Source organism: Gymnoscopelus braueri, assembly GCF_963280865.1.
Source record: "Gymnoscopelus braueri genome assembly, chromosome: 1".
Lineage (NCBI taxonomy): Eukaryota > Metazoa > Chordata > Actinopteri > Myctophiformes > Myctophidae > Gymnoscopelus > Gymnoscopelus braueri.
In genome coordinates, this window is record NC_137603.1 from 59792260 (window position 1) to 59855716 (window position 63457).

The 63457-nt window shown below is 40.8% G+C and overlaps 1 protein-coding gene across 4 annotated transcripts; it reads right to left on the minus strand.

The window, feature by feature from the left end:
* Positions 1-21333: 21333 nt before the first annotated feature.
* Positions 21334-54692, minus strand: shcbp1 (SHC SH2-domain binding protein 1). Of its 4 annotated transcripts, none has more exons than XM_080436694.1 (14): positions 54470-54692; positions 52224-52442; positions 51331-51446; positions 50027-50235; positions 45929-46024; positions 42981-43211; positions 39606-39783; positions 36549-36669; positions 33886-34017; positions 31874-31992; positions 27318-27404; positions 26314-26467; positions 22742-22766; positions 21334-22696 (listed from the first exon to the last, which is right to left on the minus strand). In XM_080436694.1, the coding sequence occupies exons 1-14, from the start codon at positions 54603-54605 to the stop codon at positions 22321-22323; spliced, it is 2199 nt and encodes a 732-aa protein (XP_080292820.1). In that variant the 5' UTR covers positions 54606-54692; the 3' UTR covers positions 21334-22320. The 4 variants fall into 4 exon arrangements, with proteins under 4 accessions (XP_080292820.1, XP_080292819.1, XP_080292818.1 ...); XM_080436693.1 differs by having other exon boundaries at positions 22742-22769; XM_080436692.1 differs by having other exon boundaries at positions 21334-22766.
* Positions 54693-63457: the final 8765 nt, after the last annotated feature.

Consider the following 63457-nt stretch of genomic DNA (forward strand, 5'->3'; position numbering starts at 1 on the left):
TATGTTTTACTGTTATCCACAGCTATAGCTGGGATATTTTCAACATTTAGGGTCATTATAATCGGGATATGATCTGTGGTGGCCAGATCATAGCAGATAGTTATTTTATCAACAGAAGCATGTGCATCAGCTGTGCATATACAATGGTCGAGCCATGACACTGTATGCCATGCTTCACTAATATATGTATAGCTTTTCTCAGGTAATAGTGATTTACTTGTCAATATGAGATTATTATCATTACAATATTGCAGTAAACATTTTCCAAACAGAGATTTGTCATCCGATATATCAGCATTCATGTCACCAATGATATAGACACTGGTTGTGGCATTGTCCTTGATGAATGCATTAATAAATGCCAATCTATTGCGATATTCGTCTTCATTTTGATATGATTCATAAGGTGTGTATATATTTACAATAATAAATGACCTATTTTCATACTTGATCTCTATACCAATGGCCCAGTTTACCTCTAGTCTAATCACTGTAACCAGAGGATCATATTTACTGTTCCAGAGAATCGCCACACCACCTGGTATTCTACCATGAGCTATTCTATCACAGAGGTCAGTAGTAGACTCTCCAACTCCATGAAAGTTAGCATGCAGTGAATTCAGCTTTTCTAGGTCTTGTTTAGGTAGCCATGTCTCTTGTAAGCACAGAATGTCACATTCCTCCAATAGTTTGTCCACAACCAGCCGCCTCGCTTTGTCACCAGCACTGTGCCCCACACGTAGGCCCCGTGTGTTATAAGACACCACCCGCATCATACTGTTTATGTGCTACGGGCATTTTCATCCGTAGATGACTGATCCCCGTGTTGTACAGGAGCGATATTCGTTGTAGTGTTTACACCTATAAGCGACCCACTGGTAGCTGGCCGTCTTGGCTCAAAATATCGTCTCACATAGATGCCTGCTGGCCACAGTTCTGGGTCGTACATTTCAGCCACTTCATTACATTCAGCAGTGATGTGAAATGAGCTGAATCTACTCTGATACTGCGACTCAATCTTCCGACAAGTAACTGTTCGGTTAAGTTTCTCTTTCAGATACACAGCTAGCATGTTAGCTTCCAATTGTGGGGCGAACTTAGTGGCAAACACACTCACCATCTTCGTGTTTATGACATGTATGTCAGAACTCACAGGGCCGGTTCCAACAATACCTGGCGTCTTCTTCCTCTCCCGTTTCTGTGGTGCTTGAATTCCACGTTGACGTGCAGCTGGTATTTGCTCTGGTGTCGCCTTGTTGCGTCGGTGTCCTGCCTTCACGACCCGGGACCATAGGGGAGACTTAGGTGCCTGTGGTGTAGACACAACTCCCTCTACGCTGCTGGAGCCTCCTCCAGCCACTGCTACCTCCTGGTAGTTCTCAGCTGCTGGCCTCCGTCTCTTGCATGGCCTCACGTACCCAGCCCCTGGGTCCACGCTGGTCTGTCCACGGGGCCTCTCGATTGCCGACACTCTGTCGTCGATGGCCATGGTTGTCGCCCGTAGCCCCTCACAGGCATCTGTTTGAGCTTCGAGCGTTTTTTTCACACAGCACATATCTTTATTCAGCTGTTCCATCCGCCCCAGCAATGCCGAAACATCAATGTGGTCATATGATACTGGTGGGAGTTCATCCAGGTAGTGGGATACGAATCTTGGTATATTCTCCCCACATTCATTTAGCACCTTCAAGCATGTTTTTATGTTGTTTGCATCCTTCTGCACTCCTTTATGAGCAACACAGCGCTGCACCGTTTGAGGACACATCTCAAACAGTAGTTTCTTCGAGGCTTCGATCCACTCCGAGTTGAAGTTATTTGAGGCCAGCAAGACAATGTCATCATGATTCAAAGTTTTCATTTTGATGACAAGGAAGTTCAATAGTTCATCTTCCACAATCACCTTATTATCTGTCGTGCGGTACACTTCAGGCTTAGTACGGCCGGAGAAGCTAGCAGCCCCACGGCCGGCTGCTGCCGCCATCATGCAGAATACAGGTCCCGTAGAGAGTTCAGGGCTCTTGTATGGAGTGTTCCCTGCTCTTGCGGTAGTATCCCCGTCTAATCCAACCCGGATCCTGGCTGAAAACGAGCCACACCGAGCTAGACTTTACTACTCTCTAATTGTTTGTTATTATTCCATGCGGTTAGCTTTAGCACAGCTAGCACTCCCAAGGGAGCTACTGCTGCTCTCTCACGCTACTGCTGCTCGCTGAATCTTTACACCATGGGCACTCCCAATCAAATTCATGGAAAGCTATTGGAAAGTGTCTTCCATAGATGCTGCAGAGTTGGCAGCAGTCGATGGTGTTGTCGGTCAAATGCACAACAAACGACGAGAATGTGTTCAATTCCTGGCACTCCCAAGGGAGCTCCACGCTACTGCTGCTCACTCCTGCTCACCGTCATGCGTGATACAGTATTGATATTTTAATCAATAAATCATGACGTTGTCTGAAAGCGTCAAAGTCACTGGTAGAGGAGCTGCTTATAACATAGCTATACCTCCCACATGTAACATAATTGGTTAGTGCAGTAATAACATGGTGTGCGTGCGTGCGGAAGGGGCAATGCACATTAATTAGCATTCATTACATGAACGTGAAATTAATCATCTGAACATGATTTTAATCAATGATGTCTCAGCACAAGCATGTTAGCCTGCACTTGCTATAAAAACAGCTCATCTGGGCGCAAGGAAGAGAACCAAGTGATCTGTCCCCAGCAAAACCAGTAGTACTAAAATGTTTTACTTAAGTTAAAGTACCAATACTGCAATGTGAAATACAATGTGAAGTCTGGAATTCCAAATGTACCACTCTGACGGCAGTTATGAGGACTGGGGCTGCGATGAGCTTAAAATTATTACAGAGTAATAAGTACATACATGAGTATACATGAGTATACTCATGTATACTCATATATATATGAGTATATGTATATATGAGTACATGAGTAATACATGAGTATTGGTATCAAAATGTACTTAAAGTACCAAAAGTAAAAGTGCTCGTTATGCAGAAGGTCCCATTTCACAAGTTTTCAAATGTATAAAATGTATGAAAATCCTTTGAAGATAGCAGATCGGCTATTTTCAAATTGCCAAGGTTTAAATAGGGCTGAAGTGGTATTGTAATAATCAAACTCTACAAAGTAAGTAGTAACTAAAGTTCTCAAATAATTGTAGTGAAGTAAAAGTACAATATTTGCCTCTGAGATGTAGTGGAGTAGAAGTAAAAGTATTGCAAATTTGAAATACTCCAGTAAAGTAAAAGTACCGAAAATGTTACTTAAGTAGTACATGTACATAAGTTACTTTCCACCACTAAAAAGCTGATGTTTAGACAAAGGGAAAGATAGACAAGACACATTTTCTAATATATTTCGGGCCAATTGGGAAATAATCATGAATTACATTTATTAAATAAACCCTCTGGAAAGAAATGACACATTTACTTTTCCCAGACCTATAATTTATCTATTTCAATTTCACATATATATATATTATGTATTTTTCCAAATGGAAGGTGAGTCATGACTGACGACTCTGCCCTAGGCCTGGTCCTCATGATGCTGTGGCTCACAGCTAGAAGGTCCTGGGTTCGATACCCGCCGGGGACGCTGTGGGCGCTGTGGGCGTGTTCTCTCCTCCGCATCATCAGCGCCCATACCCTAGGTGGGGTTGGCGAAAGGGCCTTTCTGTGTGGAGTTTGCATGTTCTCCCCGTGTCCCCTAGGGTAGGTACCCTCACAAAAACATGCAGTAATCCCGGTCTCTATACTGCCGCCCCCTGGTCAGCCAGGGCGCCTGATGGAGGGGAAAGGAACTGGTTGGATTAACGCGCTACGTCCAACCGGGGAAACTCCCCCCTGTCAGGTGATAAGAAGGCTAGTTGGCGCTCATGCATTTAAGGAAGCATGAGCTGGGCTCTGGGCTCTCCCTAGGCTGGCAGAGGGAGTGTAGCGCCCAGGATTACTTAGACAATTGGCACTGGGTGAAAAAACTGGGGTTGCAAAATCGTGGGATTAAAAAAATAAAGGAGCATGAAATATTGGAACGAGGAAAAACTTCTTTACATTGTTCCTGCATCATTTCCACATGTTGGGAGCTGGAGGTGGTTGGTGGGTTGTTCCAGTGGCCGGTCAATCCCTGGATTATGTAAAAGTAAGCTGATTAACCCGTCCAATAGAACAATCCCTAGAGGTCAGATCCCATCCACCGCAGAGCTGTCCAGTCTAATGATGTGGCCAGCTAACATGGACGCTATGAATCCCATGCTGTTGGTCCTTAATGGAGTCTTCAGACCCCCTGGTGAGCCGTCCAGAGCGCTCTGAGGTCTTTGTTAACATGTCAGTCCTTCAGATGGGCTCTTTCAGCTCTGAAGGGACTCCTGGGTAGCAGCTTCATACATGTTTGAATGCAGCTTGAGGGTCTTCATGATAACATGCACTCCACAACACTTTACAAGTTTATTTTAGTTATGTTTTTAGTTATTTTAGTCCAAATCAAACAAACAACCGTGGTGGAAGAAGTACTGAAACGCTATTTTCAAATGGCCGAAATGTATATAGGGCTATATAAGTGGTTATTGTATGTTTTGTAAAAATAATCAAAATCTACAAAGTAACTAAAGTTTTCAAATAATTGTTGTGGAGTAAAACGTACAATATTTGCCTCTGAGATGTAGTGGAGTAGAAGTAAAAGTACTGAAAATTGAAAACACTCCAGTAAAGTAAAAAAAAATACCTCAAATTGTACTTAACACTAAGTACAGTACTTGAGTAAATGTACTTAAGTTACTTTACACCACCGATCGTCTCACACCCCTGAGACCTCATAAGGACACATATTCCTGTGACCTCTGCCAGTAAGAGACGCTGGACATTCATAAGACCTCATAAGGACACATATTCCTGTCACCTCTGTCAGTAAGAGACGCTGGACATTCGTCCTTCCCATGTGGGGACGACGAGGTGGAGCCCTGCCTCGTCCAATCAGAGCACAAGGCAGAATGCTGTTGTGACATCAGGAGGTCACAGCAATTACTCTGCCTGCGCTCTGCGGAGAGAGAGCAGCCCTCCTTTGTTCATCCATAATTCATCACCAGGCTTTCAAATTAAACATGACCACTATAGCGAGCAGTCGCCATTAACCAGAGAACCAAGAGAAAAGGAACTGGACGTGGATTCAACAGTGTGTATTAAGTATGAAGAGCAAGTGGGTGGGAAAGGGTACTCTAATGTGTTACTTGAGTAAAAGTATCAATACTGCAATGTGGAAATACTCTGTTACAAGTAAAAGACAGAAATTCATAATTTACTAAAGTATTGGTATCGTATCAAAGTAGAAAGTACTCATTATGCATAATGTCCCATTTCACAAGTTTTCAAATGTATAAAATGTGTAGAAATCCTTTGAAAATAGCAGATCTACAAGCTCACAATGAGTCGCATCACGGATTCGCGGCGCATTGTGAGCTTGTAGATCTGCTATTTTCAAATGGCCGAAATGTATATAGGGCCGAAGTGGTTAATGTATGTTTTGTAATAATAATCAAAATCAACAAAGTGACCAGTAACTAAAGTTTTTAAATAATTGTAGTGGAGTAAAAGTACAATATTTTCCTCTGAGATGTAGCGGAGTAGAAGTAAAAGCACTGAAAATTGGAAATACTCCAGTAAAGTAAAAATACCTCAAAATTGTACTTGAGTACAGTATCGGAGTAAATGTACTTAGTTACTTTACACCACTGATGAAGAGACATTTGTATCCTCCACACACATGATGGGCACTCTTCAGCTGTCCTCTTATACATGAACACACTCACATGCATGCATGCATGCATGCGCACACACACACACACACACACACACACACACACAGTTCTGAAGACATGTAAATACAACCTATCCCTCAGTGAGAAGATGGAACTCTCTGAAGGTTATTTCACGGTCAAACACATTAGGGCCCACAGTACATTTCAGGGGCCATTATAAGGCTCTTATTGCCTCCTAGAGCCCATTCCACCGGCTCCAGCATGGATGGTCCTGTCCCCATAATGACGTCTATGATGATCTGGAATGCTTCTAGGATGGAGAGGAGAGAAATAGATTGATTGCTTAAACCATTAAGACCGGGAACGCATCTGTGTCATTTTAGATTTGAACGATTATTTTATTAAGTTATTATTATTAAAAATTATATTATAATATTTTATTATTTTAGATTTTAACCATTATTTTATAATTTGGCTGTTCAAAAATAGCAGATCTACAAGCTCATGAGCTTGTAGATCTGCTATTTTTGAAAAATCTTGAACATTAAATGTTCAAGATTTGCCAAAAAATGTTCCAAATCTTTGAATATATATATTCTTAAATCGAACATTTGTAACTCAAATCTTTGCTTCTGGGAGGTCCCTGGAACAAAATATTTTACAAATGTTCGCTTTAAAAAATATATAATATTCGAAGATTTGCACAAATATTCATGATATCTCAAAAAATAGCAGATCTACAAGCTCATAGTGCGGCACTCGGTGCCGTGCTGTGAGCTTGTATATCTGCTATTTTTGAATAGCCAAAGAAATCTTTAAAAAAATTACACCGATGCGTTCCCGGTCTTAATGGATTAATGTGAACTGATGCGCTCTTTTCTCATGCTACGGACCCTCTCATCCATCAGGCCCCTCATTGCTCCCACCACGCAGTGCATAAAAGCAGCGTCTATGATCTTTTAACCACTTAAAACCCTGTGTACTTACTACTCCCCCCCCAGGCCAGGGGTCTATACTTGGTCCCCTCCTTTTTTTCCCCCTCCTTTATAATAACCAGCTCACAACGCATGGCGTAGCCATGTTTCTGTCTTTGTTGATGCTGCGATTTGTTTTATGTGGATGCACTGAACAAAATTGTATTCTATGTTCCATACAGTCAGTGGTGTAAAGTCACATTACATTCACTCAAGTACTGTACGTAAGTAAAAAAAATGTGGTACTTTTACTTCTACTCCACTACATCTCAGAGGCAGATATTGTACTTTTACTCCACTACAATTATTTGAACACTTTAGTTACTAGTTACTTTGCAGATATAAATTATCACATTATAAAACATTAACCACTTCAGCCCTATTTTATACCAGGGCTATTTGAAAATAGCCGATCTACAAGCTCATAACACAAACCAGACCTTTCTCCTTCATTAGATGTTATCATCACAGGCAAGAACTTGTACTTGTTTTTGCTTTACAAAACGGCCCTTTTTTTCATGATAATCAATCAGTACTAAATGTTATTATTTTAACAACCAACACATATTTGAGTATCATCAGGTGATTATGGAGATTGAACTTGCATCATTTAGTGTGACTGATTGAAAGCCAAATGTTTACAGGTTCAACCTGACAACATACTGTAGCATGGCCCTTCAATTTGTTTTAAATTGTATAATAGTTTTTTTTTATAAATATTTAACATAGTATAACTTTTTTCAATTAGTATTACTTTATTTCATTATTTGACAAATAGCATGACTATTTTATTTGTATTTTTACAGATGCTTCTGTGGTGCAGTGCAGGAGATATGTCAGTGCATTGTAAATAGAAGGTTCTTGGTTCAAAACCAAGGATTTTCGAAGTGTGTACATGGCTCTAATCTGTCACTTAAGAGCATGCAAGACAATGGAAAAAATAATGTGGTGCAGAGGCTGGGTCTATCTTTCCTCATACTGTGGCTAAATGAAAGGTAGCGTTCAGCCGTGGAGAGGTAGGTCAGGTGTAGTGGGGGTGAGAGGTAGGTCAGGTGTAGTGGGGTGAGAGGTGGGTCTCAGCTGTGCTTCCCTGATGTGAACGTGACATGGAAGGAACTGTCTAGTCCTTGTGGTCTGACCTGTGACCTCCGTGACCTCTCCACCATGCCAGGTCTCATACTGTAAGCTGTCCGTTCTGGTGTCATACTGTGCTGTCTGATGGCAGGGTCACAGACCTTTGGTAAAGCTGTCTTGGGTTCATCTGCTGCCTCAGCTGTGGCTGCCACGATTTCTGTCATGTCTTTTTTTACCAGGTGCCGGGTCTATGAGGAGACTAACCTACTAGTCATCCTCGACAGATTCGCAACATGCTCTGCTGCGACTGACGACTGTGTATTACCGGCCGGCCGTCACTCACACACACACACACACGCACTGTGGAATAATCTATGATTATGATGAAGGTGGAGTGTTATTGACATGTACCTACTTATGTGGCCTTCTAGCGCCATCCAGTGGTGGGTGAATGACCGTTTGTTCAGCTAATTGTAGGAGAAGTGACGCACTTCCGGTTTAGCGTGATTAATAATATACTTTCATTAGATTTAGGTAGATTAGTGGCTTAATCCGCGCGTAGAAAGTATTGTCCTAACTAGTGGGGTAATTTATGTATTTACTATCTACTTTTCTGTGGGGTATTTAGCTATTTGTTATGCCTGCCAACGTGACCAAGTGTACTGCGTATGCGTCAGCTTCTATAGCACCGGGGTTTTCAGAATAGACCCTCAGTAACGAAGTAGAGCCGCGGTGGACAGATGGTTTATAACCTACCGTTGTAACAACCAGTATAGTGTTTAGATAAGGGTGTGAGAGTTTGTGTGTGAATGAAACAGAAATAAAACGCCATAAAAGACACTTGTTTGAGTTGTATCCACTGACCACGGCGCTACCTGCCTTTCCAAAGGGAAATCTACGATTATACAAGGTGTGATTGATTAGATATTTGGACACGCACAACAAGTTAGACACGACACTACAATGAAAACAGAGCCACCAAAAAGACTCGAGTCCCGCCACCCTTACGACAAGGCGTGGCACAAGAGATGCTCCGTCCCATCCCGGAGGACAATCGCATCATGGCTGCTGGCGGCATCCTGGAAGCAGAGAGTGGGAGCCTGCAGTGGGGCCTGGCGGAGTCAGTGCAATATGCGAGTGCGGGGAGCTTGAGCAGACTACCAGCAACATAATGACCACATGTCTGTCCCCTGTACACACACACACACACACACACACACACACACACACACACACACACACACACACACACACACACACACACACACACACACACACACACACACACACACACACACACACACACACACACACACACACACACACACACACACACACACACACAGAGTATAATATGTCATATTTCTCTTGTTGTTTTTTATTGGAACAGGTTCATGTTTGCAGGAAGGAAGGAAGGATGACTCTTGAGACCTTTCCTGAAGGAAGCCATAAAAAAAGTTATAAAATGGCTTCACATGCAGGAAATTTTGCTCGGAATCAGTTGCATCCAGTGGTGAAAAAAGTACTCCAGTTTTGCACTTAAGTAAAAGTATCAACACTGCAATGTATAAATACTCTGTTACAAGTAAAAGTACGGGAATTCAAAATGCACTTGAGTAAAAGTACGAAAGTATTGGTATCGAAAAGTAGAAAGTAGTCATTATGCAGAATGTCCCATTTCACAGCTTTTCAAATTTATGTTATGAATCTTTTGAAAATAGCAGACCTACAAGCTCACAATGCGTCACATCGCGACGCATTGTGAGCTTGTAGATCTGCTATTTTCAAATGGACAAAATGTATATAGGGCTGAAGTGGTTAATGTCCTTAGTTACTTTACGCTACTCGTTGCGTCCGTCTATTTGCCGGATGCAGTCTTTCTGCTATATCGTGGTCTCACCTGATTATCTGCCTTTTAAAGTCTGACAGAATCAGCATGATTGATGACAGGTGTTTATTTATTTATTTTTGTATTTAAAAGTCATTTCGCAACCACAGCTAAGACCGGGTCCGGCAACCGTCTGATTCCAGACAGCCTCTCTACCAACCACCCTGCTTGTACAGACTGAAAAAGGCCACTTCTACCAGAGACTATTAACCTGGCTATTTTCAGTTTCACAACAAAGAAACAAAAAAAACAGAAGACAACACAAATTCTCTTATGCCTGGGTTGGCAATATCAGGCCTGAAACTTTGTTATTGCAATATCGCCCACAACACAACCATTCTGGTTGTTGCACTCTACTTGATACGCACGCGCGCACACACACACACACACACACACACACACACACACACACACACACACACACACACACACACACACACACACACACACACACACACACACACACACACACACACACACACACACACACACACACACACACACACACACACACACACACACACACACACACCACCCCCGTAAGGCTATTTCTTTATTTATTTTTTCATCTCCACCCAACAACCCCATAAGCTATTCTAGAGACCTCCACAAATTGAAATTACAACTCAAAACCTGCCTTTGGTTATTTTAAGCGCCAGATACATTTTTGATATTCGTTTTATATTTATTTTGCAATAAACAAAATAGGTATTTATTTATTTTCTTCTGGCATCTTGTTACAACTGTAAATATGTGTGTTTTCTGGGGGGGGAAAAGGTTCAATGAATGAATGACAAAATAAACAACTCATAGGCACCAAACAAAAATCTAAAATGCCTATAATGTCATTAGGCAAAACAAATCCCCAAAATGGTCCAAAATCTTAACAAAAAACAAACAAACAAAAAAAAACATTTTAAAATCCAATATTAAAATTGGCTTAAGGGAGGAACGGCAGCTTAACGTTGTCACGTTCATGTCACCATGACTCAGCCATAACCATATAAGGAGTAACAGCTACGTCCAAATATGGAGTGTGTTGTCTAACCTCAATGTGTCGTCATGGTATCAGGCACAAACAAACCAGTCAGCTCCATATATGGCCACAAAAGGAGGCATGCCCATACAGTATATGTACTGATGACATCAGGGATCTCCATATATGGGCATATCGGTCGGTTGGCGGTGGTGTGAGGCTGAACTCTAGTGCAGAACACCATTTACGATGGGGCTTAAATGAAACTGAGCTAGAACAATGCATGCTTGCTGCAGTACCGGACGGACCCCTATCTGAAAAGGTTTTGTGCCAGAGACCCCCAGAAGAGAAGATTTATGTTTTGTTTTTTTAAGATATTTGATTCAAAAGTTTCCAAAACAATGTACAAGCTCACAGCGCGGGCCAGCGATGTGGCCCACTGTGAGCTTGTAGATCTGTTATTTTGAATAGCCAACGTATAAATGGATAAAGTGGTTAAAATGATTTTGATGCCCCCCCGACACACACACAGTATATAAAAAATCACACCCTGTGTGAAGTGGGCGGTGTCTTGCTAGCTAATCACAATACTGAATGGAGTCGATCAATCATGTACAAAGGATAAATACATTTATTGAAACACTCTTTATGATGGACAAAACCATAACTTGAAAAAAAACAAATTTTGGTTTTTTTCAAGTTATGGTTGCTTATATAGATGGGTTTCCCGTTGGTAAACATGAGAGGATGATGCGCGCGCAGTGGAGGGAAGAGCCTGTAGAGGGCGCTATTACCCGCAGCAGCTCTGGCCATTGCACATTGATAAAATAAATGGTCTTCACCGGGTTTAATGAAAGTAGATTAAATGATGCAGTTTGTAATATCTTCTTTACTCAATAAAAATGATTTGTCGGAAGTTGGATCTGTCTGTATATAATAGCAGCATTATGCCTATTATGCCTATAATAGCAGCATTATGCCTATCTAAATCCCGAAAATAACAATAGAGTGAATGGCACTTCCGGGTCGTTCTACCTCCCGCATGCGCAGATCGCACACTCTGCTCTGTGATGACGTCGCGCGGAAACCCATCTATAGGGCTATGCACATGTGTCATGTGACACTGGCCAATCACAGTCCTGAATAGGCTGTGATTGGCCAATCACAGCGCAGGATAATTCTACTAATTTCCTGGGCCCAGATCACAGCGCAGGAAAATGTACATTTTTCCAAATCTCACTTATAGGGGCGGTTTCACCGCCCAAAAAAACCTAGATGAAATATAATTTTATCATAGGTGTTGGTTTTAATTTCAATGATTGATAGATAGATAGATGCCTGCTTGCCTGCCAACTCTGGTTAGAAATCCCATCTGTATATCTGCAATACTCACATCATTTCATAGTTGTCTCCTGTGCTAATAGAGCATTAGCATGTAAATGTGCAAGACACAACCTAACTGCTCCTGTCATGCTTCATGATCACAAACATGGCAGTTCCTCGCGTTTATAATGTCAAGGTTAACTTGAGAACATTACGAGGCAGCGGGGGTGATTCTTAAGGTAAAGATCTGATTAATCAAATCATTTGACGTCCCCGTAGGAGGCATCTACGCACCATATGGTGGTGGTATCTGGATCCTCCATCTTAACTCCTATCCTCATGACTAATGCATTCTCTTTCTTTAAGCCATTAAGCTTGCCTTCACTTCTCAGCCCTCCACAACACTTTTATGCAGTGTTTCAGTCAAAGACTTTTCCCCATCGAGGACCTGGAGAAGGTCCTTGACCGAACTTTAAAAGAAAAAAAAAATTAGCAATTGAAAAGAGTGTGCGGGTGTTTTTAATTTGTATTCTTTAATCTGTGTAGGTATATACTGCACCAACAATGCCACAATGATTTTAATCAAGTGTTCAAGAGACTTTTAGATTTTTGGTTTTACTTTAGAAATCATATATTGGTGTACATATATGTATATGAGGTGAAAGGGCTACAGATGTCTCCAGACCAAATGCATCAGATTCAGAATTTTTCCCCCCTCAGTTATTATTCTGTTGAACTCTAAATCAAAGTGAAAGTTACTTTTCTCCCACAGCAGGTGTTAAAAAGTGAGGATAATCTTATAATCAGGGTCATCTTATATTATATTGTATTATATCATATTACCGTTGCTGTTGTGCAGAAACCTCTTATCTCTGTATTTTAACTTTTAGTTTTTTCGTAAATTAACGCCCTATACTTCATCATACTACAGCGCCACACAAAAATATCAAAAATAGCAGTTGATCTGCTATTTTTGCCATTTTTACATTTGAATCCTGAAAAGTAACGGTTTTGGACATAATGAGGTTTCCACGCGACAGAGACGTTATATGATATTAGATTACCGATATGGTAAATTTACAATCTGGCCAAAGTAGATTTAGGCTTCACACCCTAATGTTACTATACTGAAACCCTTCCAAAAGTGGGAGCTGTGATGCTTTTTTTCGGGAGAACAAAGTGGGCAAAGTAACCCTATTAGATATCTAGGCTATTGATTGGCAGGTGTCAGCATCCCTGAGCTCTTTAACTCTCATCAGTAGATCGTGGCCCAGATTGCATCTAAACTACATCTGATCAAGATGTTATTTTCTGGCTGGCAGAGCAAACGGCTACAGTGACGCCTCGCTGTCTTCTCCACAGTTAAAGGGAGGATGGTTGTGTACCCACAGGCTGTCAGGAACAGCAGAGGCACTTTTGCAAATAGATTGCTATTGATCCGTTTTCCTCCGAAACAACATTACGGTGCAGATGTGCGATGATCTGCCAGAAATGCACCGTGAAAATAGCCACACACACAGAGAGAGAGAGAGACGATATAGCATCCAATCTCTGTCATCTCCAGTCGAAGATATAGCCATCGACCACGAGGCGTTTGATTCTCGCTGTGTGAGAAGATGCTCCCGCTGTATCATATCGTCTCTGTCGGGTGGAAACCTCCATATGTCCAAAACTGTAACTTTTCAGGATTCGAATTGAAAAGCATCAAAAGCAGCAGATCCACAAGCTCGAAACGCGACGCTCCGTGCCACGTTTCGAGCTTGTGGATCTGCTGCTTTTGATGCTATTGTAGCATGATCAAGTAGGGCCTTAATATTACGAAAAAACACAAAAAGTTAAAATATATAGATAAGAGGTTTCTGCCCCAACAGCAACGATATGACATCTCTGTACATTGTGTCTGTACTGTCTCAATGCCTATTAGCATCCTAGAAGAGGTATCAGCATCTATATTTTCCTATTATGTTACTTTTTTTTTTCATCTTATTTTAGTTTTTCTTTTATTGTCTCCGCCAGGCCGAAAGGCATGGCGAGAATATGTTTTGCACCCTGTCCGTCCGTCCGTGTGTCCGTCCGTCCGTATGTCATTCTGTCTGTCTGTGTACAGCTAATCTCCGGCACTGTTGGCTTGATCGCAGCGAAACTGTCCACACTCCCTGGATGCCAATTCAGAACCTCTGCCCCACATTTTTCACATGGGCCTGTTATAGCGCCACCAGGAGGCCGCTTTTTGCAAAACAAATATTTGACAGTACTCCTACAGATTTCGTCCAAACATCATGCAAATCGCTACACAGTATCTCTATAGTCATTAAACGAAATGGGGTCTTTCAGATTTTTCATATTCCATCCTGATTGGCTAAAAATGGCTTCCACAGTTTGCAGGAGTGCTCTGTTGTACCTACCAAAAAGTGACCTTTTCAAATGGCCCGGATTTACAGAGGACTATGTCTTAAAAAAAATTATGCAAATTCTCTCACACACACACACACACACACACACACACACACACACACACACACACACACACACACACGAACAGCATAAACAACAAAAACATCATACAACACAAACTGCAGCAGCAGCAGCATCCAGCAAAGGAAAAGGAAAATTTATGTCACAATTATTACATAATAATTACCTGATCGCAAGTATTTGAGATAATCGCAAGACTTTTTCGGATAATCAACATAATCATTTTCATGTTGAAAAATGCTCATATGTTTTCAAACATAGTGGAAATAGTAGACTGCTATTTCTACTATTAATGTTATTTTTTTGTTATTGAATTATGCAAGTTATTTGTCATATCTGACCCGTGCACCTTGTTTACGAAGACCCGACAATTTTTTATTAATAATGTTACAATGTTCAGTGTACGACGTAATAATTCATTAATCCGGCCTAATTAATCACAATTATTTGAGCGACAATTAATCATCAAGTAAAATGTCATAATCGTGACAGCCCTAAAGAGGTTCCTACTTTGAGTCGTCTTCATCAGCCGTCTTCAGGGGAAACCCCCGAGAAGGACAAGGTCTTCGGCCGTTCGACCGTGCGGACCAAGTCTTCGGAGGAATCCCCCACGCAGACAAACCCATGGATAGAGAGAGATCTCCAGATCTCCATCTCTAAGGCAGGGCATCCTCGGATGAGCCTTCCAGCGGGCGTCTCCCATCATCTCCATCCTCCATACATCTGGTTAGCTTCACCAGTACTTTACATCTTCATCCTCCGTACATCTGGTTGGCTTCACCAGTACTTTACATCTCTCTGGTTAGCTTCACCAGTACTTTATTAGAGGTGGATGGTTTGGGAGGGTGTAGGTGAGAACCTCAGTCTTCTGGGCATTTACGTGTGTGGGGGTGTATGGGTGGGTGGGTGTGTGTGGGGGGTGTGTTTGTGTGTGTGTTTATAAAATAAAAAAAAGACTACATTAGGGAGTCATCTAGACCTCCTAGTTGTAGTAGTGAAGCAGAGTTCCTGCTCCCCTCCTCCACTGATGGCCTGTCTTCATAGTCCACGCTTATAATGAAGAGGAGGGGGAGGGGGGTGTGTCCCCTGCAACACCTCTGCCAGCCTTGAGTGAAAGAAAGAAAGAAAGAAAGAAAAGAAAGAAAGAAAGAAAAGAAAGAAAAGAAAGAAAGATTAATTCAAGTAATCGAGAGCCACATATACATGTACTGTATCCTGTCACAACATACACAGCCTAGTATACGTAGAGCGGCTATTTTCACAATGTTTGCCTCTTTCTTACGTAATATTTGACCATTTGGCCAATTTAGTATTAAAAGTCATTACATTGTAAACTTTATAAATGTGCAAATACCCTGTACACTTACTGTATAGGGCATAGCAGTGGCGGCTATTTTGTGGTGTCACAGATAGAAAACCCATTAATTTTTCCCATGGAGATTTAAGAAAATATTTTTTATAAATTATAAAGTAAAAGTACCAATACAGCAATTTTGAAATACTCTATTACAAGTACAAGTCTGGTATTCAAACTTTACTTCTGTAAAAGTACAAAAGTATTGGCATCAAAATATACTTAAAGTACCAAAAGTAAAAGTACTCAATATGCACAAAGCGTTACGATGTGACGCGTTGTGAGTTTGTAGATCGGCTATTTTCAAATAGCCTAACTATATAGGCTATAGGGCGTAAGTGGTATGTTTTGTAATAATAATCCAAATCTACAAAGTAACTAGTAACCAAAGTTCTCAAATAATTGTAGTGGAGTAAAATATTTGTCTCTGGGATGTAGTGGAGTAGAAGTAAAAGTATTGAAAATTTAAAATACTCCAGTAAAGTAAAAGCTCCTCAAAATTGTACGGTAGCCTACTTGAGTACATGTACTTAGTTACTTTACACCACTGACTAGCTAGGCCTGCATAGCCTGTCTTAGCATCACAATCAAACACAGCTCAACAATACAACATATTCACTTCACATCACACAACAACACAATATGCTTCATCCTGACTAGTTGTTGCTTTACCAAGTAAAATAAAAATGAAATTAAACTCACAAATTCCATCAATTCCTTTAATGCTAAGCCGCTAATTAGCTAAGCTAAGTCACCTGCAGAAACTCACCTCAGTTTGGTCAGATGGAGAAAATGCACTTCTATTTCCACAGTCTTACACGTGTGTTTTAGCAGCTTTCACCACTCTAGAAAACACTGACAACTCTACACAACGTTCATGTGGAGTAACGTTGCATTATGAGTTGTTTATTTTGCTCTTTTACTTCCAAAACATTGCAGAGCTTGTAACAAACTGTGTGTGTGTGTGTGGTTGGGGGGGGGGCAAGGTTGACAATTGGAGGACTTATAAAGCCCGGCCCTCCCTCCCTGCTTCCTAGGGAGTGTGGAGCAATAACTAACTACCTCCCAGGGCAGGGTTTCTCAAAGTCGGTGCCCCGTGGCCAGTGGTGTTAAGTAACTAAGTACATTTACTCAAGTACTGTACTTAAGTACATTTGTGAGGTATTTTCACTTTACTGGAGTATTTACAAATTTCAATACTTTTACTTCTACTCCACTACATCTCAGAGGAAAATATTGTACTTTTACTACACTACAATTATTTGAAAACTTTAGCTGCTAGTTACTTTGCACTTTTGCAGAATTAAATTATTACATTAGAAAACATACATTAACCACTTTAGCCCTATTTGATACATAGGCTATTTGAAAATAGCCGATCTACAAGCTCACAACGTGTCACATCGCGACGCGTTGTGAGCTTGTAGATCGGCTATTTTCAAACATTTTAGTACTTTTACTTTTGGTACTTTAAGTACCTTTTGATACCAATACTTTTGTACTTTTACTCAAGTACTCAGACCTGCCAGCACTATCCCCTCAGTGCAGGGACCTGTGCTCTGAGGACCACACTTTTCTAGTTATTACTGTGTCATTGTATGTAGCAAAGTACTTTGAGGACCTCACATAATTGCATTTCGCTTCTTGTAGCCTACCTGTATGAGTGGTGACAAATATACCTTGAGCCTTATATACTTCATCAAATGACAATAGCAAAAATAGCAGATGTACAAATCCATAACGTGGCGCTTCACGACGTGTTGTGAGGTTTAGATTTGCCATTTCCTTTTTTTTTTTAATACAATCAGTAACAAGATATTAGAGTAACATATTTAGTCCGGAAAGAGGCAGAGAGCAAAGAGGTAATTTAAATGTATTCATACATTATGTGGTATTAACCTGGCTGTTTACAGTAATATGGGACAAGATGAACAATGGTTGGCACAGACGCAATGTCACAAGGGCATAGACGGCCAAAACCAAGGCGCTGCACGCATGCACGCACGCACGCACACGCACGCACACACACACACACACGCGCACGCACACGCACACACACAGGCAGGCAATTGTCCCTTGTTGCCGGTGGCCATTGCTGTCCTCTGACACACTTATTGAAGAAAAGAGTAATCGTCCTGATACACGCCTTTCACTTCTCTTTCCCCTCAAGAAAACCCCCAGAAACGACATGCTCTGTGACTTGAAACCCTCCATTTGTTTCTAAACGGTGACTCATTGAGGGTCTTTGTCACAGATATAATGGCCAGCTATAAAGCAGTGGTGGAAGAAGTACTCACACTATTTATTTACTTAAGTAAAAGTATCAATACCACTATGTAGAAATACTTTGTTACAAGTTAAAGTACGGTATTCCAATTTTACTTGAGTAAAAGTACAAAATCATTGGCATCTACGTACTTAAAGTACCAAAAGTAAAAGTAGTCTACTCATTACACGGAATGTCCCATTTCACAAGTTTTCATTAATGTACACAAATCCTTTGAAACAGCAGATCTACAAGCTTGTGAGCTTGTAGATCTGCTATTTTCTTAACTATTAGCAACAACAGGAAACTATTGAACAGTGCCTGGAGAGCAGTTAGGGGTATAGGGTCTTGCTCAAGGACGTTTCAACATGATGCTAGTAGGAGCTAGGATCAAACCGAGAACCTTCTGGTTTTCAGGCCTGGTTCTATCTACTAAACACAGCCCCTGCTGCCCTATAAATGATGTCTTAATCACTTAAAGCCCATATACTTAGTTTACTGGGGTCCTCCAGGGGTTTATACTTGGTCCCCTCCTTTTTCTCCCTCTAAATCTAATCTCTTAGCCAGAAAAATAGGCAATCCACAAGCTCACAATGCGTCCCTCAGGCTAGGAATTATTGCTTTATAAGGTTGTGTGGTTTGGCCTTGGTATTTGACTCTGAATGCAGGAATATTGTTATTAAAAAATAAATAATAAATCAAAATGAATAATACAACCTCCAATATCAAGTAGACCAGTATTCAGGTCGTGCTCCGCTGGACAGATTATATTATGCTCTGCTCATCTTTCGCTCTCTCTCTCTCTGCCTCACATACGCACAATTAATATTTGCAACTATATTTAATTCACTTTTTGCGTTTGTGGAGAGAACATTGGTCTCGTCAGTAAACGGAAGCTCACAGGGTGAAGCTGCACAGCCGAGCAAACACTGACTCACACCTGAAAACAATGATGTCATTAATCACACCGCTCAGTGGAACAGATGCTTCTTAATGCAGAAGAAATTAATCATGTGAAGTTAACCACTTTAAAGACCTATTTTATACGCTTGTCGTACGCCAATGTCGTGCGGAAACGTGCCGATGTGCAAGCTCACAACGCATCCTATCCCATCGCATTCTAGTGTATGTGTAAGTGTGCATTTAAAGCTGCACTATTTCATGTCAGTCTACCCTATGTGGATTATGCAGTCCACATGCGCTGACATAGGTACTATTTGTAAATATGTAGATAATTTGTTTGTTTTTCTTTGATTGATCTCTTCTTCTTCCCTTTCTTTTTTTCGATGGAAATAACGAAAACGAACTTCACCCACTTTTTTTTTAACTTCAAACGTAAACCTGTGATGTGACCATAAAGCTGATTCTGATTCTTCCCTGGATTGGAACCTCCCTCTCCTCTACAAGTGCTGATTTAGTTTTTTGCCACAATAGTTTGATTTACAAGTTTATGTGACTGCACAGACAAAACGGAAGTGTGTGGGGGTGGACACACACACACACACACCATCTGCTGCAGTTTCTTCACATTTTCAGAGCTTCCATTGTACGACGGAAGCTTTTGAAAATTTGCTTGAGTCAACGGTCTGTCGAGAGACTATCGATCATTCAGTGTTTGTGAGACAAGTGGTTCTCAAAGGGGTCCTTGAGAGGATTCCAGGGGGTCCCCAGTGAAATGAACAGTTTAACCACGTAAGCCCCATTTCAAAAACAGCTTTTTTGCACATTCACCTATGCAAAAAATATGGACGCCTGGTAGAAATGTGGTTAATATCACTATATTTTCACCAGCTAGATAGAAGGTAGAGAGAATGGAATGTATAAGAATGACTTTTCAGGTCATCTGTTCCTTTCTCACCACCTACATTGAAAATGAAAACTACAATTATTGAAAGAAAATAACATTTTTGAATAGGGCTTAAATGGTTAACACCTCGTTTACTACACAAGGTGTTAACATTTAAGCCCATACAAGAGACAACAATATCTGATGAAGAAATGACCCATAGGCAATGTAAAGGAATGCTGGCACAAATTAGGTCCAAGTTCACACATGGTTATATGTAATCTTATTAACTGACTTGCCCACTAGTGGAATTTGGACAGTGTAACTAAGTACATTTACTCAAGTACTGTACTTAAGAACAATGTTGAGGTACTTACCGGAGTATTTCCAATTGTCTATACTTTTACTCCACTACATCTCAGAGGCAAATATTGTACCTTTACTCCACTACAATTATTTGAAAACTTTAGTTACTAGTTACTTTGCAGATATAAATATTACATTACAAAACATACATTAACCACCTTAGCCCCATTTTATACCTAGGCTATATATATTTTTTTTGTTTTTACTTTTGGTACTTTAAGTACATTTTGATACCAATACTTTTGTACTTTCACTCAAGTCATTTTTTAATTCCGGACTTTTACTTGTAACTACTACTTCTACATTGCAGTATTGATACTTTTACTTAAGTAAAACATTTGAGTACTTTTTCCACCACTTGCAAGTGACCATCAAAAGGCGGTCAAAAATAGCAAGATCTGTTATTTGTGGTGCACGTCATCCAGGGGCAAACCAAGTAGAAATCAGTATAAATTATATTCATAATGGTCTATTGAATGTACTTTATCAACTCACCACCAATCTCAAATCACCCCTCACACATGCATTGCCAGCACATTGAGAACATTTTCAATTAGTTTTTACATTTTATTCATAGCTGGCCAGTAACGTTCACGGAAAAGCCCATAAGAGTGAGAGAACAAAACCATTGTGGAAAGAGAACATAGGAAAACAGAAGTAAATGTGCAATTCATAACAATCATAAATCTCCATCATGCAAAACAAACACATAGCCACACAACGTGGATAAACATCACTCAGAACAGTGGAAACAATATTTTTTTGTGTGAATATACTGACAGAACAATGGAAACAATATTTTTTTGTGTGAATATACTGACAAAACTCAAGTGCACTTGTGAAAACAGCCAGCCATCTTAAGTGTAATTTAGTTTATTATACCCAAATCAAACTACATTAAAAACTACACTCATTGAAGCAAGTCGTGTTAAAAAAGCACTTTTAAAAAATTGGGTCGTCCCGAAACAGACATCAGACCTGATCAAGGTGCATTTTGATGAATCTGTATTAGCTATGTGTTGTCCTGTCAATCCATTCGTGTATTGAAATCCCCTCCCTTCCCCTCCCCTCCCCGTACACAAACAGTCAAAATATCAGATCGGAACAACATATCGGACGGCAAATAATATAAAATAACCCGGAACCGAAACTAAGACATAACATTGGGACATCCCAAATTAAAAATATACAGTTACATACAGTATACCCACTAGCCAGTGCAGCCAACATTTTTAGTTGAGAGCCTAGAGAAATAAATAAAAGTGTGTTTGTGCATGTAAGACAGGGAATCCATTCACAGCATGTGAATCCACTGACAGACATCAAAGCCTGAGTTATACCGCTCCGCACAGAAAATAGCAGATCATTAAGCTCGCAACATGTCGATGCGATGCGTTGTGAGATTGCGGATCGGCTATTTTCAGCGCGCAACGCCGGCGCACAACCAAGTAAAAATCAGGCATACAGGTCCTTACACACAGGGAGTGGGACGAATAAGTTATCCCAAAATGTCGGCGAATATTACACATCAAACTATTCATTTAGTGAAGCACAGAGTGCCGCGCTATGAGCTTATAGATCTGCTATTTTTGAAAAATCATGAAAATGTGTGGAAATCTTTGAATATATATATTTTTAAAGCGAATATTTTTAACTCTGTTACAACTTCTGGGGGGTCCCTGGAACAAAATATTTTGAGATGGGGGTGCCAAATACATGGATGGCCAAATACATATAATTTTTAAGAACCACTGATATTATAGCATTTTTTCAAAAAACTGTTCGGATTTAGGAGACATTTGTAGAATCCCCAGAAGCAATAAGATTTGAGTCACAAATGTCCACTTTAAAAAAATACATATATTCAAAGATTTGCACGAATTTTCAAGAATAGCAGATATACAAGCTCATAGCGCGGCACTCAGTGCCTCACTATGAGCTTATACATCTGCTATTTTTGAAAATGACACACAGATGCGTTCCCGGTCTTAATGGATTAATGCAAAATAATCAAACTAACTGCTCCCAGGTGTGTAAGGAACCTCAACAGTCCCGTTTCATCCAATCAATAGAGGAATGTTCCAAAGTTGGCCAAGCCGTTCCGCTTGAACTCGTTGCCCTTGATGGAGACGAACATCTCCTGCTGCTCCATCAGGCCGTCGTCGGCCTGCGTGGAAACGGGCTCTTTGTTGCGGCTCAGCTGTCGGACCAGTTGTAGTTTCCTGGTGGACGTGGCGACCAGTTCGCGCCTGATGGCGCTGTTGTTTCCTTCTGTGGTGGTGGACCCGGACGGAACTTCAGGTGTGCTGCAACCGGCTGAGGTAGAGAAGGAGGTGGAGGAGGTGGTGGTGGTGGGGTCTGACGTCAGAGTCGAAGACGTCTTGGAGGAGGGACAGTCTTCAGGGGCTGCTCTGAAGTCTCCTGGTCTGAAGTCTCCTGCTCTGAAGTCTCCTGCTCTGAAGTCTCCTGGTCTGAAGTCTCCGGACACGTCTTTGGTTGCCGTTTCAGCTTCTACTTTTGCAGAGTCGGAGAAGAGGTGGGAAAAGTACAAATCATTTGTATTTGAATCAATGTTCAGAAGGTTCAAACTGTAAGCACACTGATGAATCTACTCTACTCATGTCAGCTAGATCGGTAGTTCTAAAACGTTTTCGTGCCAAATTGAGAGAGATAGATACAGTATACTGTATAGGCGCGGACCCCCATCTGAAAATATGTTGTGCCAGAGACCTCCAGAAGAGAAGATTAATGTTCAAAAAATTCGAAATAATTGCATTTTCCCAAACATTTTCAATGTTTTTCCAACACACGGCGTGAAGTGACACTCTGTGAGATTGTAGATATGCTATTTTTTGGAATACCCGACATATAAATGGATAAAGTGGTTAAAATGATTGTGATGCTCTATTAACACATTTTACTGGGGACCCCCTGGAACCTCCCCAAGGATCCCTGGGGGTCCCCGGACCCCACTTTGAGAACCACTGAGTTAGATCTTGATGGACTCGTTAGTAGAGAACTAATTAGTAAAACTTCGATTTTTAGGATTCTGTTTAGTTGCAATGAAGCAAAACTAAATCTGATTGAGGGCTCTCGTGGGCCTCATTCACTAATGGTGCGTATGCAAATACCTGTGCTTAAACACGGCGTATGAGTTTTATGGAAAATTGGGGGATTCATGTTTTTACTTGAATTTGTTCCAACTCTACCAACGAATGTGGAACTACCTTAGACCACATGTGGCTACGTAAAAATCATAAAGACCCAGAGTCTTTGAATCTTAATGGAAATGTGTGAATTATTCTTAGAATATTAATAGAAATGGGTAAAATATCTCTACTGTCGAGCAGAAACCAGCTAACTCCAAAATGTTCATTTTTCAGGGAATGAAAAAACGAAACAAAAAGTGGAGTTAGGAGGTTTTGTTCATCATTGATAAGAACAGCTGAATGGACCTCCAAGCTCACGATGAAGTTGGAGGTCAAAAGGGGGTGGAGCCTGGAGTCAGCTAAACCAGCTAACTCCACCCCCCTTTGGTGGACTTGGCTGGTTTAGCAGAAAGTTTGAGGATCCAATAGATACACACGGAGATAGACGGGAACGCCCAGGAACGCCCTTTCAATTTTGTCTCGGGGGAAAACAGAACGATCTGCCTCATAGTTACATCATACACGATCGTTTGGATCACTTTCAGAGCTATTTTATGGACGATAGAAACATTGTCAGCTAAGAAAAATCCATCAGAAGGACAGCTGGAACACAATCGTCCACTCGCCCTCTGAAAAGTTGACTTATTGTTAAGATATGTGACTAAAAAGACCAAACATTGCCAATCTATGAGCTCACAGCGCGTCGGAACGCGACGCGTTCTAACTGAGCTAGATTGGCAATGTTTGGAAATGTTCCCCCCAGAATACGTAAGCTGGGGTTCATGTGGTTTATCAGATTATCTTTATATCTTATTGCATGAGTCAAGTTTCAGCACAAGCACCACTGAGATCGGAGATCTGTTTCCCTCTTTCCATCTCCGTCTGAATACCAAAACACTCGCCCCAAAACACAGTCGCCCCGGGGCAAACCCGCCGGGATTCACCTGGTATTCCTAAACGTAACCTCAGTAAAACTATGCCTAAACATAACCTTATTCCTAAACGTAACCTCAGTAAAACGGTGCCAAAACATAGCCTTATTACTAAACTGAACCTCAGTAAAACTATGCCTAACCCTGAACTTATTTCAAACCTTATCCTTTGTAAAACAAATACAAGAATACAAGAACCGCTGGTCGGTGAAAAAAAATGGGGGCGAGCGTGTTTTACATTATGCACCGTGTTTAATCGCCTGGTAGAGACACTATTACAAGATATGATCAATTAAACTTACCATAATATCAAAACCCAACAGCCATTAAGTCATCAATAATGTTTATAGTGAATTTGAAGTACAGTTTAGAGACTGTTTTGTGAACGGCACGTATCGACGCCATTACCATTTGGCGAAGTGCGTCATTTAATATCATGCAGGATTTACACACTGCTTTAGCTCCGTGTTCATTGCCAGATTAACAATTGTGTTTTCTGTAGGTTTTTAAACAAGGATAGTCTAGGGTTTGGCTTGTTTTGTGTGTAAATCGCTGCATGTTGACTGCGTTTCCAAACTGTAATGGCGTCGATGTCTCCTGTACTTGGAATTCACTAAAACATGTTCTATAAACATCATTGATGAATGAATGGCTTTTGCTTTTTGATATTATGATAAGTTGAATTGATCATATCTATAGAAAATGTAATAGTGTCTCTTACCAGGCGATTAAATCCGATAACCTGGGGCCATTGTGTTGTGTTGGATCCTCTGTCCAGTCAGGACAACATTCCAATCGGACTCTTGTTTAATTTGCTAATGTAGCATTCCTTGTCGAGTGGCAACAAGGTTCTGTGCCTGTGATCTGGCAAGCCATGACGCCTGCTTTTAAATTGGTATACTTTTACAGCATATGAGTTTGAAAACCCCACATACCAGCTGGGGGAAATCTGTGTTTTCCCCTGAGCGACTCACTGATGACACTACGCCGTGTGGATGTATGGAGTTAACTGGTTTTGTCAGAAGCACTTTTTAATACTTTTCATTGGTTTTTTTCAAACCAACACACAGACGTAAAGGGTGTTTAATAGCACTGATTTATGAAAAAATGTAGTTAGCTGGTTTCTGCCCGACAGCAACGATATGCAAGATTTATTCAAGTAAAAATAATACTTCTAAATAATAGTGTAGTTAACTCTTTGACTGCCAGAGTATTTTCATAAAGTACTCCCCCAGTGCCAGCAATTTTCGTGTTTTTTTATTTTTATATTTTGAATTTTTCTCATGAAAATAATTTAAGGACACATAATTTAAAGACCCAGCACAAATCCGCCACTAGAGAGCAGCACATGACAGCTTGATCATGTCGTTGGGTCTCTCTCACCCTTCTTGATAGATTAGACAAGGAAAAACATGAAAACGGATGTGACGTCGTCCCAGATTGTTTTGATCGGCGAAAATTACGATGTGATACACGACGGCGATGACTGATCGTCACCCAGACCATAGATTATAGAAGAGAACCTGTCCGTTTGTCCGTTATACCGTGTGAAAACATGTTTATTTACCTATTTTGGACGAAAATGACTGGGGAAAAAAATCAAAAACCGGAAACGGAATCCAGGCCATGAAACCGGATGCAGATGTCTGTGAAGTAAGTGGAACTCGAGAATAACATTGAATATTAAGCAGCATAGCGCAATCAGAGATTAAACAATGAACGCGCGTCAAGCGCGTCGACGGCCAACTGGACAAAGTAGCACTTGACGCGTTATCGCGTCGTCCGCAGTCAAAGAGTTAATAATTATACTTTTAAGTAATAATATCATTAGTATGTATGTATTTAATTTTCTAATTTGATTATCACTTTATTGTTAAATCAATCACAGATGAATTCAAAAATAAAACAGATGGGTTAATGGATTAATGGTTAGAGGTACAGAATCAGAGCTTGGGTGATGTGTTGTGAGGTTCTCACCTCCAGTCTTGTCCTGAGGCGTGTGGCTCTGACTCTTCTTGTCCTCCGTAGCGTTGTTGGGTTTGACCAGGATCACGCCGTAGCCCTCGTTGTTGTGGATGACGTTGTTCTCCATGGTGATGCGAGGCATCACGTCCAGCACGTCAGCAAAGTCCTGAAGAGAGCGGCACGGCGAAACGGACACGAGTTAGATCTGATTAGAGATGGCCAACAAAGCTATTCATCGACGATCAATGATCTTAACCCATTCAATCAGGGGACGCATTTTTTGATTTCTTTGGCTATTAAGAAATAGCAGATCTACAAGCTCATGGCGTGGCACTGAGTGCCGCGCTATGGGGTTGTAGATCTGCTATTTTTGAAAAATCGTGAAAATGTGCAAATCTTTGAATATATATATATTTTTAAAGTGAACATTTTTAACTAAAATCTTATGATCGTATGATGAGTTTGTAGATTGGCTATTTTCTGCGAAGAGATTTGGTGTAGAGGGGGGAAAAAAAAAGAAGAGGACCAAGTGCAGACCCCTAGTGGACCCCAGTCAACATGGCTCCTTGCCTTTGGGAACCAACGCGGTTTCCAAGGCTACTCCTTTTTTCGCTCTACACACCAAATCTCACCAAAAACAGCCGATCTACACATCGCGTTGTGAGCTTGTAGATCTGGTATTTTCATAGATATATTCGCCTATTCTGACTAGAATGCCTAGAATAGGGCAGCTTGGGTTCATGTGGTTCATATCATAATATTGCAGTAATATTGCAATACACATACAGTATTATTGCTCCGTCTCAGAGAGAGAGAGATCCAGGCTCTGTGTGTGTGTGTGTGTGTGAGTGTATGAGTGTGAGTGTGAGTGTGAGTGTGAGTGTGAGTGTGAGTGTGAGGGGGTGTGTGTGTGTGTGTGTGTGTGTGTGTGTGTGTGTGTGTGTGTGTGTGTGTGTGTGTGTGTGTGTGTGTGTGTGTGTGTGTGTGTGTGTGTGTGTGTGTGTGTGTGTGTTCACCTTGATGAGTATTCCTTCCTTACAGTGGTGGATGCCGTTCCCCACTAGACTGCAAACACTTCCAGGATACACCTCCACACCCGCACCCTGCACCAACACAGTATGCACTACCATTACAACACCACACACACTGTATGTACACCCTGCACCAACACAGTATGCACTACCATTACAACACCACACACACTGTATGTACACCCTGCACCAACACAGTATGCACTACCATTACAACACCACACACACACACTGTATGTACACCCTGCACCAACACAGTATGCACTACCATTACAACACCACACACACTGTATGTACACGGTTCACTAGGGGCGGAAATTAGTAGGTACCTGACGATTCAATTCGATTCCGAGGGCTACGATTCAATTAAACTTGCGATTAATTTACTTCCCTTATCTTTTATTGATAATAAAAACCAATGGAAGATATGTGTCACTGTCAGCTGGAAGGTCATATTTGCCAATATCAACAATTGCAGAAAACCAACAGGAAAATAAAGTCCTTTTTTGTAAAATAATACTGACTTCTAACAAAGGCTTCTCAATATTCTGATAACCAACCAAAATATAGCTGCTGCTCTGTGAAATTAGCGATATGATGGGGAAAAAAATTATAATAATAATTTTAAAATGTTATTTTTTTATAATCGATTCATAATTGTCCATATCCGAATTGCGATTAATTGCTGAATCGATTATATTTTCCACCCCTACAGTTCGCACACGCACACACACACACACACACACACACACACACACACTGAACACCTTACTTACACTGTGCACACACACACACATTTTCAACTTCCTTTATGAAGTTAGCGTCTTAAATACATATTTTATGCAGTCTCCCCATTAAATCCCCGTCAGTTCTGTCGGTCTGTTTCAGTCTTTTATCATTACACATTTTCTGATCTGTGCACTTTCAGTTCATGTGAAGTGCACTGCACTGAATTTTAATGCACATAATGTTCTATGTACGTTTGATTGACGGTTGACAAGCACCCAGTGGGGCGTGATAATCTGGCCGTTTGGCTGACCAAGCTGCTCCACGGGAGGCATGTTTCCTACCCAAGTAGCCGATCTACAAGCTCGGAATGCGCCGAGTTGCAACGCGTTGTGAGCTTGTAGATCGGCAATTTTTCTAAAACGGACCAAAAAAAAAATAGTCACCATAGCGATATTGGGGTATTTAACACATTGATTGCCAAGGTTGCAATATTGCGTCATTTCAAATCCAACACTTCACTACCAAAGACACAATATTGTGTTATTAGTGATTAAGCTAGAGGGCGCTCTTTGCCAACCTATGAATGATGCCTTGAGTGCCAGAGAAGGATAGAACCGGAAATGACGTCATCCAAAAAATAATCACCCCGTTCACTGCAATGTTATGAGATTTAGAAAAACACATCTGGCTCAGATTTATTTACCCAGACTGCGTTTTTTGGTGAAAACGAGCCATATTCAACTGCCGATAACAACAGAACGGACGACCACGGTTACAATGTTTTTGTTCTGGTGGAAAGAAGACTCGTCTCTCCACATAGACATCCTTTGTTTACATCCGGGTTGAAAAAAAAAAACGTCAAAAAGACTCAAAATAACGGTAAAACCGCTGGCCGTGGCGGTTTTACCGTGAATTAATTAATTAACACCTGGCAATGAATGTGTTAATAAATTTTTTAAAAATATATTTTATTTTGTCCATATTGCCAAGCCCTACTGGATGGCTATATCGGTCAGCTAAAGGCCTGCAGTGTACAGGAGCCCTCGTACACTAAAACTTTATTTTCTTGACGTAAAGTAATATCAATTCATAATTTAGCCCCCTTTAAGGCCGATACATACTACAATACTTGGGGGAGAAATGGAAAGAGAAACGCTTTGCTGACTGTGTCGCAGCTTGTTTCTAAATTCATTTCTCCCTACGGGAACAGGACACCCTTGGGAGACAGAGAGCGCAAAAATACAAAAGCGATTTTTATCATTTCAATAAATAAGCATAAATAAACTGCTTCACTTGAACAATGTTCCATAGGGTTGCCTATATACGTTTTATATACACAGATTCTGCGGTGGTCGGCTCTCCACTCTCCTCTGTCCTGTGTGTGGGGGTGTGTGTGTGTGTGTGTGTGTGTGTGTGTGTGCTAGCGCAGGGGTTGGGGCCGTAGAAATAGAGGCGGCTCGTTCAGGTCATTTGGCAGCTTATTTATAAACTTTGGTCCAAGCAGTGTGTAGGCAACACTACAGCCAGCAGCACTGCTGGAAGTGGAACAGATTGTTAAATGAATACCTGGATATTGCGACCGCAACGCGCTGTGGGGAATTTGTGACGGAGGTATATGGAGGTTTTCCCTTTCTAGCCATAGGCTGTGCTTATGAATGGTGACACTAGAGAATTCAGAGGCGTTTGTCCCTACTGGAAGTTGGCTTGTTTCTCTTCCAAACTACTGCAGTTTTGCCAGGCTTCAGTGCCAACAGAATGAACTCGAAGCTGGGCACAACGCGGAACATCTCGGCAGGCACTGTACAGTCGAATTTAGGACGGGTACAGTCGAACCTCTGAATGCCGTCATACTGTAGTCTGGACCGAGCAGACACTTTTAATGCCGAGTTGGCCTTAAAAGTGTAGTATGCATCAGCCTTTAGTTATTTGGCACTGTACATTCGCACAGAGATGAGATGAAAAAACAGAACAAACTATGCATTCAGCTACAACCAGACCACCCGTTTTATATCCCACCCATCTGACCACTTAACCAGGCAGCCTTTCGGCTGCCGTGTTAAGTGGTCAAGTGGGTGGGCTGCGTGCATTTTCAGAGCATGTTTATTTTAATGATCAATCAATCGATCGTATTCTGGCTCGGATCAATGGACCTAACACAGTATTCTTTTTAAATATGTTAATCTTCTATTACCACTCAAATCTTAGCGTTTTGCCAATTATTTGAGGGCCCACTCACAATAAATACCCTTTGTTTGAATCTCTGTACTAAACCAGTAACCCCTCAAGACAGATTAACAGCAGAATCTGTCAGCACTTTACTGCCCTAAACATGCAGTGTTGTTGTTAGTAGGAATAAACACAGAAGCACCTGGGAGGAAGTAGACTCAGAAAGAGGAGCCAGAGGCAAAAACAGATGAAAAAAAAAAAGGTTTTCACCGAATGGGTTCCCAGATTACTAAACCAGTGGTTCTCAAACTTTTTGTGAGCCCCCAAAATAATCATATTTGAACTGGGGACCCCCCCAGCCTGACAAGCACTTGGAATTGTAGGAGTTGAGGAATTAAATTGAGTTTTGACTCGGTTCCACAGATAAATATTGTGAAAATAGGCAATCTACATGTTCATGACACCTTGAGAAAACAATGTGGGGGGGGGGGGGGGGATTTCCAGTTTTCAGTACTTTTACTTCTACTCCATTACATCTCAGAGGCAAATATAGTGCTTTTACTCCACTACAATTATTTGACAACTTTAGTTCTAGTTAATTTAGACATAAATTATGAAACATACATTAAAAGGTAGGGTAAGTGATATTTTTTGGTTAAAACAAAAAGTATTTTGTTAAAAGGTTAAAATACTATATTCTGATAGTAATCATTGCTATAGTGTGTTTGTTCAGTAACAGGAGTCTCCCCGTCTCTCCAGCTCTTTAATAAACAGAAAATACATTTTCCGGTAGGTGTCAAAATCTCAGCCAATCAGGAGAAAGTACCCATTTTTAAGCTTCATTTTTATAGTGTTCCAGTTCCAATTTTGCCTGCTAATTTCTTAGTGTCATCACTTCCAATTTCACTTGTTTAATCTATATCCTGATTGAGTTCTCTATCCTGATTGGATAAAATTGGAAATGAAACTGAAACGAAAATGCATTTTCTGTTTTATAAAGAGCTAGAGAGACAAGGAGACTTCTTTTACTGAACAAACACTCTATAGCAATGAGTACTATCAGAATATAGAGCTATTTAACACTTATTTTAACCAAAGAAAATCACTTACCGTACCTTTAACACTTTACCTGCCAAACACGAGTATAACCGTTGATGAAAAATACACCCGTTTACTGCCATCAACGAGTACAACCGTTTTTTTTTTTTTTTCTTTTTTTTTTCAATTTATCCACACACTACCAGAGATATCACGATCCAAAGATTTCTAGCTCCATTCACTCCTTGGTTAACTTATTACTTTAAAATCCTGTATCTCGGCTCCTGTGTAATTTTTTTTTAACCATGGCAGTGGGGGAAGTAAAAAAAAAAAAAACCCTCTGGCAGGGAATGTGTTAACCACTTCAGCCCTATTTTATACATAGTCTATTTGAAAATAGACAATCTACAAGCTTGCGAAGCGTTGTGAGCCTGTAGATCTGCTATTTTCAAACATGTTAGTACTTTTACTTTTGGTACTTATAGTATATTTTGATGCCAATACTTTTGTACGAAACATTTTGAACACAGGCCTTTTACTTGTAGCAGAGTATTGATACTTTTACTTAAGTAAAACATACGAGTACTTCTTCCACCACTGACAGTCACCTTGGAGCCGTAGATATCACACATGTTCATGGTGAGTTGTGCCGAGCTGCGGACGATCACACCCGTGGTGTCACACTGCAGCACACAGTTCTCCATCTCCAGTCTGCCCTGACGCACACCTGGAGAGGAGAGGAGACACGGGTCTGACTCAACGTCTGAACATTCACATTCATTAGAGCAGAGCAGGGGTCTTCAACGTCTTTCCAGGCCTTTTTTTCTCTCGGCTAAGGGGTCCTTACCCCTTAACCTTCAATGACTATCTTCAGTGATGTGTACATTTTTCATTTTTGGTTTATTACAGACATTTAACTCATTGAGTTTGCTGATTACTTTTGATGCAATAATGGTGTTTTTTTCCAGGTTGAGAACCCCTGAAGTAGGGCAATATTTTACGAAAAGTAAGTTAGACTCCACTTATCCATACTCTAGCTGTTAGAGTATGGAGATAAGAGGTTTCTGCCAGACAGCAAAACGATATATTGCAATAATGTGCGGTTGTCACAAAATCCCAAGTCACACCTAGACGTGTCTCAAGGCACACCGGTGAGCTGAGACACACTGTTTGGACAAGCACAGGAAAGAGACTTTCCTGTGCTGAATATTGTTATTCAGCACAGGTCAAGAGCTCCATTCAAAACCATGACATCCCTGCTACATGGCACATGTTCTAAATATTTCATCTAGAATCGGTTTGGTCTTTGGGTTTGAAATAAACATGACCCTTATCGATTGGCTGTACCCATAGTCATAATATCTTGTCTTTTAAAAGTCCTAAAATCGCTTCCTCAGAGCGAAGCGGAATGTGAATTCAGAAAGGTAACTAGAGGCTCAGGGTGCAGCAGGTCGGGTTGAGCTGAAACCCCAGCAGGATGCTCGGTTTGTTTTTAGTTATTTAATAAATATAACTTTTTGCTCAGGCCAGGGTCGTAACGACACCCACAGCAGCAAAGACCTTCAGACTGGATCCAGTTGATCCCATTCCACCATCTCTACCCACTGAGGGTATATGACTGCTGCTTCCTTTCAGCCGGAACCTGCAGTTGATGCTGAATTGCTGATGATGTCCACTGAACAGACAGCAGGGATGGCAGAGGAGGCTCTACTATGGATCAACTTTACTATCGATCAAGACTGAAGCTGCAAAGATGTTTGAAATTAATCTGACTCTAAACACTAAGTCATTCATGATGGCCTTTCTGTTCCTTTCCCGTGTTTGGTATATTATGCCATTCAATCCGGGAACGCATACCGTGTCATTTTAGATTTTAGCTATAACCATTATTTTATACTTTTGGCTATTCGACAATAGCAAGCTCGTATCGCGGCACAGTGTCGCGCTACGAGCTTGTAGATCTGCTATATTTGAAAAATCGTGAAAATTTGTGCACATATTTGTAACTCCTACATTTGTAACTCAAATCTGTGCTTCTGTGGGGTCCCTGGAACAACATATTTTGAGATGGGGGTCCGCGGCCAAATACACCTCATTTTGGGTGGTCCTTGACATGAAAAAGTTTGAGAACCACTGATTATAGCAACATTAACAAAAAATGTAAAAAAGATTTAGAGGACATTTTGTAGAATCCCCAGAAGCAAAGATTTGAGTTACAAATGTTTGCTTAAAAATAAAAAATCACATATACACAAGATTTGCACAAATTTTCACGGTAAAAAAAAACCCCAGCAGATCTACAAGATCATAGCGCAGCACTCTGTGCCACTCTATGAGATTGTAGATCTGCTATTTTTAAATAGCCTAAGAAATCAAAAAATTATTCCCGGTCTTAATGGGTTATATGAAAACATGATGTCTATGATTCACAGTCATAACCATTCAGCACCACTCTCTCTCTTATTGTACCAGTTTTCCTTGCTTGTCAGGATTGTCAAGATTTTTCATAAAATGTCTAAAATAGCGAAAAATGTACAAGATCACAACGCTGTGAAATGTTTGTCCTTGGCTGTGAATTCAAGGGCCTGTTGTACTTGTAATAAGTGTCTGGCAGACTCACACAGAATGCCTTCGATGGCGTCGTGCTCGATGAACTTGATGTTGGAGATCTTGACGTCGGCGCCCATGGACTCCACGAATGAATCTCCTTTGTTTTTCTTCTCGATCACCACTTCGTCAGTCAGCCCGAACCCTTGACCAGACAGAATGAAAACATTAGAAATCCAACTGATACGAGTAATATGCAGTGTACCAGGCTGGTTTGAATTAAGACACGAGGCCGAGCCTACCAACAACACTTTCAAGATTTTTCAATAATGTTCAAGAATAGCAGATGTACAAGCTCGCAGTGCAGCACAAAGTGACGCGCTGTGAGCTTGCAGATCTGCTATAGAGCACCAAAGTCTGACGTAAATTACACATCCTAGGTTTGTCTACCTGGTTCGCGATTTTCCACCCCCGTTCTGAATCCCATAGACGTCTTTAATATTGCGTCAAATAAGAACTGTGTTCCAAAAAGAAACAAATGACCCCGGCGGTTTGACTCTTACGGATATGAAGCATCAACTGACGGTGAGAAAACGATAATTTTACTTCCACCGAATTAGTTAAATTTTCGCCAGAAACAGAATGTATGAAATATAAGTGACTGACTATCATAAACGATACAGAACCTCCTCCCTGACAATATCACAGAGACAGTTTGTTTATTTTTGGACCACAATTCTTATATGAGACGATTCTATGATGACACAATGTTATTCTCCATAGAGAAATTACTTTACGAACCTGGGGATGAACGAGTGACGTCAGGACTTCTGTACTCTATTCCTGAATAGCCAACACTAAAACCTAAAAACGACACAGATCCTTTCCCCGTTTTAATGGGTTGAAGACAAACCATTGACTTAGGGATAAGTCCAGTGATGTTTTAGTCACTGATGTTCAGATAGATCCACAAGCCATGTACAAATGTCAGCAAAATATACCGTTTATCGGTTGAGCGTTTGTGCGAAAGGGAGACGAGAAAGACGGAGAGCGAGGGAGAACATGGAACCTCTATTCAAGTTCTCTTATCTCACTTATAAAACGTTCATTGGTGACCCTGTGTTATTTTGAGAATAAAAAGGGTTAAATGGTCCAGACTCTTATTAACGCTTATTTGTTAATCTGTTAAATAACCAATGAATCTCCCTGTTAAAGTTAATTAAAATCTTAAGAGTTAATTAAACTCTTATCGAACGTAGTCTGTTGGTTGGTGTAAATCTCACTATAGAATTTTAAATGCTTTATTCAGATCCACAAATGACACCTCCAACGCCAGGCATGTCCATGGAACCAAATGGACCTGTAAGGGTCCATTTGGGGTTCCATTTGTACACTCTCAAGAGTTACACACCCGTAAGGGGCCATTTGGAACCCCCTCAAGGATCCACTAGGGTCCCTGGACCACACTTTGAGACCCACTGGTGTAGCTGAGTGTTTCCAGTGAGCCGACATGCACAATATCAGCACCCTGACCAGTGTTGCCAGATTCGGTGAGAGAAACAAGCAACCAGGTCTAGGAAAATCAGCCCAAAAGAAGCGACTATGGGCCACATGAGCACTTTAACATATACATCAGCTATTTGAAAATAGCAGATCTAGAAGCTCACAACGCGTCGCGATGCGACGCGTTGTGAGCTTGTAGATCGGCTATTTTCTAATAAAATCTTGCGGGGACATTATGATAAGCAGATCTGGCAACCCTGACCCTGGCTCTGTTTGACCAGAATGGAACAGAGCCTTCATTAGTTATCATTGGTAACACCTGTGAAAGTTAGCATGCTGAAATATAAGCCATTGTTCTTGCATTAATAAGAAAATGCAATGCAAAATAAAAAGTTTGACATGGTGTTTGAAATGACCCAACCCGCCTACACGTTCTGAGACACAGAGCGAGTAGACAGGAAACGGTGCCATCTTATAATGGGCATTAGTGAGGACCAATTATATGAAGATGGGTGACGCGGTCCTTTAACCCATTGAGACCTGAAGCCGGTTCTACAAATGCCTTCTAAACCAGTCGTTGTCAAGGGACCCCCCAAATTTATATATATATATTGGGCCGCGGACCGGCCCTTCTGAAAATGTTTTGTGCCAGGGACCCCCCAGAGGAGAAGATTTGTGTTTTTCAAACACTTTAAAGATTAAAAAAAATATATACCGGTATATCAAAAATAGCAATGTACAAGCTCGCAGCGTGGCGCGAAGTGACGCGCTGTGAGCTTGTAGATCTGCTATTTTTTTTAGAACTAATGTTCTAAACCACTGTTCTGAATCCTAAGAGTTTTTTGAAAAACGTATGTTATATATATATATATATAAATAGCAGATATACAAGCTCATAGCGCGGCCCGAGTGCCGCGCTATGAGCTTGTAGATCTGCAAAAAAATTGTAATCTTGAAAATTCGTGGCAATCTTGGATTATATATTTTTTAAAGCGAACATTTGTAAAATATGTAGTTCCAGGAACCCCCAGAAGCAAAGATTTGAAATACAAATGTCAAAAAAAATCTAATATTTGCACAACTTTTCATGATTTTTCAAAATTAGCAGATCTACAAGCTCATAACGCGGCACAGAGCTTGCATATTTGCTATTTTTGAATAGCCCAACGAAATCTAAAAATGACACACAGATGCGTTCCCGGTCTTAAAGGGTTAAGACTCAAAGCCACATACCTTCTATTGTGATGGAGTCTGGTAAGAAGATGGAGCTGGAGACGCAGTAATGTCCTGGCAGAATAATGACCAGGTCGCCCTGGTAACACGCACCTATGGCCAGCACCGGGTCACTGTGGAACTACATGGGACACACGTGTTGGGGGTTACTATACTTACGAGGACGCTCCAGTGACTTCATCATCCACCTTCATCGTCCTTGCCGCTAACCACCAACCTTTTTACTCTGACAGTACATGGATTGTATTCCTTATATATCAAAAATAGCAGATCTACAAGCTCATAGCATGGCACCGAGTGCCACGTTTGTAGATCTGCATTTTTTTAAAAAATTTTTTTAAATATGTGCAAATCATCTTTGAATATACATATATATTTTTAAAGCAAACATTTGTAACTCAAATATTTGCTTCTGGGGGATTCTACACATGTCTTCTAAATCCTAACAGTTTTCTGAAACACTTATGTTGCCATTATATCAGTGGTTCTCAAACTCTTTTCATGTCAAGGACGCCCCAAAATTATATGTATTTGGCTGCAGAGTGCGGACCCCCATCTCAAAATATTTTGTTCCAGGGACCCCCCAGAAGCAAAGATTTGAGTTACAATGTTCGCTTTATAAAAATATATATATTAAAAAAAAAATATATATATATATATATATATATATATATATATATATATATATATATATATATATATATACACGATTTCTCAAAAATAGCAGATCTACAAGCTCATAGCGCGGCACCGAGTGCCGCGCTATGAGCTTGTAGATCTGCTATTTTTGAATAGCCAAAGAAATCTTAAAACGACACAGAATCTTTCCCGGTGAGATTAATCGTTTTAGTTCATCGCCAACTAAAACGACCATCAAGACGGTGACAGACAGTCCTATAATAGTTCTTATGCCTAATCTTTAACCTAAGCCCGTAAACCTAAGCCGACGCCTGTGTATACTGATGTGTATACTGATGGACACTTAAGGCTGGGCTATTAACCGAAAATATATCGAAATCAAAATGAATTTAGAACCTCTAACCGACTTAATCTTGCTCATGTAGGTTAATCGAATAATCAAGCAGGATTTTAGGTGATATAGATATTTTTATTCCTTATATATATATATATATATATATATTAACAAGACATTTTATAGCTCACTAGCTTGTAGATTGGCTATTTTCCACTATTTAAAAAATAGTCGTTCACTAATCGTAATCGAGGCAAAAGTTTGAAATATTCGTGATACTGATTTGAAGTCATATCGTCCAGCCTATATGCACTTATACGGTTTACATACATTCTATAAACTTAATTATTTCTTTCTTACTACTTTACTTGTATTAACTTACTTAATTAAGTGTACACACACACACACACACACACACACACACACACTAATGTTTCTTTCTTTTAAATCTTAATTCTGAATCTCTAGTCCATTCCTGATGCACAACCCTGACCTACCAGCCAGGTGTTCCTGCAGGCTTTGGGAACGAGCATGTACTTTTTGTTGTTAAAACTCTCCTGGTCAACTTGGATCTTGACCTTAACGACAATTGGAGGGAAGCCAAGACCTCACAGAAATATGCTGCTATTTTCAAATGGCCACTCTGTTTTCTAAAATTGAAAACATTACAGAGGGAGCATAGGGCCATTTAAGTGTTTTTCCTTTTATTTTTTTAGGCAATAAACTCATACTTGCACTTTTTCTTTTAGTGAGAAATGAGTTCGCACAAAACCAGAAACTGCTATGAACACCACTTTTGGCAGGTGGCTGGCTGTTTGGCATTATGGTCCATGTCAGTGGGTCTCAAATTGGGGGTCCGGGGACCCCCAGGGGACACTGAAGGGGTGCCAAGGGTGGAACCCCTTCAAATGGTTGATACTGTAGTTAGGACCCAAATGGACACTTACAGGTTCTGTGACTCTGACAGCGTACAAATGGAACCAAATGGACCCGTAATGGTTCCATTTGTACGCTGTGAGAGTTATGAGGGTTTGTGTGGCTTTATTCATTCCAAACTGTGGGTGGTTGAAATAAAAAAAGTTCACAAACTCACTATTTAATTGTTTTTTTTTATTGCTTTAGTATAAAATAGTATTAAAAAATGTTTCAAAGACAATTAAGCCATTTACACCGGGAAAGAATCTGTGTAATTTTTATATTTCTTTGGCTATTCAAATTTTTTTAAACATGAAAATATGTGCAAATCTTTGAACATAGATATATATTTTTAAAGCAAACATTTGTAACTCAAATCTTTGCTTCTGGGGGATTCTACACATGTCTTCTAAATCCTACAGTAACAGTTTTCTGGAACACTTATGTTGCAATAATAAGTGATTCTCAAACTGTTTCATGTCAAGGACGCCCCAAATTATATGTATTTGGCTGCGGACCCCCATCTCAAAATATGTTGTTCCAGGGACCCCCCAGAAGCAAAGATTTGAGTTACAAATGTTCGCTTTAAAAATATATTTATATATTCAAAGATTTGCAAAAATGTTCACGATTTCTCAAAAATAGCAGATCTACAAGCTCGTAGCGCGGTAACTCGGTGCCGCACTACGAGCTTGTATTAGAGTTCTCAACGGGCCTGAAAATTAAGGCTCGGCCCTAACTGGGCCCGATTAGGCTCGGCCAGAACCCGACTATTACCATCATGTTAGGCCCGAAAAAACCTGAGGGAAAAAAAGGGGGGGGGGGAATAAGATTTTTTTTCCTGTTCTGAATGTGTATTTATCTATTATTATTATTATTATTATTATTTAAAAAAATCATTAAAAGAAATAATGTTTTCTTTTATTTTTTATGGAGCATAGGTACATAGATTGGTGAAGCAATAGGAAGCGGCGCTGGTACCGAGCGCAAGGCTTTGGATCCGCCCTTCAAGACCTTCGATAGGGCTGGCCCCTCCAGTCTATCACGACGGTTACAGACAGTCGTATAATAGTTCTCACCTGTATTTCAGTGACGGTGACAGACAGTCCTACAGTAGTTCTTACCTGTATTTCAGTGACGGTGACAGACCATCCTATAATAGTTCTTACCTGTATTTCGGTGTGGTCATCGGAGCCGGTGGGCTGCAGTCTGTCCTGGAGGAGGGACAGCAGCTGGCTGGCGGTGGTGGAGGCCGTGACCACGTGGACCACGTGGACCCCCGACTCCCTGGGCCCCCGCGTCTGGATGAACTTATGCCTGTTGGGGCCCTGGTAGCCCAGCATGTACCTGGTATAGACAAGTGGTGAAAAAAAATACTCAGATATTTTACTTAAGTAAAAGTATCAATACTGCAATGTAGAAGTACTCCGTTAGAAGTGAAAGTCGGCAATTCTAAATTTACTTGAAGTACAAAAGTATTGGTATCAAAATGTACTTAAAGGTAAAAGTGCTAAAATTTTTGAAAATAGCAGATCTAGCAGATCTGCAAGCTTGTAGATCGTCTATTTTCAAATAGCCTATGTATAAAATAGGGCCTAAGTGGTTAATGTATGTTTTATAATATAATAATTGATCATTGCAAAGTAACGAGTAACTAAAGTTTCAAATAATTGTAGTGGAGTAAAAGTACAATATTTGCCTCGGAGATGTAGTGGAGTAGAAGTAAAAGTACTGAAAATTGGAAATACTCCAGTAAAGTAAAAATACCTCAAAATTGTTCTAAAGTACAGTACTTGAGTACATGTACGTACAGTAGTTACTACTGCCTGGTATAGACAGTGGTGGAAGAGGTATATACATGGAATAAAGTTAAATAAAAATCTCACAGCCAAGTCCTAATGTGGGATTTGTGAAACAAGTGTGAAAAGAGACCCCCCCCCACACACACACACACACACACACACACACACACACTAGTAGCACTGTTTCCTAAATAATTAAAACAATATGTAAAATTATGTTTTAGTATTATTCCTGCTGTTCTACATACTGCCAACCAGATGAAGAAATCAGACTGAGGCTTTAACTTGTTGCTGTTATGAAATATCAGAGAGAGACCATTACAGGGTTTTACGGAAGATGCTTCAATCTGAACATAATAGCTAGTTTGACCACTTCAAATGCTCTAATCTTAAAATAACAGAAAATAGCCTATTCTACAAGGTCTCAATGCCAGCAGACTTGAGTACAAGTGCAAAACAAGTATTAGTACCAAAAAAATGTACTTACAACGATCTACAAGTTTGATCTACAGACTACAGCTTCTACAAGACGATCTGTACATGCTCACAACGTGTCACGATGCAACGCATTGTTGTGAGCTTGTAGACTTGTCCAAGTCTAAAATAGAGCTTGAAGGGGAATACCACTCATTTTCAACATTGAACCATGTCATAATATACCTTAGAGCTGTTGTGTGGAAATAAGAAAAAGGTCTCCCCACCTTCTATGTCCCCTAGAACTGGAGAATCCATTCATTCCCTAGAATGGGGAATCTCACTTCCAGCTGAAACAGTGCAACTTGAATATAAAGTTAAGACTTGTTAGAGCATTTTCAGCCAATTGATTTCTATTATCTACAAGTACAATGTCTTGTGAAATGTGATATATAACGATATTCCATTATAAACTACTACAAGTCGCACTGTTCCAGCTGGAAGTGAGATTTCCCATTCTAGTGAATGAGGCAGCCTAGAGGGCGTGGCCAAAGAGTACACTGTACGTATGTCACTGATCACATGACCCCAACAATCGATTTTTTTCCTTATTTCCATACAACAGCGCTAAGGTATATTATGACATGGTTCAATGTTGAACATTTGTGGCATTTCCCTTTAAATGTATGTTTTCGTAATAATAATCAAAAATCTACAAAGTAATTAACGTGTAACCAAAGTTTTCAAATAACTGCAGTGGAGTAAATGTACTTAGTTAATAGTTACTTTCCACTACCGCTGGGTGGTAGTACAAGGACACACACACACACACACACACACACACACACACACACTGACACACACAAGATACACACCAAGCATATTAGTCAAAAAGAGGTAGTCATTATAGACGCTTTCATTCTTCAAACAGTAGCACCGCTGACATTCCAGCCTTTGTCGGTTTGTAACCGTTGCCATGGAAACCGACAAACTATCTGAGCAACAGCTCTTATTTTGCTAACTAGCTAGCCGACAAAAAAAGTGTCCATACCCTTTTATCATTAATTTTGTAACTATTATTGACTTTATTATTTGCTAGTGGTTTTCACATGTCTCCTAGCAACAATAGACCGACATACCAATAATCATAATTGCAGTCCAAGTTAGCACTTAAACATTACGTACGGTAAATGAGACATGAGTCATGTTTTTGAGCATAATAACTCTTATACGTCTTGAAGTGCGGTAATGGAGCTTGGCATGTACTCGAAGGTGAAATCTGTGCCTGGTGTTTTTCAAAGGGTTTGAACAATGCAGACCATTTTTGTCTGCATACTACACTGGCAATGTTATGTTAACATTGTCTGCATGGGACTTTCTTTGACTTTGTTTTTCAAAAAAAGGGCAAACTTGAAAATGTGTATTTAAAGCAGTGGTTCTCAAAGTGGGGTCCAGGGACCCTATGGGGTCCTTGAGGGGGTTTCCAAATGGACCCTTACAGGTCTGTAACTCTGAGAGTTATGGGCGGGTCCTTGAAATTTGAAAGTTTCAGAATTGCTGGGATAAATAATTGACATTGACTTTGTTTAAATAAATCACTTTTCCTTTGGCCAGTAAATGGTCTGATTTGCATTCAGTGGTGCTTGATGTCTGTTTGGTGTGGTTATGAGCTGAATCTCAGACTCTGGGACAGACAGGGGTCGAGGACTCTTCTTCCTCAAAGCGACAGGGGGTCAAGACAATGGCCTCTGTAAAATAAATGGATCTCTTTTGCATGATTCAACTCCTCCTCCTCTCTCTTTTCAAGAGGTTCCGGGGGGTGTAATGTCACCTTGTATGTAAGAACACAGACTGCTGCTGCTCAATCAGTTTGTTCCTGTTAGGTCTATCTTGTTGGATTGCCTGGATGGCATTTTGACCACTCAAAACCCTAGCGTCTGGGGTGAACAGTAGGCAGTAGGCAGTAGGCACAAATAGCAGATCTACAAGCTAACCCGTAACCCTCTTGAATCTTATGATTCAAGCTCATAGCCCACGATTCAAGCTCATAGCGTGTGCCGCTTTGAGCTTGTAGATCTGCTATTTTTGATCTACAAGCTCATAGCGCGGCCTGTTATTTTTTGAATAGCCAAAGAAATCTAAAAATGGCACAGATGCATTCCCGGTTTTAATGGGTTAAACAAGAGCTTGTGACTAAATAATAACTACATTGGACCTACATACTGGAACAGAGGTTCTTTTTTTCCCTCAATCCATTTCCTGAAAAGTAACCGTTTTGAACACACACATTTTTTCCACCCTGACGGACATGCAAATTCTTTCTCCTACCGTATGAGTGGATTCTCGATGATGCGCAGCTTGCGTCTGAGGGTCTCCATCTGCTCGTAGAGCCTGAGGCCCTCCACCATGGACACGTTGTCCAGCTCAGACTCAGAGTCACTGTTGAGGTCGTTGCGGAGCGAGGAGAACTCGTGGAAGCGCTGGGAGCAGCGCGACAGCAGGGCGTGGTACTCCGCCACCAGGCCCGTGGGCACACGGTCCTCCAGGATGTCGTAGTACCTGTTGGTGTGTGGTGGGAAAAAAAGTACTCAAATGTTTTTACTTAAGTAAAAGTATCGATACTGCGATGCCAGAAGTACTCCGTTACCGTTACGAGTGAAAGTCCAGAACTCAAAAATGTACTCGAGTAAAAGTACAAAAGTGTTGGTGTCAAAATGTACTTAAAGCACCAAAAGTAGTAAAATGTTTGAAAATAGCAGATCTACTTGTAGATCGGCTATTTTCAAATAGCCTAGGTATAAAATAGGGCTAAAGTGGTTAATGCATGTTTTATAATGTAATATATTTATATCTGCAAAGTAACCAGTAACTAACGTTTTCAAATAATTGTAGTGGAATAAAAGTACAATATTTGCCTCTGAGATGTAGTGGAGTAGAAGTGAAAGTATAGACAATTGGAAATACTCCGGTAAAGTAAAAGTACCTCAAAACTGTAATTAAGTACAGTAGTTGAGTAAATGTATTTGGTTACTTTACACCACCGCATAGGACCACAATGGAAACAAGTCCCCAGGACCTTTTTCTAGTTATCCTTTAAGCCTTAATTGTCTGACTGTACCTCGTGCCGTTTACATTTCTGACTAATAAAGTATTCAATCAATCAATCAATTTCCATGACAACAAATGGTGGACTAAAGTGTGCCGATGGTGACGGCTCTAGCAGCGAGGACTAAGACGGTTCAGAGCAGTGGAGAGAGGCTGTGTGTGACAGGCAGAACAGAGGGTTATGACAGGAGAAGTTAAAAGGGGGGGGGGGTAATCAAATAAAAAACAGATTTAACCCATTCAATCCGGGAACGGATCTCTGTCATTTTAAGATTTCTTTGGCTATTCAAAAATAGCAGATATACAAGCTCATAGCGCCGAGTGCCGCGCTATGAGCTTGTAGATCTGCTATTTCTTTTAATTGTGAAAATATGTGCAAATCTTTAATTTTTTTATACATCTCAAATCTTTGCTTCTGGGGGTCCCTGGAACAAAATATTTTCAGATGGGGCCAAATACATATCATTTTGGGGGTCCTTGACATGAAACGGTTGATATATATATCAACATACGATTTAGAAGACATTTGTAGAATCCCCCAGAAGCAAAGATTTGAGTTAAAAATGTTGTTTAATGTTTAAACATTTTCACGACTTTTCAAAAATAGCACATCTACAAGCTCATAGCGCGGCACTCGCTTGTAGATGTGCTATTTTTGAATAGCCCAGAGAAATCTTTAAAATGACACAGATGATGCTTTCCCGGTCTTAATGGGTTAAATGAAAAGTGACACGGAGGGAACAGAACGCTCAGGGAAGAGGAGGAAGAAGTGACGAGAGGAAGACAAGAGCATAAAGTATAAGAGAGAACAGGAAGGCAAGATGAAGAATCTAATCCCAGCGTGTGGAGCACATAATTATAGTACCTATAGCAATGTTTTTCAGGCCAAGGACCCCTTAGCTGAGAGGGAGACGATGCAGGGACCCCCACTACACATTGTATAACATTGTGTTGCAGATTAAACTCACTCTGTTCTTGGTCTGCTCTTTTCTTCCCCCTCAATACTAAACCTCTTTGCCGAAAATAGCAGATCTACAAGCTCACAACGCCTCGCAGCGTTGTGAGCTGCTATTTTTTGGCTAAAGTTCTCCTCCGAATTAGGAATGCGAGGGTTCAAGTGGTTAATGTAAAACAAAAATATCCTTTCTCACAAAGATTTGGTTGCACCCCCTGTAGTAACTCTGAGGACCCCCTAGGGGTCCCGGACCCCCTGTTGAAGACCCATGACCTAATGGTGTGACTTGAAGGGTTCAAACGGAGCATCTCAGGTTTTTTGGGAAGTTCACATCCAGAAGATCACCAGCCTTAGTAAGCATTATGTCATCACCAGCCCACGACCCAACACCAACAACTGAAAGATGCTCATGAAAAAAAAAAAAATCAAACTTGCACCATCATATTCTTGCTCTCCTAGGACATAGTGCCCTCCAGTGGTCAGAATATACAACTACAGCTTTAACTGCCTCATTTGCAGTGGTGGAAAAAGTACTCAAATGTTGTACTTAATGTAAAAGCATCAATACTGCAATGTAGAAGTACACAGTAACAGATTACAAGTAAAAGCCCGGAATTCAAAATGTACTTTAATAAAAGTATAAAAGTATTTGAATCAAAATGTACTTAAAGTACCAAAAGCAAAAGCACTCATTATACAAAATGTCCCATTTTCAAGTTTTCAAATGTATACAGATCTTTTGAAAATAGCCGATCTACAAGCTGCGACACATTGTGAGCTTGTAGATCGGCTATTTTCAAATGACCGATATAGGGCTGAAGTGGTTACTGTATGTTTTGTAACAATAATAAAAAATCTACAAAGTAACTAAAGCTTTCAAATAATTGTAGTGGAGTAAAAGTACAATATTTGCCTCCGAGAGGTAGTGGAGTAGAAGTAAAAGTATTGGAAATACTCCAGTAAAGTACAAATACCTAAAAATTGTACTTGAGTACATGTACTTAGTTACTTTCCACCACTGCTGATTCGTGTGTAGTTTTATATTCTTAGGTCCACGAGTATAATTTTTTTTGAAAAAGGTCAATCAAGTGAGGCTGAACTGCGGCAACAGATTTCTGGGCCATGTATGGATAGTTTGGCAGCAGCTTGGGGGCAGGACTTATCCGTCCACTTTTACCCCTCAGATCAGCACACAAACACGGGGCCGCTCACTCACAGTCTGAGGCGAGGCTCCAGGGAACGGACAAAGTAGTCGAACTCGTCGTCCTCGTCCTCTTCGTCCCACTTCCTCCAGATGTGCTTGCAGAAAAACCTGGGGATGAGTGGAAATGGAAGAGATGACATTTTATTCTCTGCTGCAGACCCAAGATCTCTTCCTTGCAATGGAAATATGCCAACAAAGTACATGTTAACATTTTGTGTATATAAACTCAGGTCATCGTGGTTTAACAGGTACTCTCTGAGTTAAACTGAGGTAAACCGAGGTCCAGGAACCCAGTGTTTATTATTTATTATCATGTTTAATCATTATTTCTAGTATTATACTTTTTTTTATTTTTGTAAGATTTTTTGGGGGTCTTTTTTATGCCTTTATTTAGAGAGGGATATGGAAAGTAGGCTGAATCAAATGGACCCTTGCAGGTCTATAACTCTGAGAGTGTACAAATGGAACCAAATGGACCCGTAAATTTACAGAGGATTGGGGTCCCCCAGAGATAAATTAAAAAGGTTGAGAAGAATCACTGATCTAAATTACCCAATGGAAATGCATTTCTGTCAGATTATAGCCACGTGGTCTAATGAGGCATTCATCATGACAGATAAATATGCAGTATGTTGTAAATGACATAAGCTGCAATGATGTCGTCTCATCACGGCAACATGACTGTCGTCTCCATAAACGTATAGCTCTGCATTGGCCTGAGGCCTCACTTAATACATTGATGCTTACCAAACTAGCTTCCAGTGAGAAACCGTTTACAATTATTTTGATTACAACGCATGTGATGCATTACCTTGTGTTTACCTCGCTTACTGTAAAATCGCTCTGGATTAAGAGCGTGTGCTAAATGCCTAAATTGTGAAATGCAATAGGCATTTAGCTCTGAAATCAGAGTATATGGCATGAACGCTAGTCAAGAAAATAATTGTGTGCGTCAAAAGAAAATAGGATACCGAGTAAACATCAAACCTAGCATCTGTCTAAACAGCATGCTTATCCAATTAACATTCTTCGTATTTGTGGCGACATGCTCTGCAAAATGTAACAGATGAACCACTATGTAAATGCAGACTCTGTGGGTCAAATGAACGACAAAGAAACAAATACTGTATGCTTCCATGACAGATGGTACGTGAGCAGTGATTATGTGCAACAAGCAGGCCCTACACTCAGCGTGTGTGTGTGTGTGTGTGTGTGTGTGTGTGTGTGTGTGTGTGTGTGTGTGTGTGTGTGTGTGTGTGTGTGTGTGTGTGTGTGTGTGTGTGTGTGTGTGTGTGTGTGTGTGTGTGTGTGTGTGTGTGTGTGTGTGTGTGTGTGTGGCTGGTGTGTGTGTGTGTGTGTGTGTGTGTGTGTGTGTGTGTGTGTGTGTGTGTGTGTGTTACACAGAACATGACTTAATTCCAGCTCACTGAACAGGGAGCTCCTCTGAATTTTTGTTTCTTCAAGTTCATGTTTTGCCCTGCCAGCGAGAGCACGGGGCTCCAAGTTGTTAGTCGCTCAGTTCAGTAGAATACCAAGAAAGAAACGGTGTCTCAGAATCAAGTGACCTGCATATTTCAGTGAGGTAACCACATTAACCCTAGTCTCTTGTATCCAGACGATCAGAGTTCTCTGTCTACTACTGATACGTCTGGTCTGGTGACTTCTAAATTCAACGAATGGGAAACTCCTAAATGAGCAGTTTCAGAAACAAAATTAAGAGTACTCAAATAAATGTTGAAAACATACATTGTGTCTGTGTGATGGGACGATATGAAATTTACATGTCACGATTATTATGGCCAATCTGTAGATCGGCTATTTTTTGCAGTGTAGAGTGGAAAAGGACGTACCAAGTACAATCTTTGCAGGTCTGGATATGGTAATGGTACTGGTGGTACTGGATATAAAGCTCAGCTAAAGTAAAGATGTATGACGGAGGACAATTTCACCATCATTTTAAATCTCTGCGATACGGTTATTGACTTTTTATTTATGTTTTAATATTCATAAAAGATAATGATTATCTTCCCATGCCTAGTCTGTGATTTTAATTGTTCATGTTAAAGAGTCAGAGAATGCGGGTCATGCTGGTGGTTTAGGCATGAGAGACAAAGGCTAGCTGACCGGATAGTGCATCATCAAACACATCAATGCAATGTCCCCGGTTAAATGTAGTCTTCTGGAGATCTGCACTACATGTGCTCCCCCTCTCTGTCTCTCTCCATTCTCTTTGGGCACTTACAGTATAAGCACAGTCCTGGCTAGGATGTGAATCTTTAAACTAAAGTGCAGGGTATTGAAAGTCAAACTGAAAGTTAAAACAAGAGGCAGTGGAGCCGGTTTGTCCGGGACATCCATCGCCCTCAGGGTGTCTATCAGTACTGACTCTACCATCACATCACACACACACCCTGATTACCCATCTCATTGTCACGTGATACCCAGACAAATTGATTTAAAACAGTGGTTCCCAACCTTTTGAATTTCAAGGATCCCCTTTGATATGCATTGATTAGGCCACCGCACCGACCCCCCATTAGATAGTTGTTGTTTTTTTCATCTAGGGGACCCCAAATCATTACACTGTCAAAATCCTCAGTGTTAATTTAACTCTGAGTGTACAAATGACTCCAGTTCCCAATGTTAATCTGAAGGTCAAAAATAGTTATTTCTAATGTGTCAGTCAATCTATCTCAAGGTTGTACGACCTTCAGATGTTGCTTTCATGTGAAAATATATAATTGTAATAATAATATGGACTTTATTCCCATAATAATAAGAATATCTACAATCTGTATGTTTTTCTCTCTCCAGACGGAGATGTAATTGCAACTATGTCAAATTACAATTAAAAGAATGGTGACATGTCCAATTTACTTAACATTGTCAATAAATCGGTGTCTTAGCTGACACCATGGTTGGAATTTGTCAATTGAAGAATAGGGAGACCATCTCCAACTACTGCAGATGTGCTGGTCATATTGCATGCTCTACACTACAGTACCGTACCGTACGGTTAGGCTAAAATCACGCTTCATTCATTTAAATAAGTCCCGGATTGCAGCTTTAAGTCCCAAATATTGGGGAGTGAAATGCCATGTTTTTAACTTTTAGATTTGATACACTTGCAGTTGTTTTTCTACTCGGGGAGTGTGTGTGTGTGTGTGTGTGTGTGACACCCCTCATTCCTACACAACACCATCCTATTCCCCATCTGTTTGTTGCCGTTCCCTGCCAAAACATCTGCTTTAAGCCAAGTAATGACAAACATTCACTACACAGCAACAGGACTGGTTACAAAATACACTATCTTCTGAGAAACACTACTCAGATTTCTTGTACTGTTTTTTTTATATAATTGAGGTGTCATCAGTTCAGTCCGTCATTTCTATTGTTGTCAATTAAGGGGTTTTAACCCAAAAGCTGAATTTTTAGCAATTAGACTGAATGTGTGGTGAATGTGTACCAAAATGCTGGGGCTTTTAATTCTTTCTAAGATTCTAAGATTAAATAAGCACGATGTTGTTGTCATCAGCCACTTCCAAGTGTTGACTTCAACTTAACTTGTAGAATTGCTCCCATGAACACCTATTGCCATCTAGTGGTAAAAAATTAATAAAAAAATAACAATGCATGAAGAGTAGACTGCATGATATCGAGTGAGAGAGAAAAAAAAGGATTCAAATTAAAGTAATAAATTGTGAGCCTGATGATATTTAGTCAATAACCCTTAAGACAAAGGATTGCAACCTTACATAATTGACGTTGTATTACTCAATACTGGGTTTTGAATTTGTTTAATACATTTTGATATAAATATTCAATTTTATATTTGATGGTAAATTTACCATCACTATAATAACTATATCATCGTTAGCCTACAGGGCAGATATGACAAATAACCAAAATATACAAAGATATGACTGACATATTTAAAAGCAATATATATCACTTACCCTACCTTTAATAACTTTATTATACTTTTTTTTAAGCTCGCTGTGAGCTTGTAGATCTGCTATTCCCACTATTTTGAAAATGTTATATGATGATATGATTGAAAATGTTTCAACTTGGAAACGACGCAAAAATAATTGGCCTAGTAGGCCCTACCTGAGATGTTCAATGGAGAGAGCCGTCTGGTCAAACTCTCCAGACTCGTCGTAGACCACCTGGAGGTCTTGCAGGGCCACCTTGTGTTGCGTGGCGTCCAGCAGACCCCTAATGGACTCCTCGTTCAGTTCACAGCCCCTGGCCTCAAACTGCAGAGGCAGCGCCAGCTTCACGGTGGCCTTCAGTTCTTTGTAGTCCACGTCTTCAACCTGAGGATCATAACACCCACAGCATTCACATGATGGAATGCTTCTGTATGGCTGGATACGGTTTCAAGAACCATAGAGTACAGAAGTCCTGACGTCACTCGTTCATCCCCCGGGTCGTAAAGTAATTTCTCTATGGAGAATAACATTGTGTCACCATAGAATCGTCTCAAATAAGAATTGTGGTCCAAAAATAAACAAACTGTCTCGGCGAAATTGTCAGGGAGGAGGCTCTGTATCGTTTATGATAGTCAGTCACTCATATTTGATACAGTCTGTTATTGGCGAAATTTTTACTAATTCGGCGGAAGTAACATTATCGTTTTCTCACCCTCAGTTGATGCTTCATATCGATGAGAAAAATCGCCGGGGCCAGTTGTATATTTTTGGTACACAGTTCTTATTTGACGCGATATTAAAGACGTCTATGGGAATTCAGAACGGGGGGGGGGGGAACCACGACCCAGGTAGGATGTGTAAATTACGTCAGACTTCGGTGCTCTATAGCGAAGCCATGACAGACTGCCAATAAGAATAGCACACTTTGTTTATAAACACTTATCAGAACAACCTATCAGAACGTTTCAAAGTGATTTACATAAAACAACAAAAAATAAGCACCAGAACAAAAGAAAAAAACGGAACTGCTCAGAAACTGTGGAATTTCAAAGAAACGGTCAAATTAGTGTTCAGCATTACTGTTGATTGAAAACCTCACAGATGTAAAGGGATAAATCTGCTTGGTTAAACTGGTTTCAAGACATCTGCTTTAATTAGCCAGTAGAGTTGAGAACATAAAGAGGGGATAATATGCAACACAGGAACTGCATTTCTAGGTGTGTAGCACTTAAGCTTGCACTGCTTGGTCAGCTACTGCGCATTACAACAGTATTTAATTCCTCTAGCCTAGATTATTATCTGGGAATTTGTAGATGTAAGTATTGAAAACTGGAAATACTCAAGTAGAAGTAAAAAATATGTAAAAATTGTACTTAAGTTACTTTCCACCACTGTCCTTTTATCACTCCCCTCTCCCAGGGCAAATTAAGGCTGCTTATGTGATGAATTGCACCATACTGGTTTGGAATGCACACTCACCTCTACCAGTATATCAAAGACTTGCGTAGACCACAGGGCTTGCCAGTCGCATGGCTCCACCACCTTCTCCAGGTATTCACTTATGAAGGCCCACACCTCTGATGTCTTGCAATCACCTGTACTCAAGAGCACAAGCAACACTCACATATACATGCATACATGCACCAGCATCACAAATATATGCTACAAAACTATGTGCCCTGAAATCTCAAAGTGCCCTTGAAATTGTCTGCTGTGGTTCTCACTTAAAGTGTGTGTGTGGGGTTGGGGGGGGGGGTCCGAGCAAAATGAATAATATAATGAATATATAATATCGAGATCAGTTTAACCGGCAGATCTACAAGCTCACAACAGGTCACATCACGACACGTTGTGTAGATCTGCCATTTTCAAAAGATCTTGAAATATATTTTTTTTGGAATATTCTTTTACATTTTAACCCATTAAGACCGGTAACACATCTCATTTTAGATGTCTTTGGCAATTAAAAAATAGCATCTATATACAAGCTCGTAGCACGGCACAGAGTGCCTAACGCGTTATGAGCTTGTAGATCTGTTATTTTTGCAAATCTTTGAATATAATATACGTTTTAAAGCGAACATGTTTATCTCTGAGCACTCTGTTCTTCTATGGGGTCCCTGGAACAACATATTTTGAGATGGGGGGGGGGGGCCCATGGCCAAATACATATCATTTTGGGTGGTCCTTGACATGGACCACTGATATAGCAACATACGTTTTTTCTAAAAACTGTTTGTAGAATAGTCAAAGATTAGCAAAGGTCTGCACCCAAATACATATTAATTTGGGGGTGAGATCTCAGGTGAGATCTCGCTTATTTACAGTACGATTTACAGACGGATTCAGATGTTATGACAGAGGGGTCGTACCGAGCATATAGTCTTGGTAAGCCTTGAACCTCTCATAGAAAAGAAGGTTGTTTGTCTGGAAGACGTCAGGCAGCGAGGAGTTGCTGCCAACATTGCGCTCGGCTCTTAGCAACCGAATGCCTGGCGTCTCAACGTTGAAGTAGTCTGTACCACTGTCATCATCTTCTTCATCCTCCTCCTCCTCTCCTGCATCGCTTCTATCTGCACTCTCAGAAAGGACTGTAGAGAAAGAGAAATAGCTTTAAAAAGAACTTCAAAATGGAGGGGGAAAAAAGTACTAGATTTTTTTACTTAAGTAAAAGTATCAATACTGCAATGTGGAAACACTCTGTTACAAGTAATAATAAAAAAGTCTGGTAATCAAAATTGACTTGAGTAAAGTACAAAAGTATTGGCATCAAAATATACTTGAAGTACCAAAAGTATGTCTAAAATGTATAACAAATATTTTGAAAATAGATTGGCTATTTTCAAATAGCCAAAGTATATGAAATAATGATGTGGTTAATATATGTTTTGTAATAATAATCTAAATCTACAAAGTAACTAGTAACTAAAATAAATAAACAAATAAATGTAGTGGAGTAAAAGTAAAAAGTATTGAAAATTGGAAGTACTCCTGTAAAGTAAAAATACTTCAAAAAGTACAGTACTTGAGTAGATACTTAGTTTCTTTCCACCACTGCTATTAACTAAGTTATTTATATAGTTACAAAAGGTGTTTTACACAGGGTGCGGAAATAAAACAGAAATGACAACACACACATGGTGTGTGGTGCAATAAACATATTATTGTTTATGAAAGTGTGGTGCGTCACACCACACTTTCATAAACAATAATATCAACTCGACGTTACATGTCACAAAACTGACGTCATGCTGTGAAGTTAACGTTTACACCTAGCCATGGTTCACATGACGCTTGTATACAAGCGTCATGGTGCCGAGTCCCCCTGGTCTAAAGTTGTGTTCTATTTTTTCACATTGCCATCTCTCACATAAACATAAACGTTCAGATTTCAAATATAAAGTGCTTACCACCGAGCCACGGATGTTACAAGGCGATGCGGACCGCGATGAGTACCCGTATCTCCCGTATTGTTCAATAAAAAGCATTTTAATCCCATCGCCGGCCATTTTCTCCAAATTGTCTCCGATACTTTCAACCATGCGACACTAATGGTTTGGAGGTGTATTGCACTCTGATACATTACAAAACAAAAAAAAACAAAAAAAGAAAATGGCCGGCAATGGGATTAAAATGCTTTTTATTGAACAATACGGGAGATACGGGTACTCATCGCGGTCCGCATCGCCTTGTAACATCCGTGGCTCGGTGGTAAGCACTTTATATTTGAAATCTGAACGTTTATGTTTATGTGAGAGATGGCAATGTGAAAAAATCGAACACAACTTTAGACCAGGGGGACTCGGCACCATGACTGTCATGGTATGACAGTCATGTTTCAGGGCTAGTTTACACCCAGAAAATGCAACAGATTGTTGTTGGTGAAGTAAACAAGGTACAGAAGAACTAGGTCAACGTAAACTTTTATCGGTTTTGACATTTGCATATCTAAGTAAAAGTCAAACTCGATAAAATACATCTTGATCCAAGGCTGGTAAACTAGCCCTGATACATGACTTGGTAAACTAGCCCTGATACATGACTGTCATATCATGACAGTCATGGATGAATTTCAACCTGGTGTTTGCACTCTCTCCCTTTACGGCCCGTTAATCTACATAAACGTTCAAATTTTAATTATAAAGTGCTAACCCCATGGCCATGGATGTTGCATTTATGTACGGGCCCTCAGATGTACCCATATCTTCCTTATTGTTCAATAAAAAGCATTTTAATCCAATCGGTGGCAATTTCCTCCATATGCTTTCAACTAGTGACCCTAACGGTTGGGAGGTGTACTGCACTCTGATGATACATTATAACTATGAAAAAAATGGCCACCGATCGGATTAAAATGCTTTTTATTTAACAATACGGAAGATAAAAGGTACTTCTGAGGGCCCGTACATAATTTTAACATGCGTGGCCATGAGGTAAGCACTTTATATTTGAAATTTGAACGTTTATGTAGATGTACGGGCCAAAAAGGGAGAAAGTGCAAACACCAGGTTGAAGTTTCATCCATGACGGTAGTTACAGATGAACGTATGACCGTCGTGTATCCGTGCCATGGCTAGATCCAAGGCTAGCAATAAACCACAATCGACATAAAACAGACCTCTTGCTGCTCCTAACGCGTTGATCTGCTGCTCGTCCACAGCCTCAGCCTCGCCGTTTTCAGTCTCCAGCTCAACGTTCACGTACGAGTCCATGTTAAACTCCATCACTTCTGTCGCCATCGTCTCTGGAGCCATGAAACGGATCGAAACCGGGGAAATGTGAAAGCAAATAAAGACACAAACAAGCGCTGCTGTCCGTGTGTTTCACTGGATCACACACAAACAAACGTGAAGCTCCACTGACTTCACTACAGCCTCCAGCAGCTCCACCCAGACTACTTTCAAAATCTCCCCCCCGGTTCTGGAGCCAATGAGCGGGGACGCTGCTTTCCCTTTCGACGTCGATGATGTCATTGCCGGAACTGCGTATGGCCGTTGAGTTATAATATATGTGAGTACTTTTTCCACCACTACTCGAATTTTACTACTTAAGTAAAAGTATCAATACTGCAATCAATACTCATATCAATACTCGTTCTCATGCTATACAACAAAAATGTGGAATGCCCTAAAGGGTAAAGGAGTGTAAAACCCCTACTCACTTTCAAAAACTGCCCTAAAGAAACACCTTCAGGCCTGTCAAAGATTGCAGATCCGGTTTAGAGCGGATACGGAAACGGCATTTGTGTGCATGACTGTGTCACAGTGTTGCCATGTTTGCTTATTATAAGCGACATTGGGCTTGTTTTTCTGTAAAGTTGCTTGTAAATTATTGGTAGTTTGTGGGTTGCAAGTTTTTGGGCTGGGAATGTTTCACTTTTTTTTTTTTCAAGATTTGTTTGAAAAGGGCAGATTTAAAAGCTAACAACGCGTCGCATTGCGACACGGTGTGAGCTTGTAGATCTGCTATTTTCAAATAGCCAATGTTACATGGCAATACATTGGCAATGTACAGTAGGTCTTAAATTGCTCATGTGGCCTATAATAGTCACTTCTCTTGGGCTTGTTTTCCTAGACCTGGTTCCTTATTTCTTTCACAAAATCTGTTAGCACTGCATGGTGCAGATAAACTTGATGGGCACTTACATACAATGTCCAGCAGATGGTGCTAAGACATCAGTCTATGCTGCCTGTGGCATCAGACAAAATGTTTGTTTTTGTCAAAGAATTATTGGCTGTATGATGACTAGTCTATTCTATATGAATAGTCTATATGACTATTAGGCTATGACCCATCAATCAGGCTCAGACCATTCTCTAGTGTAAGTGTAACATGTAAACTGTATTACAGTAATCACCAAGACTTGAAAGAATGTCTTCAAAGAGAAGATTCATTTCTTGCAGGTGATTTTTTGCTGAAATTAATAATACCTAAAATGTATATGGCGCCTTCCTAACTACTCAAAGTCGCTTTACATGTGTGTGTGTGTGTGTGTGTGTGTGTGTGTGTGTGTGTGTGTGTGTGTGTGTGTGTGTGTGTGTGTGTGTGTGTGTGTGTGTGTGTGTGTGTGAGTGTGTGTGTGTGGAGGGGGGATACTTAAGAGAAGTATTAAAAGCAATAAAACAGTAAAAACAAGAGTTGAGATCAATGTAAATTCGGAAAAGCTATTCGGAACAGGTGGGTTTGCAGGGCGGTTTTGAAGGAGGGGGCGTCTCTGATATGTTTGGGGAGTGCATTCCAGAGGGAGGGGGCAGCCACAGAGAAAGCCCGCCGCCCCAGGGCCCGCTAGTTTTGGGAACCTCAAGGAGGCCGGCATCACTGGACCTGAGAGAACGGTACGGAACATGCGGTTGAGGAGGTCAGAGAGGGAGGCCAGGTTGTGGAGTGCCTTGCTGATGAGCAGCATTTTAAAGTGGATTCTTTGTTTGACAGGCAGCCAGTGGAGGTCGTGGAGGACTGGTCTGATATGGTCTCTGGAGCGGGTACTGGTGAACAAGATTAGCTATTTTCATTCATGCTTAATTCATCACAACATAGAGGCCCATTTAGTAAGTGCTGCCTACTGTATGTTGGGGCCTATAAGCAGCCCATGTGTCAAAAATGGAAATCTCACATTTGTTCTTCCACAGTTTGTTTGACACATGCTCAACATTACTGTTCCTTGTCTAGGCCTTGTCTATCTTTAACCCTGAACATTCTCAGTTTTTAGGAACTGAATTTGCGCATGGGGTGCCTTTGATACGGCCATATATGGGCATATTGGTTGGATCAGTGGTGCGACGTAGGACTAGAGGGCCCCACTAGAATATAGGACTAGAGGGCCCGAAGCTCTAGTCCTATATTCCGATTGTCTAACCGGAGGACCGGACGGACGGATGGCAGGCAGACCACGTCCACGTCACTCTGACTCAGCCATATCAAACCCGATACGGCAATATATAGGCAGGACCACGTCACTCTGACTCAGACATAACCATAAACAAACCAGACGCACGCATTGCGGTGCCCACCGCCGAGTCGTTTGGATATGTGGTTGTCCAGATCCGCCGATCCAACCGATATGTCCATATATTGGCATATATGGATATTCAGAACCACTGATCCAACAAATAAGCCCATATATGAGCATGACAATAATGAGCATATACTAATGACATCAGGGATCCCCATATATGGGCATAAAAGGGACACAGGTAGACAGACAGATACAGAGATCTACATATATGGGCACAAAGGGACACGGACAGACGGGTTCAACGGGTACTCTGACAAAACCCTCGACACTCTCTGCGGTGCGGCGTAGGTGTGACCATTAAGAATGCTCCAGAAAAGCTTATGCTCAGCACCTTATTACATTTATTTATATACTCCCTCTGAGCTTTAAACAGCTCTTCTTTGTATTCTTTATTTCTTAGCCTTACACATGTGATAGCAACCACATTTCATGTGATGTATGCATTTTCTTTGATTTTAAGTATTTTTGCCTTTGTAGTCTACACGGAAATGTTGTTGCTGTGTACTAATCAAACTCAACTCAAATCAACTAACTACACTTATTCATAACAAAAAATACTCATCCGCTGATAAGTTCTCTTGGTCAAGCAGCAGTTACTTTATTCACCCTATCAAGCTGATAAACACATGTCACTCACTCATAAGATAACCACACAAATTTCCATGAGTATAAATAATATAAATATAAATAAATATTTTATCATGGAATTACAGGTGAAAGGAAAATAAAAATGTCCATGTAAGATGGAAAATAATACATTTTAGTCTTCTTTAGGGTCCTGGTTTTCTGCGGCGTGTTGCAGCTGTTTTTGCCTCTCCATGTAGCGGTATCCCCGCATTGCACACAGGTAGCCCCCATAAATTGTCATCAGCATCATGGAGGTAGAAAAAGCCCGATACCCAATGTCAGCCAAGCGCTTTCCAGAAACCATGGTGATCCTGAAGGTCAAAGGTGTTAAAAATAGTTGTTTTCTCCGTTTCCACTCTGAATGTTTAGCCCTCTTCCACTCTAGGTTAGCTAGAGGACAGCACCAGCTTTCTTTTTTTAAAGTTGATAACAGCTGATCAATTTATTCACCTATACATATACAGTATATACACAGCCAGTGCTCTGACATCACAGTGATGTGGTTCTTCTGATTGGTCAGTACTCTGACATCACAGTGAAGTGGGTGGTTCTGATTGGGCAGATGAGGCAGTTGAGGCATTCTCGACGCCGGGACAAAAAAATGAAAAGTCAATAGTGTAGTGATATGAACGCAAGGCCGTCCCCCAAAATTGGACTTATGCGGATACGTGCATTTTTGGATATTAAAGACAAATCAGGTTTTCTCCCCACAAGCTCACAGGGCCAGAGTAACTGTGGACATCTGACCACCGTGCCACCTCAGCGACCCCTGGGACTCTGAGGCGAGGCCCTTGCAGGGCCATAAAGATAAGGATGAAGAAGGAATGCAGTTTGCCAGCCTGAGCTCCGATTACACACCAAGCCACTCTCTCTCTGTCTCCAGCTTCCCTCCACTCTGGAAGTGAAGGGGGGGAGCCCAAAGTTATTTATGACATGCAGGAAATGGACTCAGGAAAGAGAGAGATGACATCACACTCTCACACACACACACACACACACACACACACACACACACACACACACATCCCCGCTCTCTCTCCCTCTCATTCCCACTGGGACAATGGGACAAAGACATTGTATTGCAAATATTATGTCCTTGGATCGAATGCCTGCGGGCCTGGCCCCAGTCGGGTGAAGAAAGGAACTATTGAATGTGTTGTGTGTGTCGCCTATGGATGGGTAGTAGAGCCCACACTGTTTTGAGTCATTTACTAACAAACCTAACCTAAATGTATATGATGCGGAGATATGCCTGAATTGCATTTTGGATTTTACGTACAATGAGAAGCCCAAAGAGACTCAGTGACGATGCGTCATCAAGGGACGAACAATAAGTCAATATCATTCACTGGATGATGTGTGTCAATATGAGATCTACACTAAGAACTGGAGGCCGCCTCCCCAGGGAAGGTGGGGGGGCCTCCCTCACCGTCGGTCGACCGGCCCCCTTTCTATAAAGACAGAGAGACCCCCGTTCTCTCCCTCTTCTCCTGCACCAGCCCTCCAGCGCTCTTCCTGCTTCTGCTCTCTGCTACTCCTCAACCCAGATGATGACCTGATCCCAGAGGAACCGGGGGGTGGGAGAAGGTATGGGGCACCGACCCATCGTACTGTCTCTCCCACCAAGACCCTGGTAGAGTTTCCCCCCCAGGGACGCTCTCCTCTGCTACTCCGGCACTCTGGGAGGTCTCGACTCCCAGAGACTAAAGATTTTGACCTCTCACTGGACTCTGGAAAAAGACTGTCACAAAAGGGCTCCCAACCAGGTCGTATGAGTCTAAAACATGAAATTATGGCAACTATCTGACGATATGCTGTATGGATGTGTAGATTTCTTCCTTCCTAAAGGGCTCCATGAAACGTCATTTTCCAGGCAGCGTGGTAGTTAATTTCTGTTCAATTCTTTCCCCACATGATATCCTCGGTTCCACTTTATCTACTAACATTTAAGCCCTCATTTGAGTGGGGGAACTAATACGTTCTTTTTGGTTCTAAATTATCTAACTGGCTCCCTAGTAGTTAGCATATATTGATGGAGAGCATGGCGTTACATGCCGGCCTCCCTCAAAATATGGCCTACGATGGAAACCTACCTAGGTCTAAGTCATGACCTTTGAGGACAGCACCAGCCTGTCATTAAACGTTGAATGAAAGATCACCTAGTTATGACGTACAACGAAATACAGTGGCATTTCCGATCATTTTTGTGCATTTATTTTCATTAATAAATTTCTGAGACTATTTTTATTAAGAAGGCGTGTGTCATTCATTTTTCTCTGTTTACAGTAATACTATTGGGATATTTATTGCAAGTCTGACAAGAACTCACGTTACTGTTACAGTGACGTAAGTTTCAGTATATATCAATATATATATTGTAATAATTCATAAATTATATTTATATGATTTATGGAATATTACGTCCTGTACCATGCTGAAGTTATGATCTCGGCGTGTGATTGCTACAATAGTTTAATATGAATGAAAAAAAGATACATTATAAAAAACGTGTTATGCACAATACGTCAAACAATAATACAAAAATGATTTATGGGATCCTGTGATTTATATAGAAAAAATGATTGAAATTTCAGTTCCCAACTTTATTTATTTTTCTCAGTTCCCTGTCTGCTGGAAATGTTTAGTCAAATGGTTTGTCCGCAAGTGTCTTTCCAAGTTCCCTTTCTTCACCATCAGGTTGCTCAGATTATGGAAAACAACAAAATAAGCTACCATAGTTATGCAGACGACAGATGCAAATATACATAACCATTATCACTAGAGGACTATGGTCCAATACAAACACTGAGTAAATGCATGGAATAAATCAACAATTGGATGTGCCATTATAATCTTCTTCAATTAAACAAAGGCAAAACTGAAATAATAGTTTTTGGAGCCAAGGAAAAAGTCAGCGCCCAACTGTATAGGCTTTTCCCCAAAAAAATCTGGACTGTATACGGCGTATGCAGCGTATAACGGTAGAACACACCACTGGTCATGTACATATGGCTGAGATTTCAGTTCCTTATTTATTTTTCTCAGTTCTCTGTCTACTGTAAAGCTCTAGTCAAATGATTTGTGATTTGTCAGAAAGTGTCATTCCAAGTTCCCTTTCTTCACTATCACTGCATAGTTGCTGCTATTCATTTCCCCCTCAAAAAATTGTTTTATACTATGTTTATACTTTTGTCTCATGACGTCTGTTCCCAAACTCATTCTACTGATGTCTTGTCTCATTAGTTGAAAAATACCTGTACCATTGATATGCTGTCAGGGTCAATCCATGTGTTGATTCTCACTGCCCCACTCATTTGTTGGGGTTCTGATTCAAACCAGCAAACCTGAGCATGGTTGGACTGTGGACGATATGAATGTTTTTGTCACGGTTTTCAAATTGCTCCACAATGGACGAGCTAAAATCGTTTTCTGTTTGTCAAGATACTGTAGTTTCAAGAGTTGTGGTTTCCGTTAAGGTGAACAAGTATTCAATGTTGATGAGAACGTTTTAAACCATGCATAGGTGTGATGAAGGTATGCCAGTGGAACACAATGAAGGGCATGACAGGATTTAAAAGGATGCAGTTTCACAACTAGAGAGAGCCCTATTGTGAACACAAAATAAGAGCCCTTGCATAAAGGGCTCTTAATTTTGATCTGAGGTGAGCAAGCTTTTAGGTTGGAGGTCTGATGGTGATTGCAGACCCCTAGGCTGCAGATAAAGGGTTTCCATGGATTATGGCTGTGGTTATTAGTTGTTATTGTTATTATTGGACACTTTGAAACACATTCTCTCAATTGATGAAAATAACCTTTACTTGCCCACTTCTACCCTACTTTAGCAAACAGCTCCTCCTCAGCAGATGACATGCAATCTGTTTAGCTCATTTCCTGCTTTTTTTTTAATTGATTGAATATTTTATTAGGCAAAAAAAAGGTAAAACAGCACAGTTACATTTAAAATACTTTGTCTAACAGGTCCGTTCATGAAAGTCCTTGCGGTCTTGTTTCCAATGAGGGCACAATTTTTCACTGTGCTCACTCACATACCATTGACTTTATTTCATTGTCTGACCACACCTGATACACTCCATTAAGTCTTTCAAAATAATTAAAATATTTGTCTCTCACAAAGGATTGAAAGCTAGTTTTTCAGGGAATTATAAGGCAGCTATTAGCAAACATTACTTCTAGCTGTCTGTCTTGTTTTGTGTCCTCACCTAATGCAATCATGCAGGCTACGGGTACCTATACAACAAATCTCCAGCAACATATTAATGGGCATGTCATCCCGACACTTACGAGTCACCAAAATCTTGAAAAAAACGGAATATTTATGATAGATATGTACACTTTTTAACCAAAATAAAAAATGCGCCACGGACTTTGACAAGTCTTGTCACGTGTACGGACATGTTAATGATCCCTGCATGGTATGTTTCACTTCAAATTGTTATACTTTCAATGGTTTATTGGGGCTCCTTAAAATTGCATTGTTTGTTTTTAAGGTCAATAATTAAAGTAGCTATTCTTCTTCATAACAAATTTTAAGTGATATACTGTAGTTATAGCAGTGACTGAGACAACAGACTGAAAAACAATGCTTTATAACCGAATGCCACCATTGGAGAGAAAGAGACTGAGACAGCAATAATATGTGATATTATTTAATTTCATAACAATTCACTATGAATATAACTGTCACGATGTGAGACAAGTGTTTGGACCCAAGTGCAGAACCAGGCAGGCAGATCAAGTACAATGATGATTTATTATCAAACTTTCGATATAAGTTGTCAATACAGCAGGACATACAAGAAAGGACACAACATGACAACAACTATAATCTGACAAGGGAACACTGAACACAGGGAGGTTTAAATAGACACTGGACTAACAAGAAACAGGTGAACTCAAAGACAATCAAAACAGGGATTGGCTGGGAGACTAACAGGACACAGGTGGAGAAACGAGTAGTCACAGGGAAGGATGGATTCCAGACATCCAAAAAACATTGTCAGAACACCTAGCAGGGTGGGAGGAGGGGGTTCGGAAAGGAAGGTCACAGAACTAAACATTGGACTGGCAGTTCGGACAAAAACACTAAACATAGGCAGATACAAAAACTAATAGACTTAACTGATTGAGAGACACACAGCCAAACATGCAGACAAGCACATAGACAAACAGACTGGCACAAGATTAGACAAACCAAGAGACAAACATACTAACTGACAGACAGATACAGGCAGACAAACAGGCGGTCTGACATAACAGGTGGTTAAACAGGATAGAAGGAGGACTAAAGGACTGGGGAGTAGACAGACGTACAAGAAGACTGGCATACATGCTAGCAGACATACATATAGACATACAGGCAGACAGATTGGAAGAGCAGTCAACGGGTTGGTTTGTGGCCCAACCGAACCTCTTGCAGATGGACATGGAGCTCCAGAGCCGAGCAGAGGGGGCTGGGGAGAGGTAACAGTCTGTGGAAACTGAGGCCCTGAGACCCGGGGAACTAAAGGGCTGATGGGCGGTGGGACTGGGGCGAAGACTGACCTCTGGAGTGCCGGTGGAAGTTCATAATGTTCAGATTGGTCAGGTTTGTCAGGTTTGTCAGCTGAGAAAGCTGACAGGGGTTCAGGTGGAGCAGAAGGCGGTAGCGGAGCCTCAGTGGCACTGAGCTGCTGTAGCGGAACCTCTGTAGTGCTGAACTGCGGTGGCGGAGCTTTAGTGACGGCGAACTGCAGCGGTGGAGCTTTAGTGGCGGCGCGCTGCGGCGGGGGACCCTCTGTGGTGCTGAGCTGCGGCGGTGGAGCCTTAGTGGCGGTGAGCTGCGGCGGCGTGGCCTCTGTGGCGCTGAGCTGCAGCGGCGTGGCCTCTGTGGTGCTGAGCTGCGGCGGCGTGGCCTCTGTGGCGCTGCTGGGCTGCGGCTGAGCCTCTCTAGCGCTGCTGGGCGGC

What these genes read in the sequence shown, in the direction of transcription:
- shcbp1 (XM_080436691.1), bottom strand. Translation starts at nt 54,605, where the DNA reads ATGGCTCCAGAGACGATGGCGACAGAAGTGATGGAGTTTAACATGGAC. An exon ending in TTACCAAGACTATATGCTCG is followed by an intron (nt 51,447 to 52,223) that starts GTACGACCCCTC and finishes TCTTGAGTACAG; the next exon opens with GTGATTGCAAGACATCAGAG. An exon ending in CTGGAGCCTCGCCTCAGACT is followed by an intron (nt 43,212 to 45,928) that starts GTGAGTGAGCGG and finishes ACACACCAACAG; the next exon opens with GTACTACGACATCCTGGAGG.